Source organism: Nycticebus coucang, chromosome 9, assembly GCF_027406575.1.
Source record: "Nycticebus coucang isolate mNycCou1 chromosome 9, mNycCou1.pri, whole genome shotgun sequence".
In the NCBI taxonomy this organism is placed as follows: domain Eukaryota; kingdom Metazoa; phylum Chordata; class Mammalia; order Primates; family Lorisidae; genus Nycticebus; species Nycticebus coucang.
Genome location: NC_069788.1, coordinates 125850759 through 125922847, shown reverse-complemented (window position 1 = coordinate 125922847; position 72089 = coordinate 125850759).

Below are 72089 nucleotides of genomic sequence, written 5' to 3'. Positions count from 1 at the left end.
CCTTCTTCTTCATGGTCTAATCTGTTGTTGATACTTTCTATTGCATCTTTAAGTTCCCTAATGGACTGCTTCAAATCCTTCAGCTCTGCTATATCCATTCAGTATTCTTCATATTGTTCATCTCTTATTTGATCCTGTTTTTGGGTTTCCTTTTGGTTATTTTCCATTTTATCATCAATTTCATTCATTGTTTCCTTCATCGTTTTCATCATCGATATTTTAAATTCGTCTTTTGTCATTTTGAATATTTTTTTATAGGTGGAATCGTCTACATAGCTACCTCACGGTCCCTTGCTGGGGGTTGCTCTGAACTGGTTTTTCATGTTGCCAAGATTTTTCTGCTGATTCTTCCTCATGAGTGTTTTCTTTTATCTGTTTCCTTGCCTTAATTTTCCTTTCACTTCCTTTCACTCTTTAAGTTACCTTGCCTCTGACCTAAGGTTTTGATGAGTCCAGTTCTTCACTGTTTTTGTCCTCCTCTTGGGAGGACAAAAAGTCTCTCACTTTCTCCCTGTATCCCCAAAGGGATGTTTATGGGCATATCCCACCATCCAGAGATGGCTGGAGTCTTCTCTCCCCCCTTCCAACTTATTTTTAAATTGATAAAGTGGAAATGGTCATGAACATCTTCATCCTCTTCATCTTCACTCTGAGCATGCTAAGCTGGAAGATGAGAAGAGTTTGGTTTTGTTGTCTCAGGGATTTCAGAGGTGGAAGAAAATCTGTGTAAGTGGACCTATGTACTTCCAACCGGTGTTTCTCAAGGGTAAAATGTAGTCTTTTTGAGAGGCAAGATGGCTGACGGAAGCCAGATTTCCACAGAGGCTCCCATCCAGTAGAATAGTTAAAGGACAGAAGTTTAGCAAGTAACCTGGTGGATTAGAGCTGATTCAAGAGAAAAGGTTGAAGAACACATATCAATCCTGCTGAGGCAAGCTGTGACCCCAAGGATACAAACAAAAGGTATAAAATCCATTGCCAAGCAGATGGGAGTCCCCTCCCCCATGAGAACAGCTCATAGTACTCCATACAAACAAGTGAGCAGAGTTCAAACATCCTTCCATCTTATCCCATGGGAAAGACCCTTCTAAAAACTGGACCTACTTCCCCTACTAGGGTGCCATGGTGCTCTCCTGCCAGGCATAAAACTATATATATTCTCTACCTGCAATTCTGAACTCCCACCTCCACTCTCACTCTGAGCTCTGGAAGCCTGTCCCCCAGGAGTCCAGATTTTTGGGTATTTTCTCAAGAGGTGTGGACAGGGCATGGACTTCTGCTGGTCAGTGCTGATTCTCTGGCACAGGAGTAAGGAGAGGATGGTCAGCTGAGAGAGAACCATACAGAAGTGGTAGTGCCCCAAAGCACAGAGAAGCAGCAATAATAGGGCTCGATATTCTGGAGTCACACCCACTGTCTCTCTGGGCAAGCACAGGAGGCTGGACATCTTCTCTAGTGGCAGCCACTGGTGGAACAGATCTGGGACGAAAACACAGGCCCTGTGAGTAAAGTGTTTGCCTGAGGTGGTATTGGCCTGGGTGGAGCACAGGGACTAGACTACACACATGCAGAGATGGCAACCCCCAGGGCCAGGCTGTCCCAGAGGACTGCTTTACTGAGTTTAAAATGAACCCGGCTCTCAGGGGATCATAGCTGAGACAAACACAGCCAGGCATGGGATGGAACTGACAGCTAACCATGCTGCCCCAGTACAAACTGCAGCTGACATGGGGCAGCGGCACAGACCAGGCAGCAACACAGACCAGGCCTGAGTTGGTTTCCGTGAACTCAAACAGGCTCTGATACGCAGGGCAATATAGTTGGGACAGAAACAAATTCTGCAAAGTTGTTCTGTTCTGTCAGCAAATCCATCAGGGGCAAGGCTGGAACTGAGTGAACCGCCCCAGCCTCCATTAAGCACCTGGTTTGTCAGGCCCCACCTCCAAGATAGTGGAGAGAGCAGCAACATGGCTGAGGAGAAATAGATCTCCCTGTGATTCAGGCAGGTGCAAACCCCTGGATTATCTGCTCATTGGAGGGAACTGGGTCAGAGCTCTGCAGGGTTATCAGTGATTGGGTGTGACAGAGGTACAATGTGGGGAAGGAGGCATCAACCTTCTCAGACTAATCTATTTGCTGGGTGGGTCCTCCAGACCTCATGGAGCACCACAGCGAGTCATACTTGAGTTGCCAGCAGACCCCTGCAATATAGTTGCCAGAGACCTTTTGAACTCTCCCACCTGAGACAGGTGCTGGCTGAGACAATTGATTTGGACCTCTTGAACTGGGCCAATCACTCGAGGACTATCCAAGTGGTTCCCAGGGTGTGTGGTTGTGGGAAGGTTTGGTTTTCCATTTCCAATTGTTGCCTGTTGGGGGCAGGGTGACTTAATTGCTAGTATTCTCCATGGCTGAGGCTTCAACCCAGAATAACTGATTCACTACAGTAGAAAAGAGACCAGCTAAAAACAAGACAGAGCCACTTAGCCCTACCACACCAAGCAGGTCCCCAGTTTCTCAGGCCATAGCACTGTATAGACCTTGGCAAAGCTGCAGAAGAAAAGGTACAGACACCTGTACCAGCTTTTTGGCAAAGGGCTAGTTAAGCACTACTCCTGGAGCCCCCAACTGAACATCTCTTTATCTGCTCATCTAGACAAATGGTGTAAAATAATCATGTGGTGGAATCAGCAGAAAAACTCCAGTAACATGAATAACCAGAGTAGATCAACCCCCACAAGGAAAGATATGGTGGACACAACTGAAGATCCCATTCATAAACACATGGCCAAGATGTCAGTAATCAAATTCAGAATTTGGATTGCAAACAAAATTAATAGAATAGAGAAAAAGTTGGAATTAGAAATTCAAGCAGCATTTCAAAATTTGTCTCAACAATTCAACAAATTTAAAGACAAAATCACCAAAGATTTTGACCTACTGAGATAAGAATTTGCAGCACTCAAAATCTGAAAAATACAGTAGAATCCCTCAGTAACAGAATGGAGCAAGCAGAAGAAAGGATTTCTGACATTGAAGACCAAGCTTTTGAATGCTCCCAAACTCTCAAAGAGGAAGAGAAATGGAGAGCAAAAATGAATCATTTTCTCAGAGAATTCTGGGATAATTCCAAGAAATCTAATATTTGCCTCATAGCAATCACCGAAGGCAACAAAGTGGCTTTGCAAGGCACAGAAGCTCTTCTTCATAAAATTATGAAAGAGAATTTTCCAGACATGTCAAGAGATTCTGAAATTCAGATAGCAGACATTCTCAGAAACCCAGCATGACTCAACCCAAATAAGACATCCCCCAGGCACATCATTATTAAGTTCACTAAAATTAATATGAATGAAAAAATTCTGAAAGCAGCCAGACATAAGAAAACCATAACCTACAATCGCTTCTCGGCGTTTTGGCTAAGATCAAGTGAAAACCATAACCTACAAAGGGGAGAATATTAGAATGACTGTAGATCCCTCTGCTGAAACCTTTCAACCTGGTCATCAACTTTTAATCTCCTAAAACAAAGTAACTTTCAACCCAGGATCCTGTATCCAGCTAAACTGAGTTTCATTTATGATGAAGAAATTAAATACTTTAATGACATTCACATGTTGAAGATATTTGCCTTAACTAAACCAGCTCTCCAGGATATTCTCAGATCTGTCTTCCATAATGACCAGCCCAATCCTCTACCACAAAAGTAAACTCACTCAGAAACTTTTCATCAAACTCCAACTTCCACAGTGAAAGGATTAACAATGTCCACTGGACTTTTGAAAAACTCAATGCCCAAAATTCTACCAGGCTTATCAATATTCTCCATTAATGTGAATGGCTTAATTCGTCCTCTAAAGAGGCATAGGTTGGCTGGCTAGATACAAAATCTCAGGCTCAGATATTTGCTGCATACAAGAATCTCATCTTACCTTAAAAGATAAATATAGACTCAGGGTGAAGAGATGATCCTCTATTTTTTGGCAAATGGAAATCAGAAAAAAGTAAGTGTTGCAATTTTATTTGCAGATGTAATAGGTTTTAAACCAACAAAAGGAAGGAAGGATAAGAATGGTCACTTCATATTTGTTAAGGTTGATACTCAATATGATGAGATTTCAATTATTAATATGTATGCACCCAACCACAATGCACCTCAATTTATAAGAGAAACTCTAACACACATGAGCAACTTGATTTTCTCCAGCTCCATAATTGTCAGAGATTTTAACACTCCTTTGGCAGTGTTGGATAGACACTCCAATGAGAAGCTAAGCAATGAAATTTTAGATTTAAATTTAATCATTCAACATTTGGATTTAACCGACATCTACAGAACATTTTATCCCAACAAAACTGAATACACATTCTTCTCATCAGCCCATGGAACATACTTCAAAACTGATCACATCTTAGGTCACACGTCTAACCTCAATAAATTTAAAGGAATAGAAATTATTCCTTGCATCTTCTGAGACCACCGTGGAATAAAAGTTGAGCTGAGTAACAACAGGAATCTGCATACTCATACCAAAACATGGAAGCTAAATAACCTTATGCTGAATGATAGCTGGGTCATAGATGAGATTAAGAAGGAAATTACCAAATTTTTGGAACAAAACGACCATAAAAACACGAATTATCAGAACCTCTTGGATAGCGCAAAGGCAGTCCTAAGAGGGAAATTTATAGCACTGCAAGCCTTCCTCAAGTGAACGGAAAAAGAGGAAGTTTGCAACTTAATGGGACATCTCAAGCAACTGGAAAAGGAAGAACATTCCAATCCCAAACCCAGTAGAAGAAAAAAAATAACCAAAATTAGAGCAGAATTAAATGAAATTGAAAACAAAAGAATTATACAACAGATCAATAAATCAAAAAGTTGTTTTTTTGAAAAGGTCAATAAAATAGATAAACCTTTGGCTAACCTAAGCAGGAAAAAAGAGTAAAATCTCTAATTTCATCAATCAGAAATGACAAAGAAAAAATACCAACAGACTCCTTAGAAATTCAAAAAATCCTTTATGAATATTACAAGAAACTTTATTCTCAGAAATATGAAAAACTGAAGGAAATTGACCAATACTTGGAAGCACGCCACCTTCCAAGACCTAGCCAGAATCAAGTGGAAATGTTAAACAGGCCTATATCAAATTCTGAAATAGCATCAACTATACAAAATCTCCCTAAAAAGAAAAGCCTGGGAACAGGTGGCTTCACATCAGAATTCTACCAAACCTTGAAAGAAGAACTAGTACCTATATTACTCAACCGTTTCCAAAATGTAGAAAAAGAAGGAATACTACCCAACACATTCTATGAAGCAAACATCACCCTGATCCCCAAACCAGGGAAAGACCCAACAAGAAAAGAAAATTATAGACCAATATCACTAATGGATATTGATGCAAAAATATTCAACAATATCCTAATGAACAGAATCCAGTAATACATCAAACAAATTGTACACCATGACCAAATGGGTTTTATCCCAGGGTCTCAAGGCTGGTTTAATATACATAAATCTATAAATGCAATTCAGCACATAAACAAATTAAAAAACAATGACCATATGATTCTCTCAATTGATGTAGAAAAAGCTTTTGATAATATCCAACATCCCTTCATGATCAGAACACTTAAGAAAAATTGGTATAGAAGGGACATTTCTTAAACTGATAGAGGCCATCTACAGCAAACCCACAGCCAATATCGTATTGCATGGAGTTAAATTGAAATCATTTCCACTTAGATCAGAAACCAGGCAAGCTTGCCCATTGTCTCCACTGCTCTTTAACATTATAATGGAAGTTTTAGCCATCGCAATTCGGGAAGAAAAGGTGATCATATAGGGTCAGAAGAGATCAAACTTTCACTCTTCGCAGATGATATGATTGTATATCTGGAAAACACCAGGGATTCTACTACAAAACTCTTAGAAGTGATCAAGGAATACAGCAGCATCTCAGGTTACAAAATCAGCATTCATAAATTGTTAGCCTTTATATATACCAACAATAGTCAAGCTGAAAAAACAGTCAAGGACTCTATTCCATTCACAGTAGTGCCAAGGAAGATGAAGTATATGGGACTTTATCTAACAAAGGATGTGAAATATTTCTATAGAGAGAAGTATGAAACTCTAAGAAAAGAAATAGCTGAAGATGTTAACAAATGGAAAAACATACCATGTTTGTGGCTGGGAAGAATCAACATTATTAAATTTTGATTTACTACCCAAAGCAATATACAACTTTAATGCAATCCCTATTAAAGCTCCACTGTCATACTTTAAAGATCTTGAAAAAATAATACTTCATTTTATATGGAATCAGAAAAAAACTCAAATAGCCTAGACATTACTTGGAAATAAAAACAAAGTAGGAGGAATCACGCTACCAGACCTCAGACTATACTATAAATTGATAGTGATCAAAACAGCATGGTACTGGCACAAAAACAGAGAGGTAGATGAATGGAACGGAATAGAGAACCAAGAGATAAACCCAGTTATTTACCGTTATTTGATCTTTGACAAGCCTATTAAAACATTCAGCAGGGAAAATATTCCCTATTTAAAAATGGTGCTGGGTGAACTGGCTGGCAACCTGTAGAAGACTGAAACTGGATCCACACCTTTTTGCTACTAACTAAGATAGACTCACTGGATTAAATATTTAAACTCAAGACATGAAACTATAAAAATACTAGAAGAAAGTGCAGGGAAAACTCTTGAAAAAATCATCCTGGGTGAATATTTTATGAGGAGGACCCCTCCGGGCAATTGAACCAGCATCAAAAATACCCTACTGGGACTTGATCAAATTAAAAAGCTTCTGCACAGCCAAGAACACAGTAAGTAAAGCAAGCAGACAGACCTCAGAATGGGAGAAGATATTTGCAGGTTATGTCTCAGACAAAGGTTTAATAATCAGAATCCACAGAGAACTCAAATGTATTTGCAAGAAAAAAACAAGTAATCCCATCTCAGGCTGGGCAAGGGACTTATAGAGAAACTTCTCTGAAGAAGACAGGAGCACGGTCTACAGACATATGAAAAAATGCTTATCATCCTTAATCATCAGAGAAATGCAAATCCAAACTGCTTTGAGATATCATGTAACTCCAGTAAGATTATCCCATATCACAAAAATCCCAAAACCAGAGATGTTGGTGTGGATGTGGAGAAAAGGGAACACTTCTGCACTGGTGGTGGGCATGGAAACTAATATGTTCCTTTAGAAAGAAAGATGTTTGGAGATAACTTAGAGATCTAAAAATAGATCTGCCATTCAATCCTTCAGTTCCTCTACTAGGTATATATCCAGCAGACCAAAAATCACATTATAACAAAGATATTTGTACCAGAATGTTTGTTGCAGCCAAATTCATAATTGCTAAATCATGGAAGAAGCCCAAGTGCCCATTGACCCACGAATGGATTAATAAATTGTGGTATATGCACACCATGGAATATTATGCAGCCTTGAAGAAAGATGGAGACTTTACTTCTTTCATGTTTATGGGGATGGAGCTGGAACATATTCTTCTTAGCAAAGTATCTCAAGAATGGAAGAAAAAGTATCCAATGTACTCAGCCCTACTATGAAACGAATCTCATATGATAGCTATAACCCAAATATAACCTACGAATATGGGGAAAGGGAGGGGTAGGGAGAGGGGAGGATAATTGGTGGGACCACACCTAGGGTGCTTCTTACAAGGGTACATGTGAAACTTACTTAATGTAGAATATAAATGTCTTAACACAATAACTAAGAAAATGCCAGGAAGGGTATGTTAACCAGTGTGATGAAAATGTGTCAAATTGTATATAATACCAGTGTATGGTGCCCCATGATTGCATTAATGAACACAGCTATGATTTAATAAAAATAAATAAATAAATAAAATTTTTAAAAAGGAAAAAATAATGTAGTGTTTTGTGTAGTATAACAGACGGAGTATTCAGTCAAGTGGTAATAGATTCCTGTCAGGTCCATGACCTGGGAACATCAATAAATATAGGGTGGGTGGTGCCCAGCCTGCAGAGCTGAGGGGAGGACCTGCCTGGACTCCTGTGTCTCCTCCCTGCAGCAGCTGGTGCAGTGGCCAACCTCAAGACATTAATTTTAAATCTATGATAATCAGTGTGATATCAGCATAAAGATCGAACAGAACAGAATGTTCCAAAATGGAACGAACAGATTTTCAATGAAAGTCCAAATGCACTTCAGTGAAGAAAGGATAGTCGGGGAGACAAGATGGCGGACTGAAGCCAGCTTTCAACAAAGGCTCCCGTCCAGAAGGAGAGTTAAGGGACAGGAATTTAGTAAGTATCCTGGTGGACTTGAGCCTCACCAAGAGAGAAGGCTGAAGAACGCACATCAACACCGCTGAGGCAAGTTGTGATCACAAGGACGCAAACAAAAGGTACAAAATCCACCACCAAGCGGACGGGAGTCCCCCTCCCCCATGAGACCGGCTCTAGAGCCCCACAATTGAACAAACAAGCGGGCAGAAATTAAAGCCCCTCCCACTACACTCCACGGGAGAGACCTTCTAAAAACTGGACCTACCTCCCCTACTGGGGTGCAGTGGCGTTCTCCTGCCGGACATAGGGCTGAATAAAACTTTGGGAATCCTTTGCCGGCAACCCTGAATCCCCGGCGCTCCCCTCCCGCCCACTGAGGTCTGGAGGCCTGTCCCCCAGGACTTCGGATCCTTGGGTGATTTCTCAAGGGGAGTGGACAGTCCCCGAGTTGGGACTGGTCAGCATTGACTCTGAGGCGCGCCGAGTGAGGAGAGGGCACCGGGCTGAGGGGGAGTCACGCCTCGCGGCACTTCCCTGCTGCGCAGTGCACCAACCCTCCCCGGGCATAGGGGGCCCAAGACTGAATCAGACTCTGGCCTCCCCGCTGAGAGCTGAGAACCCCTACTCTCACTCGGGGTCTGAAGGCCTATCCCCCAGGAGTTCGGCTCCTTGGGTGATTTCTCGAGGGGAGTGCACAGTGCCTGAGCTGCGTCAGATCAGCGCTGACTCTGGGACACGTGAGCGAGGAGAGGGCACTCCGCTGAGGGGAAATCAAGCCTTGGCGGCACTTCCCTGCAGTGCAGTGCAGGAGCCCTCCCCGGGCACAAGACTGAATAAGACTCTGGCCTCCCCGCTGAGAGCTGAGAGCCCCTACTCTCACTTGGGGTCTGAGGGCCTATCCCTCCGGAGTTCGGCTCCTTGGGTGATTTCTCGAGGGGAGTGCACAGTGCCGGAGCTGCGTCAGGTCAGCGCTGACTCTGGGATACGTGAGCGAGGAGAGGGCACTCCGCTGAGGGGAAATCAAGCCTTGGCGGCACTTCCCTGCGGTGCAGTGCAGGAGCCCTCCCCAGACCGTAGTATTGCGTGAAACTGAATGAAACTCTAGCTTCCCCCCGCCCCACTCCCAATCCGGGTCTGGGGGCCCATCCCCCAAGAGTTCTGATTCTTGGGGGATCTCTTAAGGGGTGTGGACCCAGCACAAACTGCGGCCGCTCAGTGCTGACTCTGGGGCGCGGGACAGAGGAGAAAAGGGTCGCCTGAGTGCCCACACCAGAGCAGCAGTTCCCTGGAGGTAGATCAACAGCCGTTTTTTCTTTAACGGCAGAACGCTCACTTCTGGATATTCTGAGGCCACACCCCCGTCTCCCTGGGAAACCAGAGGAGGCCACCGGTGACACGGCTCACAAACCCGGAAGCCTCCAGGGCGGGGCCGACCCAGAGAGGTGTTCAGACGCAATTCTCCAGCAGCAAAGACGTTTGAACTCAAAACAGCCCGTCTCCTGTAGGCGACGACAGGAACAGAGACAGAACCTCACAAAGTTGTCTGTTCTGTTCTGTTAGCAGCATCCATCAGGGACGGGGCTAAGCCTGAGTGAACACCTCCTTCCCATCACCTGCATCAAACACTCAAAGATGTCAGGCCCCATCTCCTCCTGCTAGATAGCGGCAGTCTGCGGGGGCCTGGCAGACTTCCTCGCGATTCAGGCAGGTGCAAACCCCTGGAGTGTCTGTTCACTGCAGGCAACTGGGTTAGCCATCTGCAGAGATACCAGTGACTGGGTCCGACGGAGGGGCAAAGTGGGGAAGGAGACGTCAACCTTCCCAGACTGCTCTGTTTGCGGGGTGGCTCCTCCTGACTCCACGCTGCACTGGGGTGAGCTGTGTCAGAGGAGTCACCAGGCCCCTGTGATCCAGTTCCCAGAGACCTCTTGAACCCTTCCACCTGAGACAAGTGCCGATTGAGACAGTTGATTCGGACCTTTTGAACTGGGCTAATAGACTGAGGACTTTTCAGGTGGTGCCCTGGGTGTGCAATTGTAGGAAGGTTTGATTCTCCTTTTCCAACTGGGGCCAGAGGTGGGCAGGCGGGGTGACTTAATTGCTGATTTTTCCACACAGCTGAGACTTCAAGCCAGAGTAGAAGTTGCAATAGGATAGAACAGAAACCAGCTGAAAACAAGACAGAACCACTTTGCTCCACCACACCAGACAGGGCCCCAGTTTCTCAGGCCACAACACTGTACGGGCCCTCGATAAAACCCCAGGGGAAAAACCAAAGGGAGTAAACCATGGGGCGGAATCAGCGGAAAAACTCTGGTAACATGAATAACCAGAATAGATCAACCCCCCCAAGAAAAGATACGGCAGATGTGATTGAAGATCCCATTCATAAACAACTGGCTGAGATGTCAGAAGTCGAATTCAGAATTTGGTTTGCAGACAAGATTAATAAAATGGAATTAGGAATTCGAGGAGAAATTCAAAAACTGTCTCAAGAATTTAACGAATTTAAAGACAAAACCACCAAAGACTTAGACACACTGAAACAAGAACTTACAGCCCTCAAAGATATGAAAAATACAGTAGAATCCCTCAGTAACAGAATGGAGCAAGCAGAAGAAAGGATTTCTGACATTGAAGATAAAGTCTTCGAACGCTCCCAATCTCTCAAAGAGGAAGAGAAATGGAGAGCAAAAACGGATCACTCACTCAGAGAGCTCTCAGATAATTCGAAAAAAAATAACATAAGGGTTATAGGAATTTCGGAGACTGATGACGTGGCAGCCAAGGGCACAGAGGCCCTTCTACATGAAATTATGAAAGAAAATTTTCCAGACATGCCTAGAGAATCTGAAATTCAGATAGCAGACAGCTTCAGAACCCCAGCACGATTCAACCCCAAAAAGCCATCTCCCAGACATATCATAATTAGCTTCACTAAAGTTAACATGAAAGAGAAGATTCTCAAAGCAGCCCGGCGAAAGAAAACTATAACGTACAAAGGTAAGAATATTAGAATAACTGCAGATCTCTCTGCTGAAACTTTTCAAGCAAGAAGAGGCTGGTCATCAACTTTTAATCTCCTAAAGCAAAAAAACTTTCAACCCAGGATCTTGTATCCAGCTAAACTGAGTTTCATCTATGATGGAGAAATTAAATACTTCAATGACATTCATATGTTGAAAAAATTTGCCATAAGTAAACCAGCTCTTCAGGATGTTCTCAGACCTATCCTCCACAATGACCAACCCAATCCTATACCACAAAAGTAAACTCACTCAGAAACTTCGGATCAAACTCCAACTTCCACACTGGCGAAAGGATTAAAAATGTCCACTGGACCTTTGAAAAACTCGATACCCAAAATTCCACCAGACTTATCCTTACTCTCCATCAATGTGAATGGCTTAAACTGTCCTCTAAAGAGGCATAGGTTAGCTGACTGGATACAAAAACTTAAGCCAGATATTTGTTGCATACAAGAGTCACATCTCAACTTAAAAGACAAATACAGACTCAGGGTGAAAGGATGGTCATCCATATTTCAGGCAAATGGTAATCAGAGAAAAGCAGGTGTTGCAATTTTATTTGCAGATACAGTAGGCTTTAAACCATCAAAAGTAAGGAAGGACAAGAATGGTCACTTCATATTTGTTAAGGGTAATACTCAATATGACGAGATCTCAATTATTAATATCTATGCACCCAACCAGAATGCACCTCAATTTATAAGAGAAACTCTAACAGACATGAGTAACTTGATTTCCTCCAGCTCCATAATCGTTGGAGATTTCAACACTCCCTTGGCAGTGTTGGATCGATCCTCCAGAAAGAAGCTGAGCAAAGAAATCTTAGATTTAAACCTAACCATCCAATATTTAGATTTAGCAGACATCTACAGAACATTTCATCCCAACAAAACTGAATACACATACTTCTCATCAGCCCACGGAACTTACTCCAAAATTGATCACATTTTAGGTCACAAGTCTAACCTCAGTAAATTTAAAGGAATAGAAATTATTCCATGCATCTTCTCGGACCATCATGGAATAAAACTTGAATTGAGTAACAACAGGAATCTGCATACCCATACAAAAACATGGAAGTTAAATAACCTTATGCTGAATGATAGCTGGGTCAGAGATGAGATTAAGAAAGAAAGCACCAATTTTTTGGAACAAAATGACAATGAAGACACAAGCTATCAGAACCTCTGGGACACTGCAAAGGCAGTTCTAAGAGGGAAATTTATAGCACTGCAAGCCTTCCTCAAGAGAACGGAAAGAGAGGAAGTTAACAACTTAATGGGACATCTCACACAACTGGAACAGGAAGAACATTCCAACCCCAAACCCAGTAGAAGAAAAGAAATAACCAAAATTAGAGCAGAATTAAATGAAATTGAAAACAAAAGAATAATACAACAGATCAATAAATCAAAAAGCTGGTTTTTTGAAAAGGTCAACAAAATAGATAAACCTCTGGCCAACCTAATCAGGAAAAAAAGAGTAAAATCTCTAATATCATCAATCAGAAACAACAAAGACAAAATAACCACAGACTCATCAGAAATCCAAAAAATCCTTAATGAATATTACAAGAAACTTTATTCTCAGAAATATGAAAATCTGAAGGAAATAGACCGATACTTGGAAGCACGCCACCTTCCAAGACTTAACCAGAATCAAGTGGAAATGTTGAACAGACCCATATCAAGTTCAGAAATAGCATCAACTATACAAAACCTCCCTAAAAAGAAAAGCCCGGGACCAGATGGTTTCACGTCAGAATTCTACCAAACCTTTAAAGAGGAATTAGTACCTATATTACTCAACCTGTTCCAAAATGTAGAAAAAGAAGGAAGACTACCCAACACGTTCTATGAAGCAAACATCACCCTGATCCCCAAACCAGGAAAAGACACAACAAGAAAAGAAAATTATAGACCAATATCACTCATGAATATAGATGCAAAAATATTCAACAAGATCCTAACAAACAGAATCCAGCAACACATCAAACAAATTATACATCATGACCAAGTTGGTTTTATCCCAGGGTCTCAAGGCTGGTTCAATATACGTAAATCTATAAATGTAATTCAGCACATAAACAAATTAAAAAACAAAGACCATATGATTCTCTCAATTGATGCAGAAAAAGCTTTTGATAATATCCAGCATCCCTTCATGATCAGAACACTCAAGAAAATTGGTCTAGAAGGGACTTTTCTTAAACTGATAGAGGCTATCTACAGCAAACCCACAGCCAATATCATATTGAATGGAGTTAAATTGGAATCATTTCCACTCAGATCAGGAACCAGACAAGGCTGCCCATTGTCTCCATTGCTTTTCAACATTGTAATGGAAGTTTTAGCCACCGCAATTAGGGAAGAAAAGGCGATCAAGGGTATCCATATAGGGTCAGAAGAGATCAAACTCTCGCTCTTCGCAGATGATATGATTGTGTATCTGGAAAACACTAGGGACTCTACTACAAAACTCCTAGAAGTGATCAAGGAATACAGCAGCGTCTCAGGTTACAAAATCAACATTCATAAATCGGTAGCCTTTATATACACCAACAACAGTCAAATTGAAAAAGCAGTTAAGGACTCTATCCCATTCACAGTAGTGCCAAAGAAGATGAAATATTTGGGAATTTACCTAACAAAAGACGTGAAAGATCTCTATAAAGAGAACTATGAAACTCTAAGAAAAGAAATAGCTGAAAATGTTAACAAATGGAAAAACATACCATGCTCATGGCTAGGAAGAATCAACATTATCAAAATGTCCATACTACCCAAAGCAATATATAATTTCAACGCACTCCCTATTAAAGCTCCACTGTCATATTTTAAAGATCTTGAAAAAACATTACTTCGTTTTATATGGAATCAGAAAAAACCTCGAATAGCCAAGACATTACTCAGAAATAAAAACAAAACAGGAGGAATCACACTACCAGACCTCAGACTTTACTACAAATCGATAGTGATCAAAACAGCATGGTATTGGCACAAAAACAGAGAAGTAGATATCTGGAATAGAATAGAGAACCAAGAGATGAATCCAGCTACTTACCGCTATTTGATTTTTGACAAGCCAATTAAAAACATTCAGTGGGGAAAAGATTCCCTATTTAACAAATGGTGCTGGGTGAACTGGCTGGCAACCTGCAGAAGACTGAAATTGGACCCACACCTTTCACCATTAACTAAGATAGACTCTCATTGGATTAAAGATTTAAACTTAAGACATGAAACTATAAAAATACTAGAGGAGAATGCAGGGAAAACCCTTGAAGAAATTGGTCTGGGTGAGTATTTCATGAGGAGAACCCCCCGGGCAATTGAAGCAGCTTCAAAAATACACTACTGGGACTTGATCAAACTAAAAAGCTTCTGCACAGCTAAGAACACAGTAAGCAGAGCAAGCAGACAGCCCTCAGAATGGGAGAAGATATTTGCAGGGTATAACTCTGACAAAGGTTTAATAACCAGAATCCACAGAGAACTCAAACGCATCAGCAAGAAAAAAACAAGGGATCCCATCGCAGGCTGGGCAAGGGATTTGAAGAGAAACTTCTCTGAAGAAGACAGGCGCACGGCCTTCAGACATATGAAAAAATGCTCATCATCTTTAATCATCAGAGAAATGCAAATCAAAACTACTTTGAGATATCATCTAACTCCAATGAGACTAGCCTATATCACAAAATCTCAAGACCAGAGATGTTGGCGTGGATGCGGAGAAAAGGGAACACTTCTGCACTGCTGGTGGGAATGCAAATTAATACATTCCTTTTGGAGGGATATATGGAGAACACTCAGAGATCTAAAAATAGATCTGCCATTCAATCCTGTAATTCCTCTGCTGGGCATATACCCAGAAGACCAAAAATCACAACATAACAAAGATATTTGTACCAGAATGTTTATTGCAGCCCAATTCATAATTGCTAAGTCATGGAAAAAGCCGAAGTGCCCATCGATCCACGAATGGATTAATAAATTGTGGTATATGTATACCATGGAATACTATGCAGCCTTAAAGAAAGATGGAGACTTTACCTCTTTCATGTTTACATGGATGGAGCTGGAACATATTCTTCTTAGTAAAGTATCCCAAGAATGGAAGAAAAAATACCCAATGTACACAGCCCTACTATGAAACTAATTTGGGACTCTCACATGAAAGCTATAACCCAGCTACAACTTAAGAATAGGGGGAAGTGGGAAAGGGGGGGGTGGGTAGAGGGAGGGGAATCGGTGGGATCACACCTGTGGTGCATATTACAGGGGTATTTGCGAAACTTGGTAAATGTAGAATATAAATGTTTTGGCACAGTAACTGAGATAACGCCGGAAAGGCTATGTTAACCACTGGGATAAAAATGTGTCAAATGGTTTATGAAGTGAGTGTATGATGCCCCATAATCATATCATTGTATACACTTATGATTTAATAAAAAAATTAAAAAAAAAAAAAAAAAAAAGAAAGGATAGTGTTTAAAGTAAATGGCGTGACCACTAGCTATCTATACCCACACACAAGGAAGCCCCATTCCTTGCAGTGTACATAAAACATAATTCAAAATGGATCATAGACCTAAGTGGAAAACCACAAAACCTCTAGAGGAAAATAAAGGAGAAAATTTTTGTGACATTAGGTAGACAAAAATTCCTTAGATGTGCCATCAACAGCTCAATCCAGTAAAGAGCACAATAAGTTCTACTTCAAACTTAAAAACTTCTGCTCTTTGAAGGACACTCGTGAGAATGGACAGGCAAGCTAAGTATTTAGAGAAAGCATTTGCAAATCATATATCTAATAAAGGACTTATAGTTTGAATATAAGAATTCTCCAAATTGAATCATAAGAAAACAACACTTAAATATGGCCAAAAGGGTTTAACAGACACTTCACTAAAAATGACATATAGATAGCAAATTATCACATGGACAAGGAAATGAAAAATAAACTCACAATGAGATGCCTCCACACACCTACTAGAATGTGGCCAAGAGAGAGGTTGCAATGGAAGGCAGGCCAGGGAGAGGCGTGCTGCTGGTTTAAAAGGCTAGAGAAGGAGGCCACACACCAAGTAATGCAGGCAGCTTCCAAAGGAAGGGAACGAATTCTCCAGAACCTTCAGAAGGAACACAGCTTGGTCAACACTTTGATTTTAGCTCACTGAAACTAGTATCAGATGTTTGACCTCCAGAGTTACAAATTTGTGTAGTTTTAAGCCACTAAGCTTGTGGTAATTTGTTATAGTAGCAATAGCAAACTATTGTAGTTCAGTAAGAATCCTTAAACACATAAAGAAATTGTTCAGGGCGGCGCCTGTGGCTCAGCGGGTAGGGCGCCGGCCCCACATGCCGAGGGTGGTGGGTTCAAACCCGGCCCCGGCCAAACTGTAACAAAAAAATAGCCGGGCGTTGTGGCGGGCGCCTGTAATCCCAGCTACTTGGGAGGCTGAGGCAAGAGAATCGCCTAAGCCTAGGAGTTGGAGGTTGCTGTGAGCTGTGTGACGCCACGGCACTCTACCAAGGGTGATAAAGTGAGACTCTGTCTCTACAAAAAAAAAGAAAAAAAGAAATTGTTCACATATGATTATCATAAAGATAGACTGACCTTTCAAAATCCCCTTAGAAAGTGGAGTGACTATAGTTTTGTGTTGTTTTTTTTCATCCAACAGTCACTAGTCACATGTGGTGGCCAGATATGGCCATTGTGAGTGAGGAACTGAATTTCTGGTTTCATATAATTTCAATTAATTTACATTTAAATTTAAAAACCAATACTAGGTGGTGCCTGAAGCTCAGTGGGTAGGGTGCCAGCCACATACACCGAGGCTGGCAGGTTCCAGCTTGGCCTGGGCCTGCTAAACAACAATGACAACTCCAACCAAAAAATAGCCGGGTGCCTGTAGTCCCAGCTACTTGGGAGGCTGAGACAAGAGAATTGCTTACGCCCAAGAGTTTGAGGTTGCTGTGAGCTGTGATGCCAAGGCACTCTACTGAGGGTGACACAGTAAGACTCTGTCTCAGAATAAATAAATAAATAAATAAAAATAAAAATCAATAGTTTAGTTATTGGAAAATTATGAAATATTTTTGAACAACTTGGGTTTGTGAATGTATTTTCCCCCGTATATTATATTTTATGAAATCTGTATACAGATAAAGAATTTCCAATTAAAAGTTAGTGTCCAAATGAGATGTTCTGTAAGTATAAACAGAATGCAAATTATCTCATTAATAATTTATATAATGATTACATGTTAAAATAAAAATATCTTACATATATAAAGTTAAATAAAATATACTGTTAAAAATGCTATCACTTGTTTCTTTTTACTTTTAAAAATGTGGCTATTATAACATTTTTAATTACATATTTGGCTCACATTATATTGCTATTGGATGGTGCCATTACAGATTTTTCCTACATTTTTATCATGTTTTCCATGAGGATGAGAGTCCAAGGAAGGGCTAAAAGACTGCCAGAAGACTGAGAAAGGAAGAAAGGGACATTTTTTATCTTCATTTTAAAATACACCTCAAGGTCACAATGCTTGAGTCTTATTTTCAAGAATAAATTACATTTCAACATATTTCAGGGGCCATCCAAATTTTCCTTCTGCACAATAATTTAATTCTATCCAATATTGTTTGCACTATCTGACCCACTGGCAAAAGTTTCCTTAATATTTTTCAATTAAATGCATTAATTTCTGCAATAGGATTTGATTGTATAGGCCTTTAGCAAAATATATTTTTTAGTTTAACGTTTTAAAAAGTATATCTTGGTTTGTTACAAAGAGAAAAAGACAACTAGCTTTTTCATTCCATTAAAAACTGAAATGTTATACTGAACATTTTTTAGGTTGAATTTCAACAGCTTTTAGACACAGAAATCAATGATAGGAGAGTTAAGCAACTGAGAAAATCAAGTGTCATAGGTGAATGGCTAGGCTTTGAAGATGGGGTGACAGCTGGAACCCAGTTCTTTGGGATTTGGAACTGAGATCTAGCCTTTTAGACTGAATAAGAAACCAATAGTCTGAACTGGACTCCTTCAGAAGTATTGTTTTCGTTAAGCCACGACTGCTTATTCCATACGCAACTGTTCAACCCACGTCCTCTGATTCTGGTGCCTGGGTTGTTAGACGAAATTCAGAAAGTCCAGCTCAATTTGAATTTGAGATAAACAATGAAATTCTGTATAAATGTTAATAATTGGGGCAACCCAATTTGGTGGCCTGGCCAATGAGAACGTCCTGCTTACTCTGGGCTTCATAGGCGGACCCGTGACTTGACCAATCACAGAATTCCTATTCTCCGTGTGTTCACAATGATTGGTCTAAGGTATAGTATTTGTCCATGTAGAGCGAATCCAAGCCTTTGTGTGTGGTTTGATCTAGGGAACCCAGCAGAGAGCTTTTCTTTTGGATTGCAAGCTAGGGAGTGTTGAACCTCGGGCAGGTAGCTGCCCTCTTCCTGCCATTTTCAGAGTCTTCCTGTGACAGGAGAAAAGATGGCAAAGGACAAAGGGCCAAGGGATGAAGGGAAAGGGAAAGTGCTCTGACAGTCTCTCCTGTTCGGAGACGACTTGGGGTTTGGTCCAAGGTTTTATAGAGATGCAATGCTCTGCCTCTACCGGTGTTAAGTGAACGCTGCAGCAAGTTCTTATCGACCGCACACATTAAATTAAGCCAGCCATAGTGCCGCCATAAACGTGTATTTTCTTACGTTCGGCTTTATTGTTCTAGGTCTACTGGACAGCGTGGTGGTGTGACTCAGCCTTTGATGGTATAATCTGTGATATTGTTGCCACGAGCTCTTAGGAGAAAGAGCAAGTTTCCCACTCTTTAAAAAGTCCTGGTAAGAGTGTAGGGTGAATGCTTGCTTCTTATCTAACTCCCTCCTCCGACTCTATTACTGTTCCATTTGTTTTCTAAGCCTGTCCTGTCATTAGGCAGCACTTGCAAATGTTAATGAGTGGGTTTCTATTTCCAGGATCCTGAAGATAAGGTATTAATGCCGCCCTCTCACTCCAGCTTCAACTCCACGGTCCTTGGGAGGGCAGTGCAGAAGGGAAGGGTTTGAGGGAAGGACTAGCTGCTTAGTCTTCCGAGCCCAGCGCAAAGATTTTTAAAAATTAAATATATATACACACATATATGAGAGCCCATCTTCAAAGACACTCAAAAATTTCAAGATGGCAACAGCAGAGCATTTTGTGAATAGGCAGGAGACCCTTCAATCACAGGGTGGGTGGAGCCAGCCCTGCCCAAGGATCGTGTTGCTCTCTGCATACCTGTCTGTCTGGACAATTGGGCGGCTGGGGGCCACAACTCACTTTTAGAGTAACAAATACAGAAGATGCCAACAAAATGTATACAGATCTCAAGAAAGGAAAAAAAGTGCATTAAAATTATAATACTCAGTATATACAAATAACAAAAGGTCTGAAATTGCGGGAAGCTGGGCTCAGCCTCTGCATGTCTGCTCTTTGTTTTATGACTAGCAGGGTGTTGTTGATCTTGTACTTTGCTGAGCACCTCTCCTGAATGGAGTAGTCAAACGTGACTCGGGTATTAAAATTCTAATATAGGCTTTCCTTTCTTAACATTTGTATATATATTTTTTGGCACCCTCTGTATTAATTGAGTTATTTGTGAAGTTTATGAAGCTCAGGCACATAGTGAGTTCTTAGTAAGTAAAGGAATCACCTATTGCCTGTGGTGACCAGAAGTGAGTTCTCAGGAGTCAGCCAAATGTGGACTGAAAGCCTGCCCCTGCCTCTTCTGTAGGCCAATTGCCTAATGCTTGTAAATCTCAGATTCCTCACCTACAAAGAGGAGATAACAGATGCATCTACTCCTGAAAGATTATTTTGAGGGCAATAATTCATTGAAATCCACTGAGCAGCTAGGCACGGTGGCTCGTGCCTATAATCCTAGCACTCTGGGAAGCTGAGGCAGCAGATTGCGTAAGCTCATGAGTTTGAGACAAGCCTGAACAAGAGCAAGACCCCCGTCTCTACTAAAAATGCAAACTGAGGCAAGAGGATTGCTGTGAGCTATGCTGCCATGGCAGTCTACCCATGGTAAGCGAGTGAAATTCTGCCTCAAAAAAAAAAAAAAATCCACTGAATACAATTAAGGAACTGTACTCACTAAATGCCCAATATTAAGGGAATGTTCCAGGCCCAGTGCTAATGTTTTACATGTACTATCAGTATCTCACTTAACCTTCTAACAACTCAGAAACTTAGATATGACCTTCAGTGAACAGAAGCTGAGAAGGTTAAGTACCTTTCCAAATGTCACATTATCACCATGCAGTGGGGCCGTAAGTAAGATCCCAGGTCTCTCCGTTCTAAAGTCTATGGTCTCCACCCTGCACGTATCATCCTTAGCTGTTCCTCTTCCTCCTTCTCATTGGCTCTCGGGTCCTTAACGTCTGTCTGCCTTCTCGCATCTGCCAGTGACGAGGGGTGGAGCACACATGAGGAAGTTTTAAGTTACCGTATTTGAATGTCATCCTAAGTTTCCTCTCTCTGCATCCATCTGGGTATCTGCCTGCCTGTACAGCAAAGAAGAAGTGGTGGCCACAAAATCGATGACAGATTTAATGAGAAGTGAACACTTGATGACTGGGCTGAGAGTCAGAGATGTTTAGCAAACTTCAGCCACAGCTGGGTTTGTTTACCCCTAATTATATGTTCTTCTTCTCGGTGTTTCTGAAACAATACTATGAAGGACATTTTACATTTTTTCCCACTGAGCAATTATCATTTTTCTTTTGAATGGATGCTGCAAATTTCTATGTAAGGCTGAAGTAATGCTAGTTACACCCCTGTGTATATTTTCAACACAAAAGCAGTTGAAGTTGCAAGAAGCTGGGATCAGTCTCTGCTTGTCCAGTCTTTGTCTTCTGACTAGCAGGGGTGTTGCTGTTTTACTTTGCTGTAATCCTGGTGCTGAAGAAAGCAGGAGGTGGCGAGGAAGGTGCTTTTGCCTTTGCTTTGCTGTCTCTGGAGCACTGCATGTATTTCTGTGACCTTGGACACTGACACTAAACCCGCTTTGAAGCAATTTCTAGAACTTCTAGATCAGGATTTTTCTTTTGCTCTAATGCAGAAAGATGACAGCATGCAGGAGAGCTCAGATAAATTTGCCGTATGTATTTTTAGTTACTTAACTAGCAGGCCTTTCTACTGAGTGCCTGCTGTAGGCCTGCACTGCACCAAGATTGCAGACATGGCTGTGCCTCCATTTACATCTGCTGCATTGAAGAGGAGTGCCGAATGAGCACAGTCATGGCTATTTATCTCACTCTCTCCTGTCTTGGTGGTTCATGCTCCCTTCCTCTTGCAAAAAGCTTTCCTTCCTCCTGATATGCTCCAAAGGATGTATTCTGAGGCCTGTCAGTGAGCAATTTGTGTTTTGCAGGCACAGTCTGAGAAGTGTAGAGTATGCTGTGCCAGTAACGGGACAGTGGATGTTTTAAGGGCTTCTTTGCACTGCCCAGGACTGGGTGTGTTACATTCCTTGCCAGCCTGATGAGGTAGGGACCACTAGCAACCTCACTTTGCCAAAGTCACAAAGCTGGTGGTTGACCGAGTCGGCTCTAAGCCAGACGGTGCCCTCGATGACTATGCCATACTTAGTTGCACCTCACACAGCCCAGGCACAGTGCTTTACTGTAGGGTCTATCGGAGTCTCGGCATGCCACAGCACTCTGTGTCTCTCTGACGCGAGAATGTAATAGACTGTGGCCTCCAATTCATTCTTCTTCCTGTGTATTTTTTTCATGGAAGAGCTTCAAAGACTAGAATTCTGCAGAATGCATTTTGGGAAATATTGGCTTAGGTATTTGTATTTTAATTAACAACTTGGAAGACCAAAATGTCTTCAGGACTAATTCTAACAATATGTCAGAGACCAAAAGATAAGAAAGAAAGGTCAGTGACTATGAGGCTTTCTCTTTTTTTCTTTTTTATTAAATTATAGCTGTGTACATTGATATGATCATGGGGCATCATTCATTAGCTTCACAGAGCGTTTGACACACTTCCATCACACTGGTTAACATAGCCTTCCTGGCATTCTCTCAGTTACTGTGCCAAGACACTTACATTCCACATTTACCAAGTTTCACATATACCCTTGCAAGATGCACCACTGGTGTAATCCCACCAATCCCCTTCCCTCTACCCACTTCCCCCTCCCTCCCCTCCCTTTCCCTCTTCCCCCTATTCTTAGCTGGTAACTGGGTTATAGCTTTCATGTGAAAGCCATAAATTAATTTCATAGTAGGGCTGAGTACATTGGGTACTTTTTCTTCCATTCTTGAGATACTTTACTAAGAAGAGTATGTTCCAGCTCCATCCATGAAAACATGAAAGAGGTAAAGTCTCCATCTTTCTTTAAGGCTGCATAATATTCCATGGTGTACATATACCACAATTTATTAATCCATTCGTGGATCAATGGGCACTTGGGCTTTTTCCATGAATTAGCAATTATGAATTGGGCTGCAATAAACATTCTGGTACAAATATCTTTGTTATGATGTGATTTTTGGTCTTCTGGGTATATGCCCAGAAGAGGGATTACAGGATTGAATGGCAGATCTATTTTTAGATCTCTAAGTGTTCTCCATATCTCTTTCCAAAAGGAATGTATTAATTTGCATTCCCACCAGCAGTGCAAAAGTGTTCCCTTTTTTTCACATCTGTGCCAACATCTCTGGTCTTGGGATTTTGTGATATAGGCTAGTCTCACTGGAGTTAGATGATATCTCAAAGTAGTTTTGATTTGCATTTCTCTGGTGATTAAAGATGATGAGCATTTTTTCATATGTCTGAAGGCCGTGCGCCTGTCTTCTTCAGAGAAGTTTCTCTTTAAATCCCTTGCCCAACCTGCGATGGGATCACTTGTTCTTTACTTGCTAATGCGTTTGAGTTTTCTGTGGATTCTGGTTATTAAACCTTTGTCGGAGACATAACCTGCAAATATCTTCTCCCATTCTGAGGGCTGTTTGCTTGCTTTATTTACTGTGTTCTTGGCTTTACAGAAGCTTTTTAATTTGATCAAGTCCCAGTAGTGTATTTTTGAAGCTGCTTCAATTGCCCGGGGCGTCCTCCTTATACTCGCCCAGATCGATTTCTTCAAGGGTTTTCCCTGCACTCTCCTCTAGTATTTTTATAGTTTCATGTCTTAAGTTTAAATCTTTAATCCAGTGAGAGTCTATCTTAGTTAATGGTGAAAGGTGTGGGTCCAGTTTCAGTTTTCTGCAGGTTGCCACCCAGCACCATTTGTTAAATAGGGAATCTTTTCCCCACTGAATGTTTTTAATTTGCTTGTCAAAGATCAAATAACAGTAAGTAGCTGGATTCATCTCTTGGTTCTCTATTCTGTTCCAGATATCTACTTCTCTGTTTTTGTGCCAGTACCATGCTGTTTTGATCACTATCAATTTATACTAAAGTCTGAGGTCTGGTAGCGTGATTCCTCCTGTTTTGTTTTTATTTCTGAGTAATGTCTTGGCTATTCGAGTTTTTTTCTGATTCCATATAAAATGAAATATTGTTTTTTCAAGATCTTTAAAGTATGACAGTAGAGCTTTAATAGGGATTGCATTGAAATTGCATATTGCTTTGGGTAGTATGGACATTTTAACAATGTTGATTCTTCCCAGCCATGAGCATGGTATGTTTTTCCATTTGTTAATATTTTCAGCTATTTCTTTTCTTAGAGTTTCATAGTTCTCTTTATAGAGATCTTTTATGTCCTTTGTTAGATAAATTCACAAATATTTCATCTTCTTTGGCACTACTGTGAATGGGATAGAGTCCTTAACTGTTTTTTCAACTTGACTATTGTTGGTATATATAAAGGCTACTGATTTATGAATGTTGATTTTGTAACCTGAGATGCTACTATATTCCTTGATCACTTCTAAGAGTTTTGTAGTAGAGTCCCTAGTGTTTTCCAGATATACAATCATATCATCTGTGAAGAGCAAAAGTTTGATCTCTTCTGACCCTATATGGATACCCTTGATCGCCTTTTCTTCCCTAATTGCGGTGGCTAAAACTTCCATTACAATGTTAAAAAGCAGTTGAGACAATGGGCAGCCTTGTCTGGTTCCTGATCTGAGTGGAAATGATTCCAATTTAACTCCATTCAATATGATATTGGCTGTGGGTTTGCTGTAGATGGCCTCTATCAGTTTAAGAAATGTCCCTTCTATACCAATTTTCTTAAGTGTTCTGATCATGAAGGGATGCTGGATATTATCAAAAGCTTTTTCTGCATCAATTGAGAGAATCATATGGTCTTTGTTTTTTAATTTGTTTATGTGCTGAATTACATTTATAGATTTACGTATATTGAACCAGCCTTGAGACCCTGGGATAAAACCAACTTGGTCATGATGTATGATTTGTTTGATATGTTGCTGGATTCTGTTTATTAGGATCTTGTTGAATATTTTTGCATCTATATTCATTAGTGATATTGGTCTATAATTTTCTTTTCTTGTTGGGTCTTTTCCTGGTTTGGGGATCAGGGTGATGTTTGCTTCACAGAACGTGTTGGGTAGTCTTCCTTCTTTTTCTACCTTTTGGAACAGGTTGAGTAATATAGGTACTAATTCCTCTTTAAAGGTTTGGTAGAATTCTGATGTGAAACCATATGGTCCTGGGCTTTTCTTTTTAGGGAGGTTTTGTATAGTTGATGTTATTTCTGAACTTGATATGGGTCTGTTCAACATTTCCACTTGATTCTGGCTAAGTCTTGGAAGGTGGTGTGCTTCCAAGTATCGGTCAATTTCCTTCAGATTTTCATATTTCTGAGAATAAAGTTTCTTGTAATATTCATTAAGGTTTTTTTTGATTTCTGAGGAGTGTGTTGTTATTTCATCTTTGTCATTTCTGATTGATGATATTAGAGATTTTACTCTTTTTTTCGTGATTAGGTTGGCCAAAGGTTTATTTGTTTTATAGACCTTTTCAAAAACCCAACTTTTTGATTTATTGGTCTGTTCTATTATTCTTTCATTTTCAATTTCATTTAATTCTGCTCTAATTTTGGTTATTTCTTTTCTTCTACTGGGTTTGGGGTTGGAATGTTCTTCCTTTTCCAGTGGCTTGAATGTCCCATTAAGTTGTTAACATCCTCCCTTTCCATTCTCTTGAGGAAGGCTTGCAGTGCTATAAATTTCCCTCTTAGAACTGCCTTTGTGGTGTCTCAGAGGTTCTGATAGTTTGTGTCTTCATTGACGTTTTGTTCCAAAAAATTGGCTATTTCTTTCTTAATCTCATCTCTGACCCAGCTATCATTCAGCATAAGGTTATTTAACTTCCATGTTTTTGTATGAGTATGCAGATTCCTGTTGTTACTGAGCTCAAATTTTATTCCACGGTGGTCCGAGAAGATGCATGGAATAATTTCTATTCCTTTAAATTTACTGAGGTTAGACTTGTGACCTAAGATGTGATCAATTTTGGAGTAAGTTCCGTGGGCTGATGAGAAGTATGTGTATTCAGTTTTCTTGGGATAAAATGTTCTGTAGATGTCTACTAAATTCAAATGTTGGATGGTTAGGTTTAAATCTAAAATTTCTTTGCTCAGCTTCTTGTTGGAGGATCCATCCAACACTGCCAAAGGAGTGTTGAAATCTCTGACAATTATGGAGCTGGAGGAAATCAAGTTGCTCATGTCTGTTAGAGTTTCTCATATAAATTGAGGTGCATTCTGGTTGGGTGCATAGATATTAATAATTGAGATCTCATCATATTGAGTATTACCCTTAACAAATATGAAGTGACCATTCTTGTCCTTCCTTACTTTTGTTGGTTTAAAGCCTATTGTATCTGCAAATAAAATTGCAACACCTGCTTTTCTGTCATTACCATTGGCCTGAAATATGGATGACCATCCTTTGTCTGTATTTGTCTTTTAAGTTAAGATGTGACTCTTGTATGCAACAAATATCTGGCCTGAGTTTTTGGATCCAGTCAGCTAATCTATGCCTCTTTAGAGGACAGTTTAAGCCGTTCACATTAATAAAAAATATTGATAAATCTGGTGAAATTTTGGGTATTGAGTTTTTCAAAAGTTCAGTGGACATTTTTAATCCTTTCGCCAGTGTGGAAATTGGAGTTTGATCCGAAGTTTCTGAGTGAGTTTACTTTTGTGGTATAGGATTGGGTTGGTCATTATGGAGGATAGGTCTCAGAATATCCTAAAGAGCTGGTTTGGTTATGGCAAATTTCTTCAACATATGAATTTCTTTAAAATATTTAATTTCTCCATCATAAATGAAACTCAGTTTAGCTGGATACAAGATCCTGGGTTGAAAGTTATTTTGCTTTAGGAGATTAAAAGTCAATGACCACCCTCTTCTGACTTGAAAAATATCAGCAGAGAGATATGCAGTCATTCTAATATTCTTCCCTTTGAAGGAAATGGTTTTCTTTCTCCAGGGACCTTTGAGAATTTTCTCCTTCATATTAACTTTAGTGAAGTTAATTATGATATGCCTGGGGGATGTCTTATTGGGGTTGAGTCGTGCTGGGGTTCTGAAGCTGTCTGCTATCTGAAGTTCAGAATCTGTAGGCATGTCTGGAAAATTCTCTTTCATAATTTCATGCAGAAGGGCCTCTGTGCCCAGTGAGGCCACTTCATCTGTTTTAGGAACTCCAATGATTCAGATATTGACCTTCTTTGAATTATCACAGAGCTCTCTGAGAGAATGATCCGTTTTTGCTCTTCATTTCTCTTCCTCTTTGAGAGTTTGGGAGCGTTCAAAGGCTTTATCTTCGATGTCAGAAATCCTTTCTTCTGCTTACTCCATTCTGTTGCTGAGGGATTCTACTGTATTTTTCATATCTTTGAGGGCTGCAAATTCTTGCTTCAGTGTGTCTAAGTCTTTGGTGGTTTTGTCTTTAAATTCGTTAAATTCTTGAGACAACTTTTGAATTTCTCTTTGAATTCCTAATTCCACTTTGTTAATCTTGTCTGCAATCCAAATTCTGAATTTGATTTCTGACATCTCAGCCAGTTGTTTATGAATGGGATCTTCAATTACATCTGCCATATCTTTCTTTGGGGGGGTTGATCTATTCTGATTATTCATGTTACCCGAGTTTTTCCACTGATTCCGCCCCATGGTTGTTTTAATCCCTTTGATTTTTTTCCCCTGGGGCTTTGTTGAGGGCCTGTACAGTGTTGTGGCCTGAGAAACTGGGGCCCTGTCTTGTGTGGTGGGGCGAAGTAGTTCTGTCTTGTTTTCAGCTGGTTTCTGTTCCACCCTAGTGAAACAGATACTCTAGATTGAAGTCTCAGCTGTGGAGAAATATCAGCAATTAAGTCACCCCACCCCCCCACCGGCAAACAATTGGAAAAGAAAAATCAAACCTTCCTACCACTGTGCACCCAGGGCACCACCTGATTTGTCCTCAGACAATGGGTTCAGTTCAAAAAGTCCAAATCAATTGTCTCAGTCTGCACCTTTCTCAGGTGAAAGAGTTTAAGAGGTCTCTGGGAACTGGATCACAGGGGGTCTGGTGACTACTCTGGTGTGGCTTGCTCCAGTGCTGCATGGAGTCAGGGGGAGCCACCCAGCCAATAGATCAGTCTGGGAAGGTTGATGCCTCCTTCCCCACCTTGCACCACTGTCACACCCAGTCACTGATAGCCCTGCAGTTTGCTGACCCAGTTGCCTGTAGTGAATCGGTACTCCAGGAGTTTGCACCTGCCTGGATCACAAGGAAGTCTACTAGGCCGCTGTGCTCTGCCTCTCTCTAGCAGGAGGAGGTGAGGCCTGACAACTTCAGGTGCTTGATGAAGGTTGGAGTGTTTTCACTCAGGTCCAGTCTTGCCCCTGATTAATGTTACTGACAGAACAGAACAGAACAACTTTGCAGTTCTTCTGCAAAATAGAAGCTGAATTGAGTTCCGAATCAACTTGTCTTTGCCCTTGTATTGTCTATAGGCTGACGATCCCCTGAGTGCCAGGTGCATCTTAGGCTCAGTAAAGTGGACCTCTGGGTCAGCCCTGCCCTGGGAGTTTCCCTGGTTTGCAAGTTGGTGTTGCCTCAGGCAAATCCTTTACTCACAGTCTCTGGTTGCCCAGGGAGAGAGGGGGTGTGGCTTCAGAATATCCAGTAATGAGCTGTATTGCTACCAAAAGAGGGCTGCTGTTTTATGCCTCAGACAACCACTGCTCCGGTGCGGCTCCCTCTCAGCCGACCGTCCTCCTCTCACTCCCGCGCTGAAAGCCAGCACCCACTGGCTGCAGCCCAGGCACGTCCACACCCCCCTGAGAAACCATCCAAGAGTCTGGACTCCTGGGGGACAGGCCTCCAGACCTTGGAGCAAGAGCGGAGGGGAGCGCTGGGAGCCCAGGATTGCGGGCAGAGAACATACACAGTTTTACACAGTTTTATGCCTGGCTGTATTGTTGCCAAAAGACAGCTGTCGCCCTGTGCCTCAGGGAACTGCTGCTCTGGTGTGGTCCCCTCTCAGCTGACCGTCCTCTCCTCACTCCCATGCCCCAGTGCCGGCGCCGAGCAGCTGCAGTCCAGGCACCATCCACACCCCTCGAGAAATCACCCAAGACTCTGAACTCCTGGGGGACTGGCCTTCAGACCTCAGTGTGAGTGGAGGGGAGCACTAGGAGCTCAGAATTCCAGGTAGAGACTATATACAGTTTTATACAGTTTTATGCCTGGCAGGAGAATGCCGTAGTAGGCACCCTGGTAGGGGAGGTAGGTCCAGTTTTTACAGGGTCTCTCCTGTGGAGTGTAGTGGGAGGACCTTTGAACTCTGCCTGATTGTTTGTGGGGCACTCCAAGTCATTCTCATGGGGGAGGGGACTCCCGTCCACTTGGTGAAGGATTTTGTACCTTTTGTTTGTATCCTTGTGGTCGCAGCTCACCTCAGCGGGGTTGATGTGCGTTCTTCAACCTTCTCTCGTAGTGCAGCTCAAAGCCACCAGGTTACTTGCTAAATTTTTGTCCTTTAACTCTCCTACTGGACAGGAGCCTCTGTGGAAAGCTGGCTTCAGTCAGCCATCTTGTCTCCTCCCCCAGTGAGGCTTTCTCATTGCTCCCCAAATTGCAGTATGCTCAATGCTTCTTACAAGACTGGTGGGCTTTTGGAACTTTTGTTTTTCTGTTGTTAAAGGATCTCAACATGCTTACTCTAGAGATGAGTGGAATTGTATGGTAGAAAACTTGTAGAAGGATGGAAATAAAAAATGGTCAGCTACAGTCATGAAATTCAATCAGTTTGCTGGGTGCTGCTCTGTGTGGGGCATTCGCTCCTCTGGGCAGTCTGCAGAGTGGGTGGGGTAGGACACCAGCCTGCTCTGAGCGTGGGGAAGTGCACTGTTTTTAGAGCTCACTGTTTGCAGGTGACATAGCCCACATGAGCTAGTACAAATAGGGCAGTTAAGAGCCAGGATTATGGAATAATAAGTCTAATTTTTTTCTACTTGTTAGATTATATTTGTGTGGTTCTTCATAGGAAATAGCATTTCAGTGTGTCTAGCAGTATATCAAGACAGTGGTTATCTTTCATATGACAGATAAAACTTCATAGAATCAGCAGTTACTCATCACTCTGGTGCTTTAAGGCCTGCCCCACACTTCCGATTCAGAGTTTACTTATTCAGGCTTTATGTTTACCTACTTATTAATATAAACTACCCCACACACACACTGGTGTTGAGGCCAATCTCTCACCAGACCATGGATCACTCTTTTCAGATTCTTACACTAAGAACTAAAAAAATCTAAAAAGTATTAAAGAAATCTATGATGGGTCAAGCTTAGAAAAATTTGTCTCCTAAGAATTGTATCTTCATGGCTGATTCTATGACAAGGTATTTTCTGGAAGTTGATGGTAAATACTAAGGAATGTCAGAGAAGCTGGACTGCCCAGGACCACTGAGGGTGCTCAGAGTGATCATAGCAGCCTCTTAATCTGGTGCTAACTACTGGTCTGCCTCATGGGCGTGATGGGAATAATGGATGCATAATTTAACTTTCCATAAATTCTGGCTAAGCATTTTTTTTCTACCAATGTAGCACCTATCGTTACTGATAAAATGTTAGTAGAGAAGTGGGCAGTATTTCACTGCTACAGAGCATCTTTGATCCTCATTCTTTGTTTCATCCAGGGAACATTATGCAATGGAAAATGGACAAACCACAAGGAACCTTGTTTTCACTTTCAAGAAGGGAGAGTGTTCTTCATGTTCGCTCTACTTAAGAGGGACTTAATAAATAGCTTCCTCCACCAAGGAAGAGCTGCTGGCTGCCCCGCAGCCATGAAGTCGTCAAGCTGAGAGAAAGAAGCCCTGCGTTGCTTAGAGCGTGAACCTCAACTCTGTGGCAGAAGCATGGAGAGAGCAGCAGCATCAGAGGATGGCTGACAGAGGATGGCTGTGCTGTTACAGAGGATGGCTGTGCTGTCAGGGCAGCAGACTCTGCACCGTCAGGGACATGGAGCAGTTCTCAGAGGGACTTGGCAGAGCCTGTAACCTCCGCACGGCTATAGGAGGTTGTCTGGCAGATGTCAACTGCTCACCTATGACAGTGTGGGACCTACAACAAGAACAGCTCAGATCAGGACAGAAAAGGACAAGTAGACAAGAACTTGGAAAACACTGGCACAGGCCCCAGTTGTATGTGGCCAGATCCACTGTCAACCCTCCAGGGAAGGAGAATTGAAATTGAAATGCGACTATCGTACATCTAAGTTAGTAGTGAGTAATTCTTGCAGTGCTATTCAGACATTTTCCAATAATTTATTCGTAAAAGAACCTCATTCAGATTTCATTGCAGTAGAGCATCTGGGCTGGGGTAGACCTTTATTGTGCCTACTCAGCTTAAAAGGAACATGCTTCAGATACAAAATTGATCCAGATTAGAGGAGGGCTGAGCTCTCGACCTGAGATGTGGATGAGAGAATCGCAAAGCAGGTAAGATTGGCCGCGGATGCAACTACAGAATACACAGGATGATGAAGGGCAGCCCCTCTTCTAATTCCATGAATCCAGTTGAAATGCATGGCAACCTAGGAGGTGTGTATATCACTTACTTTGTAAATGTTCAGGGATCATTTATTGTATGTAAGGTCCTTTTCTTAATATTTCACATGTATCAATTTTTCTTGTGGCTTATGTCAGCATCTAACACATACGTACCCTCTCCTAACACAGAAAACATTTATGGAGGCCTAGAAAAATCCAGGTCAAGGAAAGTGCATGTGTCCTGGGGAATATGGCGTCTAAAGTGTCAGGTGAGGGATAAATTGCTTGAATTTGATATGGGAGCCAAAGAGAACATTTTCAGGTTCAATTCTATAAACATGTTAATTATCTCCCAGGAGATTTAGAAGTTCCTGGTCTCCAGTTTGATTTGATTAATTACAATTCTGGAAATGAAACTTTTGAGGGCAAATGTAGGATCAGGTGTTGTGTTGGTGGTGGTCAGGAACAGACACATTCTTTGATGTACCAGGAAGAGCTCAAGGAATAAGTGTCAGTATCTCAGGGCTAAAGATCAAATTTGGCTATTGCCAGAAAGATAATCGTTGAAGCTACAGGAGCAGATAAAAGAACCCAGAAATACGGTTCATAATATCATAATAATAGCCAAAGGGAGAATAATGGGGGAAATTGTGTCAATGCTGCTGAGGAACGAAACTGGGGATGAAACACATGCCACTAGATTTAGTAACTAGATATTGTCGATGACTTTCAGTATTTTAGTTGAGTTTTTTCTTAACCATTTTATTTGATGATTATTATTTTTATTTCAGGATATTAGGGGGTACATGTGTTTGTTTACATACTTTGATTTCATACAGATTGAATCAAAGTTTTAAGTGTGCCCTTCCCTACCCAGGGCTGTGTGAATCTCCCCATCCTCCCTCCTTCAGCTTGATTTTCATTGAGATTTACTTTCATATGTCCACTTAAGTGTTGAGTGATTAGTTCCAACTTGGTATTGAGTACGTGTGTTTGTTTTTCCGTACTCGTGATGTGGTTTCCAGTTCCTTCCAGATTGTCCAGAAAGATACTAGCCATTTTTTAGTGGCTGAGTAGTACTCCATAGTATGCATATACCGTATTTTATTAATCCAACCATGTGTTAGTAAACACTTGGGTTGTTTCCATGTCTTTGCAATTCTGAATTGTGCTGCTATAAATATTCAAGTACAGGTGTCTTTTTTATAAAATGACCTTTTTTTTTCCTTTTGGTATATACCCAGCAGTTGGATTGCTGGATCAAATGGTAGGTCTACTTTATGTTCTTTGCGGTATCTCCATACAACTTTCCATACAGGTTGCACTAGTTTGCAGTCCCACCAACAGCCTGTGAGAGTTCCTTCCTCCCCACACCAGCATTTGTTGTTTGGGGACTTTTTAATACCAGGCATTCTCATTGGAGTTAGGTGATCTCTCATCGTGCTTTTGATTTGCATTTCCCTAGTGATTAGAGATACTGAGCATTTTTCATGAGTTTCTTGGCCATTAGTATATCTTCATTTTTTTAATTTCTGTTCATGTTCTTTGCCCACTTTTTACTGGGGTTGTTTGGTTGCTTCCTGCTGACTTGCTGAGTTCTTTGTGGATTCTGGTTATCAGTCCTTTATCAGATGGAGAGCATGCAGATATTTTCTCTCATTCTGTTTGTTCTTTTGACTGCCCTTGTCTGTGCAGAAGCTTTTTAATTTGATCAGGTCCCATTTATTTGCTTTTGTGGTTGCTATGATTGCCTTTGGGGTTCTCTTCACGAATTTTTTCCCTAGGCTGTATCCATAGGAGTTTTTCCAACATTTTCCTCCAGGATTTTTATGGTTTCCTGCCTTAGGTTTAAGTCCTTTATCCAATGTGAGTTAATTTTTGTGCATGTTGAGAGGTGCAGATCCTGTTTCAGTCTCTACATGTGGCTGTCAGTCCTCTCAGCACCATTTATTGTACAGTATGATTTTATCTACTTTGTCAAAAATAAGATGTATCAATTTACTTAATTCTTATAACAACCTTTTGAGGTAGCTGCTGTTAATATGCCTATATTACAGATTGAAAAACTGAGTCAAAAAGTAACTCAGTGATTACCTAAGGGCGTGTAGTTAGTAAATGGTGGGATTCCAATCAGGGCCGTCTGGCTCCAGGGCACACAGTCTTTATGTGTTTCATTTCAATTGGAAAATCAGTTCTCTATTTCTCTTGAGGTTTTCTTCACATCTTAGATGTTTGAAAAAATCTACCAGAATCTGTCCTCCGTAACAGCCAGGAGTCAAGATAAGCTGAAAAAAAGAGAAAGACACTTTTCTCATGGAGTTTGCATTCTAGTGGGAGAGATAAACCATAAGCAGATAAACAAGTGCTGAACTTTACCAGAAAAAGAGTGGGAGGAAGACCAATGTCCTTCATCAAAATAAAGCAAAATGTCTTAAAAATATTAGTAAATTATATTCAACAATACATTTTAAAAAACAATACATTATGACCAAGCAAGATTTATCCCAGGAATACAAGGCAGTTTAATCATACAAAATCAGTCATATAAACACCATAAAGGGAAAAACATATAATAATTTCCGTAGTCATAAAAAGCTTTGGATATAGTTTCATACCATTTTATGATTTTAAAAACTGTCAACAATTAAAAAAAAATTCTTCAGTCTGACAAAGGACATTTATGGAAAACCTACATAATACATTGAATAGTAGGAAACTGCTTCTGCCTAAGAATGGGAGCATTGAACAGATATTGCTCTCAATGCTGCCGGTCAGCAGTCACTGGGCTTCCTAGCCTGGCAGTAAGGCAAGACAACTAAATATGAATCATAAGTATTAAACCAAAAAAATAATAATAATATAACTTCCTTATTTGCTGAAGACATGATTATTTACATAGAACATCCTAAAGAATCTAAAACACAACTACTACAGCTAGTAAGTAAATTTAGTAAGATTATGAGATACAGGTTAATGTAACAAAAAACAATTACACATTTATGTACTAGCCACAAGCAATTGGAAAATGACATTTTAAAAAGTCAATCCCATTTAAAGTAATGACCCAAAATATAAAATGCTTAAGAATAAAATCATTGGAAGTCATACCAGTCTTCTACACTAAAAAATGAAAAATATTACTAAGAAAAACTTTTATGTTCTAAATGAATGGAAAGCTATACCGTAGTCATGAATTAAAAGACCCAGCACTATTAGGATGCCCGCTTTCCCCATGCTGATTTATGGACACAAAACATGCCTATCATAACCCCGGTAGGCCATTTTACCAAAATCTGCAAACTTGTCTTAAAGTGCATAAGAAAATGCAAGTGAAATAGCCAACGCAATTAAAAACAAAACAAAACAGGAAGGCCAGGTGCGATGGCTCACACCTGTGGCTGAGGTGGGGAGATTGCTTGAGCTCACAAGTTCGAGACCAGCCTAAGCAAGAGTGAGGCCTTGCCTCTACTAAAAGTAGAAAAACTGAGGCAAGAGGATCACTTGAGCCCAAGAGTTTGAGGTTATATTATTGAGGTATTTGAGTTTAATACCATTTTATGATTTTAAAAGGGCAGCAAAATGAGACTCTGTCTCAAAACAAAAGAAAGAAAGAAAGAAAGAAAGGGGTATATCATTACCAGATATCCACTTATAAAATTACCAAAATCATTTGATGAAAGGGTTAATACATAGGTTAATAGAAAAAAGTGGAGAGTCAGAAGTAGGTCCACATACATATGGTTAATTGATGTTTCGGCAAAGGTGCCAGGAAATCCAACAGGGAGAAGAAAAATATTTTCAACTCATGGTAATAGAAAAATTGATTATCAGAAAGGGGGAAAACTAAACTTAGAATTTTATCTTATATCATCCCCTAAAATTAACCCAAAACGAATCACATACCTAAATGTGAAAGGTAAGATTATAAAAACTTCTAAATCAAAATGAAGGAGGTAAAAGAAAGCTTTGCAAACATGAGATAGGCAAATACTTCTTTGACAAACCACAAAAAGGCACAGCTCTGAAACACAGACTCGATAAACCAAACTTTATCAAAATTGAAAACTTTTGTTCTTCAAAATATACCAAAGCAAAATGAACAAAAGTCACATAAATGAGAGAAAATATTCATTATATATGTATGAAAAAGACTTGTATCCAGGACACAGAAAGAGTTCTTGCAAATCAATAAAAAAGAGATTTAAACAATTCAAAAAATGAGATATAAAAATGGTGAATAAGCCTCTCATTCATCATAGTGGCATGCAAATTACAGCCACAATGAGACTCTGTAACATACTTAGTAGAAAGACTACAAATAAGTCTGATGATACCAAGTTGTTGATTTTTTTTTTTTTTTTTGAGACAGAGTCTCACTATGTCACCCTAGGTAGAGTGTTGTGGCGTCACAGCTCACAGCAACCTCAGGCTCTTGGGCTCAAGCGATCCTCTTGCCTCAGCCTTCTGAGTACCTGGGACTACAGGCACCTGCCACAATGCCTGGTTATTTTAGGGACGGGGTCTGGCTCTTGCTCAGGCTGGTCCCGACCTCCTGAGCTCAGGCAATCTATCTGCCTTGGCCTCCCAGGGTGCTAGGATTACAGGTGTGAGCCGCGGGTCCCAGCGATATCAAGTTTTGAAGAGGATATGGGGCAGTTGGACCTGTCATCCACTGCTGGTGGGAATGTAGAATTGTAGAGTCAACATGGAGAATGTTTTGTCAATTTTTCTAAACTTCAGGATACACTTAGCACCTGATCCGGCCATTCCATTACTAGGTGTTTACCCGTGAGTCATGAAGACACGTATGCACATAAGGACTTTTATGTAGGTGCTCACTGACTCTTTCCTCACAGTAGCCAAAAAATTGGAGACAACCCAAGGTACACTGATTGGGAAACAGATAAACAAAATGTGGTATACCCCCAAAGTGGGATCTTACTAAATGATAAGGAGGAATGAACTACTGATGCACACAACAAAATGGTGAGACTCAAAATCAAAGATGTCAAATCCAAAACTGTACAGGGCATAAAATTCTATAAAATGCAAAGTATATTATAGTAACAGAAACCCAATTAATGGCTTCCAGGGACCTGTGGTGGAGCAAGGAATTAATTGCTAAGGAGAATGAGGTAACATTGTACATCGATGGGCATATTCTGTATCTGGCTTATGGTAGTGATTTCACAAATACAGGGTGGCCATAAAGTTCATGTGTGATTTAAAATAGCATGCAATTTAACACTGAACACGAACTTTATGGCTACTCTGTGTATATAATCAAAACTCATTGAATTAGACTTGGTGTAGATGCAAGGTATTGTGTATAAATATTCCTCAATAAATTTGAAAAAGATGAAAGTACTATTTGGTTCTTTTTCAAACTTGTCATTTTTGTTAGTCTTTTATTGTTGACGCATTTTAGGGATTCCAATTTTATATTTTAAAAACATTTGATATGTTTATTTTGTATACTATAGCTGATAAATTCTGATGATTTCATCCTAGAAGATCTAAGTCTGTTGTTTTTTACTGACTCTCACGGAGGATTATTTCCTTGTGTGATTGGTGATCTCTAGTTGAAAACTTAGATTTCATTCATTTTAACTCACTGAAGACCTCAGAGTCTAACCTGATGAAGGTTTAGTCCTAACAGGATTTGGATCTACCACTACTTTTGCAGGGAACAGGAGACACCACTGAGCTGAGAGACCTCCAGAGTTGTGTAGGTTTTCTGGTGTATTGGTAGATTCAGGGCAGCAGCCCCATCTTGCCTCCAGCCCAGATTTGAGCCCATCTCAGCCCTATCCTCAGAGAAAACTCACTTGTCCTGTCTTCTCCAATGTTCCACTTCCATTTTGTGGATTTCTCCCCTTCCAGCACCCAGAGGGTTCCCTTACTTCCTGCAGGCCCAGGCACACTCATGATGCATGCCCAATCAGGTGCATGAGGAACCCTCAATGGGTCTGCTGAGAATGTTTGCACATTCTGCTTTGAGTCTTGTAGAAAAAGGAAGTAAGGCTTAAAAGGTAAAACGATAGGCCTACCTCGTAGGGGGTTTGAACTAAAAATAGATGTAATATGCATCGTGTGCCCAAACTAGATCTTTCTCCAAATCTGATTATGGGCGGCAGAGCTTCATAGCAATCCATTTGTGCTTCAGTCAAGTTCCTTCAGTAACATGGACACGAAGCACTGGGAGACCGAATTCTTCTTGGTTACAGTCTACATCACATACAAATATTATTTGTGGGTTTCCTTGGCTGGGCAGCTAGGGGTAGCTAATGACAAGAGGCATGCCCAAATCCCAGCGAGCTCTCCAGGCTTTGAACTGAACTTTGGGACGTGACAGGACCTGGCAAAAATGGAAATACCTTCTCTGACATTTTTGCTCATGTTTTCTAAATTCACTTTCAGATAAGGGCAGTGAGTTTGCTAGAGTGGGAAGTGCTGACAGACAAAGTGTAGTCTACTACAAAATTCTTCCTGGCACTCTAATTATCCTTCCTTCTCTACTTCAGTATCACATGTAGCCATGTGTAGAATCATAAAATAATTATGCAGTGTACAAGCTTTCTGGGAGCATGTACCACTGTTTTCCTAATTCTTTATCTCTCCCATTGATCGTGGTGTGTGTGCATTGATCCAAGTCGGCCATCTGGTTAGGCAAGATAAGCATGCTAGTGTCTCTGCATTGCACTGTCACGCGGGGAGGGGGCACATTTTGGCTGTAGGGAATTACGGGGGCAGGATTAGCCCTCCTCCTATGAGGAAACTGAATTTTAAATACAGTGTTGCAGCTGCATGGACCATGTTGCTAACTTCTGTTTTTGTCATGAACTGGGTAGATTTTTCTTCTCGTTCATATTGTCTCCAAAGGTATAGAGATGCCTTGTATTAAATGGAGTGGGGGTGGGGGGGCGGAATGGAGAGAAGATTCATTTTTTAGCACATGTTGGACTTGTGAGTGGCTGATACATTGCAGGATTTCTAAATGGTAAAATTGCTTTGAAATGATGACAAAAGCCTTCTGGACAAAAAGCATTTTAAACCGAGATTTGTTGGAAACCCAAACCAAATTATTTTTGCGAGGAAAGACATTTGTATTAGTCTATGAAAAGAAGAAAAGAAAGAAAAAAGAAAAAGTACTCGGCATGTATCATAACAGAAGGAAGTAGTGCGTGGAGCTGGCGCAGGAGCGGGGGTGGGTGTGCCGGCCCTGGTTTACCTCCTTCTTTCACATATTGAAATTAATGTTTGCCCCAAGTTTATGACCACTGGGACTGACCGAATGTGCTATTTAATTCAAAGAGACTTTTCCAGCCCCGTTGGCCACCGTTGTTTTTAAAATTTGATTGCAGCCATTGTTGTCTCATATTCTGCAAATGTGTGGAAGACTCAAAAGCTTTTCCTCTAAAATCGAACAATTCTGTCAAAAAAGATTAGTTCTATTTTGTCTGCTGGGTGCTGACTATTCATGAATGTAAAGAGAGAGGGCTTGGGTGTCATAGTATGTTGCTAAGGTGGCTGGATTTCGGCTATTGACTTGAGGACACCAAACTGGAGTGTACAAAAGAGCAGCCAGAAGGAGCGGGAGCAAGGCCTGCCATGTGTTGGCTATACCTTCTTTAGCTGCCCATTTATTTCTTTTGTTGCCAGAACTTTTATTGTCATACAGTTGAAAAAAATGTTAGACACAAGCTTCAGGCAGCACCAAGCAGAAAAAGGGATTAGCATATCACTAGGATCATCTTACACTGAACCAAATTCTTTTCAGGATGTATAATTAGCGAATACAGTCTTTTTTTTTTTTTTCTTTCTTTCTTTCTTTTTTTTTTTTGAGCCTATGGACAGAAAAAAAAAATGAGCTCAGATCTCTGGCTAGAACATTAGAGGAAATAAAAGACATTTGCCAATTTTAGAGAGATATATACATATTAACTGTTTCTTCACAGAGCCTTTGCAATTCCCTCAAGAAATGTCTGGTGAATGGGAAAACTAGCTATGAATTCTGGTCATTGTCTCAGGTTTTTCTGAAAGGGAAATACTATGTAGTTAAACACGCTCAAAATTTTAGACCGATGAAATCAGATTTGGGATTAAATGAATGTGGAAGAAGTTTTCTGAACAGGGGGGACTAAAAAGAAATGCGTGCTTTTCACAGGATGACAATGAGCTCTGCAGAGGGTACCCTGATGGTAATTAAAAATGTAACCGGAACTTATAGGGAGCGAAATACACATTTGGGGTCTGCTGGTGAATGATTCTGTGGGTCTTGCTTAAGGCTAAAACGCCCTGTATAATTCGTGGGCGTTGAACATGCTTTTCTGAAATACAGAATGGGAGTCTTGGACCACTTCCCTTTCACTCGCTTCTCTTTTCTTGCCTTGTTCTGAATTTTACGTGCAGCGTGTGGGTAAACGCAGACTAACTCCCATTGGACTGGGTGGATATCTGTTCATATTGCCAGATACCTGCAGGCTTTCAGAGGTGCTCAAGGAGAGTGAAGAAGGAAAGTAAACCTTTTTTCCACAAAGATGTATTTTTAAGAATTAACAGAACGTTCATTAAAAGTAAAAATACTATCTGCATATGTCTGAGTTTAAATTCACTGAAGTAGCTGATGTTTTGTGTGACAGCCGGGGTCTGGGCACTGCTCTCTGGATGTGTTCTTGGGGACTCTCCACCACAGCTGTTAACACTTAGCTTCATTTTTCTCTTGTGGAGAGCATCGCCCTGTCCCACCGCCATTCCCCCAAATAAAACACAGGATCTCAGACTTAATTCTGGGTCAACTTTATTTCACATTTCCTAAGGACACTCTTATCTTTGTGGCAGTAATTCTTTAAAATAGCAAATTTAACTGTTAACAAGTGGCAATGCACACTCGGGTCCATAGGAAACAGTTATTTTAAATTTCACATCCCCTTGGAATCAGAGAGCCCAGCTCCGGCTCTTTATTTTCTTATTGCTTCCGGTTTGGAATTTTTGGTCAACTGTCTTACTGTTGGCTAGAAAAAAACCCATGAACCTAGATGGTACTGAGGACTCAGCTGTGCTGTTTTCACTCAGGGAAAATCACTCCGTTTGCCCTGGTCATGTCTCTATGGGAGTTGATATACAGCATTGGAAACATGGCAAAAATAGCCAGGCATCATGGGGGCACCTGCAGTTCCAGCTACTGGGGAGGCTGAGGCAAAAGAATCGCTTGAGCCCAGAAGTTGGAGGTTGCTGTGAGCTGTGACATCACAGCACTCTACCAAGGATGACAAAGTGAAACTCTGCCTCAAAAAAAAAAAAAAGAAAGAAAGAAAAGAAAAGAAAAGAAAAGAAAAGAAAAGAAAAGAAAAGAAACAAGGCCCTCCCCCCAAAAAAGAATAAAAACAAATTACTGTAGAAATGTGAATTAGGATATCATTCTTTAATTATTTTCTTTATTTCTCATAGCAATACTTTAAAACAGCACTCTTTGTTATTTCTTTCTTTCTTTTTTTTTTCCTTTGGAGTTTTTGGCAGAGGCCAGGTTTGAACCCTCCACCTCCAGTATATGGGACTGGCGCCCTAGTCCTTTGAGCCACAGGCACCACCCGCTCTTCGTTATTTCAATGTTTATAATTTGTAATAGCTATGTTCTTCTCTGACATTTCCTAGTGAGGAACTAGCTACAAACGCAGTTGCTCATGAGTTAAGATGGTTTTAAGTCATTACAACTTCTGCTGATCTTCTTAAGACAAGTCCCTAATCATTGGCTGTTAAATTGTTCACGTAAGTTTCATAGTCTTGCACAGGTCACCCCACTTAATTCTTCTGCATTTACACCCACACGGTCAGGGAGCCGACTTGCTTTCGGGGCCCAGCCCTCGGAGATACCTTCTCAGTGCAGACCACAGAGAACCATACTGAGAGCTGGAGTCCAGGTTGTTGAATTCAGAGAAATGCAATGTGGTAAACACAGAATGCCCACTGCCGAGGAAATGGAAAGTGAGGGCAGGAAGGGGACTTTGTTTGTTTGTTGTGATTTGTTTCTTCCCCCCAGAACTACAGAGCAATGGCATCCTGTAAAGCACCAATTCTAGACCTGGAGCGGCGCCAGGTGAGAAGCGACATGGAAAGGGAGGGTGTGGGCGCAGGTCAGAGCATTCGCAGAAGTACTGAAGTGTAGGGAAAGGGAGGCAGGAGGGGAGAAGACAAATTTTCTCTTTAGAGTTTTATAAAGACCAAAACCAGAGAAATAACTAGAATAAATATAGTTTGCTAACCTCAACAGGATCCATAATTTTTTAGCTTGTGAATGCATTGTAGCAGTGTGAGGGTTTTTTTTTTTTTTTTATTGTTGGGGATTCATTGAGGGTACAATAAGCCAGGTTACACTGATTGCAATTGTTAGGTAAAGTCCCTCTTGCAATCATGTCTTGGCCCCATAAAGTGTGACACACACCAAGGCCCCACCCCCCTCCCTCCGTCCCTCCCCTCCCCATAACCTTAATTGTCATCAATTGTCCTCATATCAAAATTGAGTACATAGGATTCATGCTTCTCCATTCTTGTGATGCTTTACTAAGAATAATGTCTTCCACGTCCATCCAGATTAATACGAAGGATGTAAAATCTCCATTTTTTTTAATGGCTGAATAGTATTCCATGGTATACATATACCACAGCTTATTAATCCATTCCTGGGTTGGTGGGCATTTAGGCTGTTTCCACATTTTAGTGATTGTAAATTGAGCTGCAATAAACAGTCTAGTACAAGTGTCCTTATGATAAAAGGATTTTTTTCCTTCTGGGTAGATGCCCAGTAATGGGATTGCAGGATCAAATGGGAGGTCTAGCTTGAGTGCTTTGAGGTTTCTCCATACTTCCTTCCAGAAAGGTTGTACTAGTTTGCAGTCCCACCAGCAGTGTAAAAGTGTTCCCTTCTCTCCACATCCACGCCAGCATCTGCAGTTTTGAGATTTTGTGATGTGGGCCATTCTCACTGGGGTTAGATGATATCTCAGGGTTGTTTTGATTTGCATTTCTCTAATATATAGAGATGATGAACATTTTTTCATGTGTTTGTTAGCCATTCGTCTGTCATCTTTAGAGAAGGTTCTATTCATGTCTCTTGCCCATTGATATATGGGATTGTTGGCTTTTTTTCATGTGGATTAATTTGAGTACTCTATAGATCCTGGTTATCAAGCTTTTGTCTGATTGAAAATATGCAAAAATCCTTTCCCATTGTGTAGGTTGTCTCTTTGCTTTGGTTATTGTCTCCTTAGCTGTACAGAAGCTTTTCAGTTTAATGAAGTCCCATTTGTTTATATTTGTTGTTGTTGCAATTGCCATGGCAGTCTTCTTCATGAAGTCTTTCCCCAGGCCAATATCTTCCAGTGTTTTTCCTGTGCTTTCTTGGAGGATTTTTATTGTTTCATGCCTTAAGTTTAAGTCCTTTATCCATCTTGAATCAATTTTTGTGAGTGGGGAAAGGTGTGGGTCCAGGTTCAGTCTTTTACATGTAGACATCCAGTTCTCCCAACACCATTTATTGAATAGGGAGTCTTTCCCCCAAGGTATGTTCTTTATCAAAGATTAGGTGGCTGTAAGATGTTAGTTTCATTTCTTGGTTTTCAATTTGATTCCAAGTGTCTATGTCTCTGTTTTTGTGCCAGTACCATGCTGTCTTGACCACTATGGCTTTGTAGTACAGACTAAAATCTGGTATGCTGATGCCTCCAGCTTTATTTTTATTACTAAGAACTGCCTTAGGTATACGGGGTTTTTTCCGGTTCCATACAAAACGCAGAATCATTTTCTCCAAATCTTGAAAGTATGATGTTGCTATTTTGATAGGAATGGCATTGAATAGGTAGATTGCTTTGGGAAGTATAGACATTTTAACAATGTTGATTCTTCCCATCCATGAGCATGGTATGTTCTTCCATTTGTTCATATCCTCTGCTATTTCCTTTCTGAGGATTTCATAATTTTCTTTATAGAGGTCCTTCACCTCCTTTGTTAGGTATATTCCTAGGTATTTCATTTTCTTTGAGACTATGGTGAAGGGAGTTGTGTCCTTAATTAGCTTCTCATCTTGACTGTTATTGGTGTATACAAAGACTACTGACTTGTGGACATTGATTTTATATCCTGAAACATTACTGTATTTTTTGAAGACTTCTAGGAGTCTTGTGGTTGAGTCTTTGGGGTTCTCTAAGTATAAGATCATGTCATCAGCAAAGAGGGAGAGTTTGACCTCCTCTGCTCCCATTTGGATTCCCTTTATTTCCTTGTCTTGCCTAATTGTATTGACTAGAACTTCCAGCACTATGTTGAATAGTAAAGGTGGCAGAGGACAACCTTGTCTGGTTCCAGTTCTAAGAGGAAAAACTTTCAGTTTTACTCCATTCAGTAAAATACTGGCTGTAGGTTTGTCATAGATAGCTTCAATCAGTTTTAGAAATGTGCCACCTATGCCTATACTCTTCAGTGTTCTAATTAGAAAAGGATGCTGGACTTTATCAAATGCTTTTTCTGCATCTATTGAGAGGATCATGTGATCTTTATTTTTGCCTCTGTTAATATGGTGGATAACGTTTATGGCCTTGTGTATGTTAACCCAGCCTTGCATCCCTGGGATGAAGCCTACTTGGTCATGATGAATGACTTTTTTGATGATAAGCTGTAATCTATTGGCTAGGATTTTGTTGAGAATTTTTGCATCTATATTCATGAGTGAGATTGGTCTGAAATTCTCCTTTTTGTTTGGGTGTTGGGGAAGATTCCTTCTTCCTCAATTTTTTGGAAAAGGAATAAGCTCTTCCTTGAAGGTTTGATAGAATTCTGGAGTGAAGCCATCTGGACCAGGGCATTTTTTGGTTGGAAGATTTTTTATTGTTTCTTTAATCTCAGTGCTTGAAATTGGTCTGTTCAGGAGCTCTGTTTCTTCCTGGCTGAGTCTAGGGAGAGGCTGTGATTCTAAATATTGATCCATTTCCTTCACATTGTCAAATTTCTGAGCATACAGTTTCTGGTAGTATTCAGAGATGATCTCTTGTATCTCTGTGGGATCAGTTGTTATTTCCCCTTTATCATTTCTGATTGAGGTTACTAGAGATTTTACTTTTCTATTCCTCGTTAGTCTGGCCAATGGTTTATCTATTTTATTTCTTTTTTGAAAAAACCAACTCCTTGTTTCATTAATTTTCTGAATGATTCTTTTGTTTTCAATTTCATTGATCTCTGATTTGATTTTGGATATTTCTTTTCTTCTACTGGGTTTAGGCTTAGATTGTTCTTCTTTTTCCAATTCCATAAGATCTCTTGTGAGATTGTTGATGTGCTCTCTTTCTGTTTTTCTAATGTTGGCATCTAAAGCAATGAATTTTCCTCTCAAAACTGCTTTTGCAGTATCCCACAGGTTTTGGTAGCTTGTGTCTTCATCGTTGTTATGCTCAAGGAAGTTCATGATTTCCTGTTTTATTTCTTCCTGCACCCATCTGTCATTCAACAGAAGATTGTTTAACTTCCATGCCTTTGTGTGGGGTCGAGCATTTTTGTTAGAGTTGAGTTCCACCTTTAGTGCCTCAATGGTCTGAGAAGATACAAGGTAAAATTTCAATTCTTTTGATTCTGTTGATATTTGTTTTGTGTCCCAGGATATGATCAATTTTGGAGAATGTTCCATGGGGTGATGAGAAGAATGTATATTCTTTATCTTTGGGATGGCGTGTTCTATATGCGTCTGTCAAGCACAGTTGTTCTAGGGTCTCATTTAAATCTCTTATATCTTTGTTTAATTTCTGTTTAGAGGATCTGTCCAGCTCTGTAAGAGGGGTGTTAAAGTCCCCTGTTATGATGGTATTATCAGATATCATATTGCTCAGACTGAGCAAGGTCTGTTTCAAGAATCTAGGAGCATTTAAATTGGGTGCATAAACATTTAGAATTGAAACATCTTCTTGTTGTATTTTTCCCTTGACCAATATAAAGTGACCATATTTGTCTTTTTTTGACTTTAGTTGCTTTAAATCCACACGTATCTGAAAATAAGATTGCAACTCCTCTTTTCTTCTGAATTCCATTTGCCTGAAAAATTGTCTTCCAACCCTTGACTCACAGCTTTAATTTGTTTTTTGAAGCCAGGTGTGTTTCTTGCAGACAGCAAATGGATGGCTTGTTTTTTTTAATCCAGTCAGCCAATCTATGTCTCTTCAGTGGGGAATTCAAGCCATTAACCTTTATTGAGATAATTGATAAGTGTGGTAGTATTCTATTCATCTTATTTTGTGAGAGTCCATTGCTTAGTTTTATCTTTTGCATCAGTGTGGAGGTTAGGTTCTGTCCTTTAATTTCTGAGTTCTTACTTTGCTGCTGATCCATTGTGGTAGTCAGTGTGCAGAACAGGTTGAAGTATTTCCTGTAGAGCTGGTCTTGTTGTGGCGAATTTCCTCAATGTTTGTATATCCATAAATGATTTGATTTCTCCATCAATTTTTAAGCTTAGCTTAGCAGGGTACAGAATTCTGGGCTGGAAATTGTTCTGTTTAAGTAGATTAAAGGTAGATGACCATTGTCTTCTTGCTTGGAATGTTTCATTAGAGAAGTCTGTGGTCACTCTGATGGATTTGCCCCTGTAGGTCAACTGGCGCTTACTCCTGGCAGCTTGCAGAATCTTTTCTTTTGTCTTGTTTTTGGACAGGTTCATCACAATGAACCTGTGTCTTGGAGAAGCTCAGTTAGAGTTGAGGCGACCTGGGGTTCGATATTCCTCTGAAAGCAGTGTGTCAGAATCTTTGGTGATATTTGGGAAATTTTCTTTTATAATATTCTCTAGTATGGCTTCCATTCCTCTGGAGCATTCTTCTTCCCCTTCTGGAATTCCTATAACTCATATGTTGGAACACTTCATAAAGTCCCATAATTCTGACAGTGAACATTCTACTTTCTCTCTCTTCTTTTCTGCCTCTTTTACTATCTGAGTTATGTCAAGAACTTTGTCTTCTACCTCTGAAATTGTTCCTTCTGCATGGTCTAACCTGTTGCTGATGCTTTCCATTGCATCTTTAAGTTCCCTAATTGACTGTTTCAGTTCTTTCAGCTCTGCTATATCCTTTTTATATTCTTCATATCATTCGTCTCTTATTTGATTCTGTTTTTGGATTTCCTTTTGGTTATTTTCCACTTTATTAGCAGTTTCCTTCATTATTTCCATCATTTCTTTCATTGTTTTCATCATGTGTATTCTAAATTCCCTTTCTGTCATTCCTAACATTTCTTTACAGGTGGAATCCTCTGCAGTAGCTACCTCATGGTCCCTTGGTGGGGTTGTTCTAGACTGGTTCTTCATGTTGCCTGGAGTTTTCTGCTGATTCTTCCTCATGAGTGATTTCTTTTATCTGTTTCCTTGCCCTAATTTTCCTTTCACTTCCTCTTGCTCTTTAAGTTCTCGTGCCTGTGGAAGTTGCCGGTAGGTTTAGACTGATTGAACACACGTGAGCACTTGCCAGTTTTCCCCTGTTTTAGTCCTCCTCTTGGGGTCCAGAAGTCTCTCGCTGATTCTCTGTATCCTCGCAGGGGTGATGATAGGCAGATCCCACAAGCCAGAGATGCCTGGAGTCCTATCTCCCCGGACTCTCGGTGCCCAGATGCAAGGAAGCTGTTACTCAGCCGCCATCTTGCTCCAACAACCGCAGTGTGAGGTTTTTATACAGAATACTGCAAATACTTTTTACCTAAGACTACACAGCCCTAACATGTTATTCAGACTTTTTTGTTTTTTAATTGAGACAGAGTCTCACTTTGTAGCCCTCAGTAAAGTGCCATAGCTCACAGCAACGTCAAGCTCTTGGGCTTAAGTGATTCTCTTGCCTCAGCTTCCCAAGTAGCTGGGGGCTACAGGCGCCCACCACATTGCCCAGCTGTTTGTTTGTTTTTGGTGGAGATGGGTCTCAGTCTGGCTCAGGCTGGTCTGGAACCTCTGAGTTCAGGGCAATCCACCCACCTCGGCCTTCCAGAGTGCTTCCATTACAGGCGTGAGCCACCAGGCCCAGCTGGCATGTTATTCAGATTATGTCACTCAACCTTTCTGTGATGCATCCCTAACATTCCTCCTAAAGTTTAGCCTCCACAATGGCAGTAGCTAGTTAATATGTCATGAAGCTCAGTGCCTCACATTCATTAAATACCATTAGCTAGGTCATTTTGTGTTACTATCATTAGGTCTGCTTTCAAAGATACAAATAAGATTCTTCAGAATATGGGTATGTTACATCTGAATCTAGCTTTAAAAACCCAGGCCTCCCATTAGAGATGAATAAAGAGACTTACCCTTTTAAACTCGTAATAATGCCACAGTTCACATTTTAAAGATAATGGTTTATTTTAATGTATATCACTAGGATTTTTAAACTGTTTTTTTTGTTTTTTTTTTTTTTGCAGCTAGACCTCATATACATTATTTTTTTTACTTTTCTGAATGTGATTTTCTCCGTATGACAAAACCTACTGACTTTTCCCACACTGTATTGTACACAGCTATTAAGGAGGAGGAGACCTTCCGCTCTTAGGAGTAGAAATTGTTGTGATAAAGGTAAGCTCATGTAAATTTTTTTTTATTTCAGATTAATACGAGGGTACAAATGATTAGGTGACAATGTCTGGGTTTGTTAGGTAAGGTCCCTGTTGCAATTGTGTGCTAGCGGGTGTGCCCATATTGTGCTGGTTAGGTAGGAGGTCACCAGTTCTCCTCTCTCTTGCCCTCTCCCCCAACATGAATCGAATTGAGTTTTTCTCTTATGAGGGCCTGCGTTAGATCATCTACTGGCTTCATAATAAAATGAGTACATTGGATACTTGCTTTTCCATTCTTGTGATACTTTAGTAAGAAGAATATGTTTCAACTTCATCCAAAGTAATACAAAAGACATAAAGTCTCCACTTTTTATGGCTGAATAGTATCCCATGGAATACATATACCACAGTTTGTTAATCCATTTCTGGGTTGGTGGGCACTTGGGTTGCGTCCACACCTTGGTGATTATAAATTAAGCTGCTGCGATAAACAATCTCGTGCAAATGTCCTTATGATAAAACGATTTGCTTTTTTTTTTTCTTCTGGGTAGATGCCTAAGTAATGAGATTTTGAGACAAGCATGTGTATATTTTTAATGATATGAGGAAAGTATGGGTCCCTCTGAGGCTTAACTGTAAAGACAGATGCTACAGCTAATGTTATAAAAGAACAATGTTTATGAGTCATTTGCATCTGAAATATTCTTATATGTTTTACTGATTAATATACAATGTGAAACAAGAGGGTATTGAATTTTAATGGCTAGATTTTTGTTTGTTTGTTTTTTGAGATAGGGTCTTGCTGTGTCACCCAGGCTGGAGTGCAGCCGTATGATCATGGCTCACTGTAACCTTGAACCGGGTTCACCTACTGCCTCAGCTTTCCAAGTAGCCGGGACCACAGTGATCTGCCACAACACCAAATTAGTTTCTCTATTTTAAGTAGAGATGGAGTCTGACTCTTGCTCAGGCTGGTCTTGAACTCCCAGGCTCAAGCAATCCTCCCACCTCCTAAAGTGCTAGGATTACAGGTAAACCCACCAAGCTCATCCTTAGTTTTGACTGAGCCCAAACTCTGGTCCAGACTCCACGCCAAGGGCTTTACAGCATTCCTCTCATCTGGTCCTCATAACCCTGTGAAATACGGTGGTTCTTATCATTATGCTCTTCGTATAGAGGAGGAAAGTGAGATTTGTGGAGGTTGAGTGACTGGTCCGAGGCCATACAACTGGTGAGTAACTGGCCCGAGGTCATGCAGCTGGTAGGTGCTGAAGCTGGGCTCAAAACCAGGTAATCTGACTCAAGCTTGCTTTAACCTTAACACTGAAAGGGGAGACTAGCCTTTCGCATATTCGGTACCATTAAGAATCAAAAGCTACTAGGGCAGCACCTGTGGCTGAAAGGAATAGGGCACTGGCCCCATATGCCAGAAGTGGTGGGTTCAAACCCAGCCCTGGCCAAAAACTGCAAAAAAAAAAAAAGAATCAAAAGCTACATCCAGGCTTAAAGATTATTAGGATAGGAAGCCTACCTCCAGGGTGACGGAAAAGATAGGGACAGTCAATAGCACCAGCCAGACAGCCTTTGCAGGAAGACTCTGCACTCCTGGTTTTAATCCAGACCCCTAGGTGCTCAGGATATTGAGGGCTGAACTGGAAAGGGGCTCCTAGTGCATTAAATGAGACCCTTTTGTGTGACAGATGAGGGAACTGAGACCCAGAGAGGTGAAATATGCAAAACCGGGACTGGAACTCCCAGTTCTCTCAAACCGGGGAGTCTCCCAAACCAGTAGTCAAAGTCAACAAACTGCTCCAGGATTCTCTGGGAGCAAAGTGGGCGAAATGTATACGTGAGAATATCTGTCCCTGCGTGCAGGCCCCGGCGCTGCCGAATGTCCTGAAGCTATGAAAGGAAGTCTGTTGAATGGGTAGCACAATTGATGTGAACACTAGAGGAAAAAGAAAACTTATAATTCAATTTCAGGACAATGAGGAAATCAGGAAGGGAGATGAGAACAAGAAGCCTTATTGCCATTAAGGAGTTTGGACATGTCTAAGGAGAAAGACCCAAGCCAGAGACAGGCCTGAGAGTCAGCGGACCCAGGAATTGGGGTCAGCAGGGCCAGTGTATCTTTACACACGTCTGCCTTCTTTTCTTTTGTACTTCTCGCTGCCAAGATATCTTTTAAGGATAGGAAAATATCATCTGGTTCTAAGCTAGGTTCACACTCATAGAGGTAAACTTGGCTTGAAAACATCTTCATTGCTCTTTGACTAGAATAGATGAGGAAACCGTGGACAAAATGACAAAACAGAGGCAGAGCTTTGGAGAGGAGTGATATATTTTCTTTTTCCATTTTATAAATTATCATCACCACTTATCAAGGTTGTTTTTTTTGGTTCATGAACACTGTGGGATATTTATTTAAGCAATGTTTTGGACTGACATTCAGAAAGCTTTAACTCTCAACCTGCAGCCACTGAATTAGATCTTGTTCAAATAAACAAGGTTAATTCAACATACATTTTTAAGTCATGCTGTCTATTTTAATTATTAGAAAACTGTCAAGACAAACAAGTATGTGATGCTTTGGGTGAAAGACCCCACACCTGAGTTATAAAGTGATCAGCTCAGGCTGATACAGAAGTGTACCTGGCTTCACATCCCAGCCTTTCCCATGTTAATTTAGTGTCTGCAGGGGAGGAAAGTGGGTTGGTCACCAGAGAAGGGAGGTCTGTTTTTACTGCTGGGAGAATGTAGTCTTAATTAGGTAAACAAAGAGGTTTTTCATTACATTGTAAACACATTTCACAAAAAGACCCCATTTAAGTTTCTTTTTAAAGAAACTGAAAAATGTTAAGAAAGTTAATTGGAGGTCAGTCAAGTGACAGTTAACAAACCGGCACAATTATCTTCTGACTAGTGTGTGGCTTAGAGATGTTTTTATCTTTTAGTTACGGCACTTATTTTAAAATGTGGGAATGCCAACCCAAGTAGAGGCAGCCGCAACATTAAATGACAAATTTCTCTATTTATATTTAAATAACCATCTGCATGAAATTATGCACAAATCAGGAATAATTCCTAGCACAAATTACTGCCTAGAAAATAAAATAAATAAATAAATAAACTGGGCCGTGGTGTGCTTTTCATATTAAATTGCCCATTTCCAGAACATCACATACATTTGCACAATGTACAGATACGGCATTATGGGACCAATATAAATTGCTCACAATGTTAATGAAGATGGATGGAGAAGGCTGAAAAGCATTCATTTGTGAGCATGGGAGGAAGAGAGTGGCGAGCTCTAATTCACAATCTCTAATTTTTTTTGCCTTGATAATATCCAACTGAGTGATGGTAACTTTAATAATACAGCTCTTGGGAAGGTTTTGCAATAAGTTTTCATTTTCAGTTTTGAATATGGCCTATTTTTCCCCATTTGGGGTGAAAATTGTGCTTGTGAAGTTGGGAGGCTTACAGCTAAGCTAAGAAAAAGAATTTTACTCTTTGAAGAGCCATGGACAGAGTAGACTGACTACAAAATTTAAATAACCTTTAAAATTTAAAAAAGAAAGTCTTCTTTCCCTGAAAAGACTCCATTTCCATCTGAAGATGGACCACTTTTTCTTCCCTCATTCCTCCTTATAAACCATCCCGCCTTCCCAAAGCTCCCCAGCCAAGGAGCAGCTGTGTAGACTCTATGAAGAATGGGACAAGCTCTGAGGACAGGGAGATCTGTGCGCGGATAACGTCAGGGCCTCCCTCAGCCATCAGGGCCCTTTGCCTACAATGTTACATTGTGAGATGTGAGAGGTTGAGGGATGGAGAGACATCCAGAGGGGAGGGTCACCTTCACCCATCAGGGAGGGAAAGCGAGCTGGGGCCTGGAGGCTGCCCCAACATCTCCACCAATGTCCCCTCATCACCCCCGTATACAGCTTCATTCCTTAGGACTCCTTAACACCTCTGGACAATTATTGGCTATTCTTTTGCTTTTCAGGTATTATCTACACTGTCCAACATACCTCAGAAGAGTGAAATAAATGCACAGAGCCACTCAATTGAATATTTTAAAAGGATATCGTTCCTCAGACCCTGGGATAATTTCTTCTCCTTGAGTTGTACTCATGCAACAATTCATATTTGCTAATGTGTCTATTCATTTGTTCAACAAATATTTATCATGGTCAGCTCTAGGTGATATACTGAGGATATACTGTGGACAAGAGAGATATAGTTCCTGCCATCCCAAAGTTGATAGACCCTTGAGCAATGCGAGACACTGAAGGTGCACACACAAGGACGCGTAACCCTGGCTGAGGAAGTCAAGGAGGGCTCCCTGGAAGAGCAAGCATCTCAGCTGAGACCTGAACTCTCTGGGCATCTGCTCTGTGCAAGATACTGTCCTGCACCCTGATGGGTGAAAACAACTGCCTGGTCTTATCAGCTGGTAGGAAGGGTGTAATTAGTGCCACTGATTAGTAACAGTGAGCTTTCGGGAGGAAGGATCAATTCCAATTTGGATGGCAGGGAAGGCTTCAGGGATAAAATGATTTAAAGTCAAGTCTTAAAGAACAATCAGACGTGGATTCAGAAGTAGAATCAGGAACCAGGTGGTCCAGGCAGAGGGCTGTGCACAAGGACGCAGAGGTAAGAGATTGTAAGGTGGCAAGTGGCTGTACTTGGTGGGAGCATAGGAGGACTGGGGGGGCATATGCTGAAGGACCCTGAGAAGGAGTCTAGGAACACTGTGCCAAGCATGGCCTCTTGGCAGTGCCCCCGAGTCCGGAAGGCCCCACTGTCCCTGCAACAGGGGCTGGGTCACTTGGGTCAATCACCAGTCACCCACCCAGGAGCCAAGGCCCCTCATTAGCCCCAAGGCACCACGTGATAAAATCTCCTTGCAGAAGAGCTGGAGCAGTGCCCTGGGCACTGACTCTGTGGCAGAAAGCCCACGTTCAGGGAGGGAGTAGCTGTGACTTACAAGGGTATATGTGAAACTTAGTAAATGTGGAATATAAATGTCTTGGCACAGTAAGAAAATGCCAGGAAGGTTATGTTAACCAGTGTGATGAAAATGTGTCAAACAGTCTATGAAGCTAGTGTATGATGCCCCATGATCATATCAATGTACACAGCTATGATTTAGTAAAAAAAAAAAAGGCAGTGTTCACAGCCCAATTTTCTTACAATGTGTGAAAGAAGAATGTAACATGCAGATATACACATATACACATACACACACACACAAACACACAGACGTATACACTCAGATACACACATATACACATACACACACAGACATACACACGTACACAAACACACAGACATACACATATACACATGCACACATACACAAACTCGCAGGCATATACATGTACACAAACACACAGATTCACGTACACAAACATGCACATACACAATTACGCAGACATACACATATACACATGTACATAAACACGCATGCACACATACACATGTGCACACACACACACACTTACCTTTCGCACTCTTCAGAATGGCTACGGCTCGGAGAGCAGCAGGCGGTGTGCATGGAGCGTCAGGACCAACCTCACGGCTGCATTGATGTTAGGCCTTTTAGATCTTAGACAAGGAGAGCTGTCAAAACTTTGTGAGCAGGCCATGATGGGACACAAAGGAGGCACCAGGCAGGCAGGGGATGAGTGGTGCAATGATGCTCCATCACTGCTCTGCGCCCTCCCGGGCCTGTGTCTCATCCACCAGACAAGAAGCAGATTGCAGCCATTCAATGATCAGCTGGCAAGCTGAGCTCCTGCAGGGCAGTGCGGGTCACCGGGAGAGGAGAAGGGTGGGACAGCCACTCAGGGAGAATTGACAGGACTGTGGACTTGGGTGCAGGAGTTGGAGAAGTGGGAGTGGAAAGCCTGGGACTGGCGCCAGGTCTCTCCAGCTGTAGATGGATGATGGGGCCACACACAGGAAGGGCCTGGGGCCGAGAGGTGGACAGGGCAGGGAGAGATCTATGCTGAGTATGCAGCTGACTGTGCTGCATCTGGGGTGGGCCCTGAGAACACAGGGCATCTAGACTGGGGGTCTCATCTCAATGTCTCTGGCTTAGCGCGTTGGTTGACGCCATGGGCGTGGTTACAATTGTTTGTGTACATATGCAATTGCCCAGGAAGGGTGGGAAGAGTGAGAACACTCCAGGGACAGAAGCCTGGGCGCTGCCAGTGTATAAGTGTGGGGTTCTAGGCGGCTGCCTGATCGTAGAGTTGGGCGCTGCAGGGACTGACAGGAACTTCCACTGTGAAGATAACTTATGGTTCCAGACATAAAACTCACGTTGCCACTGTAAGATTTTCAGGTACTACATAATGTTATCTGGGTAAAATCATAGATCTTAGAATGTTAAATCTTCCCAAAATTGAAATAGGTGAAATATGAAAATTAGTTGTAGAAACAGTTGATAGATTTATAGAGTCTTAGAAGGTGGAAGTCTGTAGTGTGTTCACCGTTCCCTCCCCTAATCTCCAACCAGACCACGATGCTTATGGATTCTGAATACCCTGTGCCTCTGGGCCTTTGCACCTGGGTTTTTGTTACCCCAAAATACCTCTCTTCTCACTCCCTGGCATCCCTGCAGCCCCTCCCCCATTTGCTTAGTGACTGTCACTGGCTCTTCGGTTCCATCCAAAGTGCCCTCTCCTTTAGGCAGCCTTTTATCCCTGATCCTGAGCCCCACCCCACAGCCCACAGCCCCCGCCAGAGGACAGGTGCCTCTCCTCTGGGCTTCCCCTCGGGGCTCCCAAAGTACCTTAACACAGTGGGTAGAAAGGACTAATTTTCTGGTCTGTTTCCCTCCCAGACTTTGCAGAGTTGGACGCCGCAGGGACGACAGCCTCTTGCACAGCCCCGTGGCTCACACCTAGTGTGCACAACACACGCTCTCTAACACAGGGGAGGCATCCGGCAAACATTGTTGGAAGACTAAGAAATGTCTCTTCCTTCCTTCTTTGCTGTCTTTCTGCCTCTTAATTTGTATGCTTTTTAATTTTGTAGAGATTGGGAAAAGAATTTTAAAATGATTTGAATTTTGTTGACAATTCCATTTACAGCCTTTCTCTTGCCCCTTTTGTTACAGGTAAACCACAGCTGCTGGACCCCATGCTCTTCCTGCAGCCCCTCTCTGTCCAGCAGTTGGACAGTGTGTGGGAGCAAGAGGGGGTGTCACGAGTGTGCTTTGTCAGAGAGAAGTCAGAGGTCCAGGGGGAAAACTGGTGTCTATTATTGGCCAAATAGGAGATTCGAGCTCGTGTGAAAAAGATAACCAGGTAAAAATAGAAGTCCCCAGTAAGAAGACTGGATCCTTGGGGAATCTCCTTACTCCTGGAATTATAGGAAGATGCTAAAGCAAAGAAAAGTTGGTTATTGTTTGTAGGTCCTGAACAGACGACGGAGGTGAAGGAAGAAGGAAAATACCCAGTTGTGGTTGGGTGCAGTGGCTCACACCTGTAATCCCAGCACTCGGGGAAGCTATGGCAGAAGGATGGCTTGAGCCCAGAAGTGCAAGACCAGCCTGGGCAACATAGCAAGATGATGCCTCTAAAAAAATTATATTAAAAAAAAGCAGGGTGTTTTAAAAAATTATATTAAAAAAAAAAAAAAACAGCAGTCTGCCGGCTGCAGCCTCCCATTTAGCTGGGATGGTACCTACCTGCCACCCTAGCCAACTGGGAGGCTGCAGCAGGAGGACTGCTTGAGCCCAGGAGTTCAAGGTTACAGTGAGCTGTGATTGCATTCCAGCCCGGGTGACAGAGCAAGACATTATCTCTAAAGAAAACAAGTTAAGGAGTCATAGAAGTTGTTGGCTAATATTTGTGACATAAATGACAAGTGCAGACATACTGGCTGGGGAGATTAATAGGACAGGATGTGGGTATGAACTCAGATATCCAGGGAGCCTCCAGAACTAAGGTATTTTAAACAGAAAAAACTCTCTGAATTCTGAATGTGATGCTTTGATGCCCCTTGTGGGTCTTCTCTGTTGGTGTGGAGGTCCATTCACCTACATGTTCCTGTCTCCTGCTCTCCGAGAATGACGGGCTGTAATGCAGGCTATGAACTACCCCTTGCCCAGAGGACTCTGTCCCAGGGAGACTGACTGAGGTATCCCAGGAGGGGGATTCAGCATGGGCAAACTCCATTTCCCACATTCTCCGAAGCCTGTTCTTCTGAAAAGTAATAATCAGTGGCTGATCCTAACAACTGTGTGGGTCCTCAGTGGTCATGTCTAGTCAAGCTAGTATGGAGGCAGCGGGAAGGAGGTACACCCCCAAATAGAAGCAGGGCTGTGGAAGGGGGGCCGGCTGGCACTGACTAGGTTCTCAGCAAATGGCTTGAGGCTTAGTCATTGTTTAAAAGCCATTCCTCAAATTCCTTGTTTACTGTCAGCACCATGAGATGTGGTCTCTGTCACTTTAGTTGTTAATGGGACTAAACACTTATGCCAACAGATTAAGCCTTGCTGAAACATTAAGAAAATTGGCCCAAACAGAGTTTGGATGGATTACTGTTTCTTCTTGGGGGCTGGGGGGATGCACATCCCAAGACAATGGCTTTTGGGTACCTACAGGCAATTGCATGAGAGTTGCTAGATAGGTTTTCTGCTAAAAGAAAGAGATTTTAAAAAAGCAAACAATTAACTTCAATCGTTTGGACTGACTACACAGAACATAGATGAGATTTTCTGAAATTAAAACTGACAAATGCGGTGAAGCCCACCACCAGCCTTGAAAAGGAAAGTTTTTTTTAAGTTATAATAAATGTCTAGGAGAAATGAAAAATCACTGTGTCTGTCATTGCAGAAGAATCCTCCAGGCAGCTGAGTGATATTGAAGGTGGGAAAAATTTCCTTTGTTACCCTGGTACCTTTTAAGATTTGTCAAACCTATTTCTTGTCATTGAGGAAAGGAGCTGGTGCTTGCCTAGGAGAGGTATTTAACTTCAAAACCAGTTTTTTTTTTTTTTTTTGAGTCTTTCAGACACCTTAAACCCTCTTCATGTAAATTCATGTCTTCTTAAGCATGGATTTTTTAAGGTGGCTTTCATAAATCTTTTCCTAAGAAAGAATCAAGAACAACTAAATATTTCATTTTGATTCCAAGCCTTAAACTTCCAATTTGGAAAGGACTTTATATTACATCAAGAATTAGAACGCTATTCTATTTTTGCTATAATCAGAAAGAAAAATTAAAATCTTTCCGATTAAGAACTCTGTGATGGATCAAAATGGAATGGAAAGTTGATTTTGAATTTGGAAATTGAAAGTTTGTCCTCTGTTTGGGTCTGTGTCATAACAATAAGTTATTTGCATTTGTTTGCTTAGGAAGATGTAATGAATGAGAACGTTTTCCACCTCACTAGCCTCCTTCCATTTTTTTTCATGGCCAAGTTGCTTATTCTATATTTATTAGCATAAATTGCATTTGTTCTTTGGCTGGATACTTACTAGTAATTTTTGCAATAGTTTTTAAAAGCAAAGAAGGAAGGAAAGAAAGAAGGATGGAAGGAAAGGAGGGTGTGGGAAGGGAAAAGAGAAGAAATCTTCAGTGCTTTCTCTACATGCTAGTACCCAGAGAGGGGCCGAAATTTCTGTGATTCCAGTGTCTTCAGAACTGCCCACTGGAGTTTGATTAACCATGCTAATAACCAGGGTGCTTCATTTTAGCTTTACGCCTAGTGTCACTTCACCAGAGCTGTAAAGACATGCTCGTAAGATTTGCTTTTCATCTAAATCAAGAAGGCAATGCTAAGCAAAAAAAAGTATTTAGCAGTGCACATAGGATTGAAGTGGTGATAATCAGGGACCCTGGTAATTGAAGCTTTTGGGGAGGAGGAGAGAACCTTTCTTCTGGATCCTCTAGTCTGTTTAATAGGATAAAATTAGCTTGAGTGGCTTGGCGTTTGAAGAGGATGTGATGTAATTGAAGTGCCTCCTGGGTTTGCTGCTGGACAAAGCTGTCAGGTGGGGACACAGGAGGGCACGTGCGGCTCTGAAGCACATATCTGGCTTCTGCCACCCTAATTAGCCTAAATTAGCTATGCCAGTTTTCTGCTTGCTTTTGAATTTTCCTGCTCATGCTACTTTCAGGCCTGAAAGGAAAGAAATATGAAATGTCCACCATACTCCCATCTAACAGATGAATGACAGAGTCTAAACCTGGACAGTCACAGAAAACCCAGGTGGGTGAGGGGCCCAGACCTGGGGGCAGGAGGACACTGCCTGAGGAGGACGTGTGCAGAGCGTCTGTCAGAAATGGATGATTTTGAGAATTTCCCACATGTTATCTCAAGGCCTGGCCTGGAAACAATGGGTATTTAACTTGAGGGGAATGAGGGAGGACTTCTCCCAGCAAATGGTTCTTCTCAGATCGAATTTCAAAGTCTGAGCGAACTAAAGGAAAGCAGGAAAGCCGTGTTTTTTGTCTTTGAGAGCTACTGCAATTTTTAAATTGTCAATTCTGACTGCAATTAGTAAAATTTGTGCAGAGAGATTTACATTTCAAAGTGGTTTGTACAAATCTATTAAGTAGTTTAATTGGAGTGGTATTTGGGTAGAAATAAATAACATCTCAACCTAAAAGTCACAGATTTTAATTTTTTTAGTAGCCAATGAAAAGGGTAAAATACAATGTTGTATATGCCACATAAAAAAAGCAAATAGGAAATTACTACATTTGTCATTTTCTAGAGTCATCCAGAAAAAACAGTTCTCTCCAAGTCCCTTGTCACTGGTCCCAATAGTAGACTTTCAGTTACATCTAGGGAGCTGTTCTGGGTAAAAATGCCCTTAGGTTTTTCTTTTTAAATAAGTTAACCTTAAACATCTAGAGCTGTTTCAAGTGTTCAAGACAAGTATCAGAATCACACACGTACCTGCACACACTTTTATTTTATTTATTTAATATTACATATCAAATGGTTACTGAGCCCTACAGCATGGATGGGTCTGTGCTTGGCCCTGTTGGGGTGCCAAAAACCTCACTGCTATCCGTCTATGTTTCTCTACAGAAAACGGCTAATAAAAGCATTTTCAAAGATTTCTGAGAAGGGCCAGAGAAAGCAGAGAAGGGTGGATTCGGTTTTAGCACGCTTGAACCTCAGACAATTTGAGAGTCCCCTCATCCTCATTCTTGGAAGGCACCCATGGAAGTTAGTGGCCTTTGGGCACCACCCTCATTAGCTTCAAGGCAAAGTGCTCTGGCAGGATGGCTGTCTTCAGGGGTGTCTTCTGGCCTCTTCACGTACTCGGGAGCCCACTGGATTCCTTCCTCTGCCTCCTTTGCAAGAGTTAATTTGACCACGTGTTAAACATTCGGTGATCTCTTGAGAGACATAAACTTCATGATTTCAAAATATTTTCATTATGCAACTAGGCTTAGTAATTCAGAGAGGCCCAGAAGCAATTGTTGAACACACAATAGGCCTGATCTGGTTTGTGTCTGAAAGGTCCCCAAGCAAGCCCGAGAGGATCGATGGGGCTGGGTGGGAGGCAGGCAGCCACAGACTGCCCTGGGCTCACCGAGGGCCACAGCACACAGACCCCATTTGTTTAGTAGGCTCCTTAGGGCCTTTCCAGCATCCCTGCACCCAGGTGGCTCTTGCGGAAAGCTTTCAGTTGTGAAGTTGTGTGTTTGTAAAGCACACAGAAACCGCATGCTAAGCTAAGGTCACATACTGTTCTAAATGTCTCAGTCATTTTCAGACTCCAGTATAAGGGATGAATTTTTGTTCTCCCTACAGTTGTCAGTGGAAAGTTGGGCAGTGCACTGACTTTATACCAACCCACCTGACTTGACCCAGCAGTTAGGAGTTGGGTTTCTGTGACATAGCCCTCCCAGTACCTCAAGGTACTGTCACATGTGACAGAAACAGTCTGGATGTCTGGAATGTTGGTGTGAGCATAACGGACGTAGTCCTTGCTATACGGTCTCCAGACTAGTATACCAAGAAAAAGGACAAGACCATTTCACACAATGTGAAAGACTATGAGAAAAATAAGTAAAACCACAAGGAGATACTGCTTCATGCTACTAAGATGGTGGTAATTTTTTTAGGAAAGAAAATAACAGGTTTTGAAAAGCTTTGAGTGTTACTGGTGGGATGCAAAGTGGTGCAGCCACTGTGGCCATCTGTCAGTTCCTCACAAAGTCAAACACAGACCTAGTATATTACCCAGAAATTCCACACCTAGTATATACTAAAAAGAATTGAAATCAGGGACTCAAAAGATACTTATTCCCAATGTTCACGGCAGCATTACTCACCATATATAAAAAGAGGAAACAATGCAATTGTCCATCAACAGAAGAATGAATAAGCAAAGTGGAGGAGACACAGTCATTGGAGCGCTGTTCATCATTAGGAGGAATGAAGTTCTGATATCCTAAATCAGATGGACCTTAAAGCATTATGCTCAGGGAGATAAACCAGACACAAAAGACAGTAATATCGCTCCCCTCATATCAGGCGCCTGGAGTAGGCAAATTCACAGGGACAGAAAATAGAGTAAGGGTCACCAGGCACTGGGGGAAGACAGGAAAAGGAAGAGTTATTCTTTAAGGGGTACAGAGTTTATGTTGGAAATGATTAAAAAAAAACAAACCTGGAGCGTATGGATAGCAGTGATAGCACCATACTGTAAATTATTTATTGCCACCAAATTCTTTACTCAAGAATGGTTAAAATGATCAACATTATGCTATGTATATTTTCCCACGATGAAAAATAAAAATCTAAGAGTTAAGGTAGAGAATGACTTGGGTGGGGGAGGAAGAGCGTGTGCAAGACACTAAGGCGGGGGCAGGAAGGCCAGAGGGCAGCTGATGGGGGCCGAGTGTAGAAGGGCTGCGGGCAGGGGCCAGATGACCCCGCTGCCTGGCACCTCTCACCTGCACAGGCATCTTCAAAGGAGCTGCACCAAACTCCCCATTGCAATGTTTAATTCTTCTTAAAGAGGGGGCTTTACATTCTGTAAGTTTTAGGCTCTGCAAAAACCTGGACCACTGGTGCTGGAGATAAAGGGTATAAAAGGAGCCCTGAATACTAATATTAGAAGAAGCCGAGTGTCCTTTCTTTTCTATTGTTTCCGTGGGAAATTAAATGTATGAGTTTGTTCACATACTCACCATGTTACTTGTTTGCTTATTTAACAAACATGTGTAAAACTACAACATGCCTACCACGTGTCAAGCCTCAGAGGCAACACCAAAAATACACCCACAGCCTTTGGGTCCAAGGTCCAGTGGGAAAACAACACAACTGAGCCCTTATAATACAAGTTTAGAAATTGGTCTGAATATGGAGTCTGCCTCCTCCCCACTGGATTGTAGATTCTTGGAAGTCAGGTCTTCTGGCATAATGTTTTATAGTTATAAAACTTAAAATATTAACAAGTTAAACTCATCTTACTTTTTTGCCAAGGGAAAAAAAGATGTCTTATGGAGAAAACAGGAGAAGCTGCCTCAAATCCATCTCCCAACTAATGGAGGTTGTGACTTTTAAAGGAGGGGCCGTGTGCTGGGAGCAGGTCGTGATGTAACTGACAGGGGCTGTGTGCAGTAGGGGCAGGTTGTGAGGAATGGTGAGTCTTTTTTAAATTTTCAGATTAATAAAGGGCACAAATGGTTAGGTTACATTGCTTCCACTTGTTAGGTAAAGTCCAAGTTGTATTGACTCACCCAGGAGGTGTGCTATGTGCCCTGACATTGTGCCCGTTAGGTGGGAGCACACCAATTCTCCTCCATCTTCCTCCCTCCCCCTCCTCCCCCTGTATTGAGTTTAATTGTGTTCTTCTCTTGTGTGGGTATGTAGTTGTTCATCTGTCATTTTTGTGTTAGTATTGAGTACGTGGATGCTTACTTTTCCTCCAGAGATGTAAGGTCTCCATCTTTCTTTATGGCTGAATAGTATTCCATGGTACATGTACACCATGGTTTTACTTCTTTTTTTTTTTATTTGTAGAGACGGAGTCTCACTGTACCACCCTCAGGTAGAGTGCCATGATGTCACATGGCTCACAGCAACCTCCAGCTCTTGGGCTTACATGATTCTCTTGCCTCAGCCTCCGGAGCAGCTGGGACTACAGGCGCCCGCCACAACGCCCGGCTATTTTTCTGTTGCAGTTTGGCCGGGGCTGGGTTTGAACCCGCCACCCTCGGCATATGGGGCCGGCGCCCTACTCACTGAGTCACAGGCACCACCCAATCCATTTTACTTCTAATAAACTCAGGGTCAGAGAAACCAGCGACTTGTCTAAGGCCAAGGAAATAACCGGTAAGACTCATGACTTGGAGGCAGGTTTGCTGGCTGCGCAGCTGGTCTCGTCCCAGCAGTCCAGGCTGCGACCCTGTCTCGGCCTTCGCCCTTGTCTCCTGCTCCCTTTCATCCCATACATTTCCTAACCCAGTGTTCCCGACAAGAGGGGGTTCCGTAAAGGGGAACTGGTGCTAACAGTCATAAGGAGGTAGACAAACGGCTCTGAAATTTCTACCTGGGATGGTCTTCCGGGTTGCCATTAGCTTTCATATAGCATCCGCTAGGGCCTTACTTGATAAAATGGTTATTTGGATGGGTTGGAGGAGGCAGTTCTGATGGAGCTTATGGTAAATTAAAGACTCCCCAAACCTGCTACTGTGTGCTGACGCTGGATGGCTGACAAGGAGCTGCTGGCTTGGGCTGCTGCCCCTTGCCCCACCTCACTGCCCTCATGACTAGCACGGAAGTGGTTCTGAGAACTACATGAGGGAATGCTCGCTAAGACCTGAGCACAGCACTGGGCACATCCTAAGCACACAATCAGTATTAGTCTTTGTTGGTAGAGCTGTTGTCATTAACTCTGAAAAAAAGAATCACTATGAATTTCAGTGAAGAATGCTTGTATCATGATCAACTTTTAAACCTAAGAAACTGGGTTTGAGAATTTATTTCTCCAAAATCTAAGAGATAGATAAGAATGAAGGATCATGCCAACCCATTAAGAAACTTTACCAGTAAACACAGGCCATCACCCCATTATCATTACCATTTAAAATCCAACCCAAATCACATTAGCCCAGCTCAGGAGTCATCCAAACAGCAGAAGAATTGAAAACCACATGCTGTGGCTGTCCTTATATAAATTGCTATTTGTCCCAGGATGTTTTCAAGGCTGTAAATAGATCTTACAGATGAGACCTCGACAGAAGTGTGTGTTCAAGAGGCAGGATAATCCAGAAGGCTTGAAAATGCTTAAGGATTTATAGTCAAAACAAAAAGCTCGAGCAACATGTTCTGCTCTCTCTAGCACTGCTGCACAGGTTCGTTTCCTTGTGTTTCATGTAGCATTCCAGTTACATCATTGTTCACATCACCATTTTGAACTTTTTTTTGAGACAGTCTCACTATGTTGCCCTGGGTAGAGTGCCGCAGCATCACAGCTCACAGCAACCTCAAAATCTTGGGCTTAAGCAATTCTCTTGCCTCAGCCTCCCAAGTAGCTGGGACTTATAGGCGCCCACCACAGCGCCTGGCTATTTTTGTTGTTCTTGTGGTTGTCATTGTTGTTTAGCAGGCCCTGGCCAGGTTTGAACCCGCTAGCCCTGGTATATGGGGCTGGGGCCCTAGCCACTGAGCTACAGGCGCAGAGCCACCATTTTACCCAATAAAAACTGAATATTCCTTGTCATATGTTTACTTTCTCCTGAGCAGTAACAGATGCAGGTATACAGAATCTGGGGGAACATGGGAAATGCTTTGCTTTATTACTTGAGAGGAGGAAGGTCTGGCAGACTCCTCTTACCTGCTTCCTGTGTTCACAAGACACCTCACTCTGCAAGTCAGGATTTGCCCCTGGAGTAGGGGTGAAACTTGAGACACCCACAGCCACCATGCAGTGGGGAAAACAAGTCTCAGTCGGGCCCCAGGAGCCTGCCACACCTCACACAAAGCTGTCCGACAGAGCTGTAACCTGTCTTCTCTGTTTTCAGATTTCCTCTTCCTTCATTTAAAACCTGGGGTTCAATTTGCAGCACAAGATAAACTTTTTTACAACAGCTACAGGTGCCTTTTACCTGAAAGCTGGCCAGATGTACAGGATCCCAAGCTTACTAAGTAACACAGCAGGACCAGCCACCATGTGACACCAGGAGGCAAGAACAGCAGAAGGGAATGGCAGATTCTGCCTTTCCTGGGTTTCAGGTAATGGGCACCTGATTTGGGTTCCGCTTCTGCAGATGACATATAACTTAAGTGTCAGTAGAGGTTTCCAGCACATAAGGCACAAATTCATGGTGACTTCAGTGACCTTGGTGGCTCTTACCCCCTTGTTCAGCACAGGGCTTAGCACTGTCTGGCATCATTTTCTTTCTTTTCAGTTCCTTCCTTACCATCTGCCTCGATGCTGGAAAATAACACAATGAAAATATATTTTGGGCTCGGTGCCTGTAGCTCAACAGGTAGGGCGCCAGCCACCTACACCGGAGCTAGTGGGTTCAAATACAGCCCGGGCCTGCCAAACAACAATGACAGCTACAACCAAAAATCAACCAGGCGTTGTGGTGGGTTCCTGTAGTCCCAGCTACTTGCGAGGCTGAGGCAAGAGAATCGCTTAAGCCCAAGAGTTTGAGGTTGCTGTTGAGCTATGATGCCACGGCACTCTACCCAGGGTAACAGCTTGAGACTCTGTCTCAAAATAAATAAATAAATAAATAAATAATAACTCAACAGTAATTCTAATTGTTTGAAAACAAAATAAAAGAAAGAAAATATATTCTCATGACCTAGATTTACCAGTTGTGAATATTTTATCTGCCATAGTAATACTGGAAATGCAACTGTGTGCTCCAAAGAGTTAAGGCCAAAGCTTTGAAACTGAGAAGAGCTAAGTCGGACATTCATCTCTGGACTCGAAACCAGTTCCTAACGGGCTGATGCACTGCCCTTCCCTGTTGCTAACTAGTTACACTTTTATTTTCACATGTTCTAGATCAGTGATTTTCTACTGCTGTGCCATGACAGCATCATAAGTGTGCTATGAAAACTTTTAAAGATCATTAATTAAATTTTTTTCAAAAGAAGTTCAAAGGACAGTAAGCACATCCTGCTTTTTACTATTTTTTAAATCAACATAGTTTTAGTGTGCTGTGGAAGTTTAAGTTCAAGTGTGTCGTGAGATAAAAAAGGTTGCAAAACACTGATCTACATGATTATGCCAGAAATATTAATCACGTAATCACAGTATTTTGTGAACACATCTGACTCATCTCAGATGTGAGCTGGGATTGCTTTGTTCTTAGATTGTGACCCCTTTTAGTGCTTCGGTATTATCAGCAGAAAAATCAGCGATCCTGAGTATGTGACACCTCAAATGAGACATAGATGTGACCCGGCAAGTATGCACAGGAAACAGAGTAACTGGTTTGTTTTTTTCTTTTTGAGACAGAGTCTCACTCTGTGGCCCTCAGTCATGTGCCGTGGGGTCATAGCTAACAGCAACCTCAAACTCTTGGGCTCAAGTGATTCTCTTGCCTCAGCCTCCCAAGTAGCTGGGACTATAGGTGCCCACCATAACACCCAGCTATTTTTAGAGACAGCGTCTGGCTCAGGGTGGTCTCTGAACTTGTGAGCTCAGGTAAGTCACCTGCCTCGGCCTCCCAGAGTGCTGGGATTACAGGTGTGAGCCACCTTGCCCAGTCTCTGGTTTTTAAATATTTATACTTATTTTTAATTTAATCTGGAGACATGGCTATAAAACAATAATAGCTGTAAACCACTATGACAAGATGCTTTGATATCATGATGTAGTTGTGCTTAGGAGTTGTGACTATTAAGAGCAATTGACTCCAGTTTTACCATCTTCCTTTGGGGCTGTCCATTTTGGCATGGTTAGAAAGCTGGTTAATTGCGAGTCAAACTTACCAAACTAAAATGGGGCAGGGAAAAAGGTACTAAGTCCCAATAGAAGAAAAATGCAATTCTAGAACCACAAAGAAACAGGTAGCTTGACCCAGGTTTCTATGGGTTTTCATATCTGTCTGGTGGTTTTAATTTCATATCTGGTGACTATGGTCTCAGGAGAAGGTTGAAATAAGCACCACGCGCTAGCACAGGAGCCTGGCATCAGACTTCTTAGTTTGAAATCTTGGTTTTGCCACATATTGACTCTGGACTTTGGCCAAGTTACTTAAACTTTCTATATCTCAGTTTGTTCAACTGTAAAATAGAATTAACAATCAAATTAAATAAGATACTAGCATAGTATGTGGGACTTAGGTCTTTAATATTAAATTATGCAGCAAAACATAACAAAATTCACATTTTTAACTAATAGCTCTTTGAGTAAAATAACAAACAGGCATAGTTTTAGATTGTCTCTATAATCATGGTCCTCGTGATCTGAGGAAGCTCCACTCCCAGGAGGCCAGATGTGGGAAGAGCTCAGAGGAGCAAGTTATTTGTTAGCTGTCACTAGAGTTTTCTGGAAGCTGCCTTATGATACACATTTCTGAACTCCAAAAAGCTCTGAAAACCAAAATTTTCATAAGTTGTCAACAACTCATCTAAAGGCAACACGGCGCCTGAATCATTGTGATGCTGTCTGTTGCCTTCATCTACCCACTTAGATGCGAACAGCAGGATTCCTGCTAAAGGATGTGAGGGGCCTCCAGACTCCAGAGGGGATATCCCACAAGAAGTAACAGCTGCATCATCTCATATTCAAAATATGAAGGAAGGGGGGAAGGGCAAGATCGCTGACTGAGAGCAGCTTCCAAGGGAGGCTCCTGTCCAAAAGGAAAGATAATGTCCAGAAACAGCCCAATTAAGCTGAAGACTAGGAGCCCACCCGAGAGAGATGATAACTGCAGGTCACCTCTGCTAATGCAAGCTGCGACTCCAAGAAACCAAGCTTCAGGTACAAAATTCATCTGGAAGGATGAGTGTCCATTCCCTCCCCCAGGAAAGGTGTGGGTTTTTTTTTGACATGTCATTGTAGTTTTTATTTGCATTTCTCTGATGATAATGCTGAGAACTTTTTGTACAGTTGGATCATTCATGATCAGCCCTATCCTTGTATACATACATGTTGACCATTTTCTTTTTTTTTTCTCATTTCCCTACTGATTTTATTTATTTATTTTTTTATTAAATCATAACTGTAAACATTGATATGATCATGGGGCATCATACACTTGGTTCATAGACCATTTGACACATTTTCATCACACTGGTTAACATAGCCTTCCTGGCATTATCTCAGTTACTGTGCCAAAACATTTACATTCTACATTTACCAAGTTTCGCAAATACCCCTGTAAGATACACCACAGGTATGATCCCACCGATCCGCCTCCCTCTACCCACCACCCTCCTCCCACCCCTCCCTTTCCCACTTCCCCCTATTGTTAGGTTGTAACTGGGTTATAGCTTTCATGTGAGAGCCCCAAATTAGTTTCACAGTAGGGCTGAGTACATTGGGTACTTTTTCTTCCATTCTTGAGATACTTTACTAAGAAGAATATGTTCCAGCACCATCCATGTAAACATGAAAGAGGTAAAGTCTCCATCTTTCTTTAAGACTGCATAATATTCCATGGTGTACATATACCACAATTTATTAATCCATTCGTGGCTCGATGGGCACTTGGGGTGTTTCCATGACTTAGCTATTATGAATTGGGCTGCAATAAACATTCTGGTACAAATATGTTTGTTATGTTGTGATTTTTGGTCTTCTGGGTATATGCCCAGCAGAGGAATTACAGGATTGAATGGCAGATCTATTTTTATATCTCTGAGTGTTCTCCATATCTCTTTCCAAAAGGAATGTATTAATTTGCATTCCCACCAGCAGTGCAGAAGTGTTCCCTTTTCTCCACATCCATGCCAACATCTCTGGTCTTGAGATTTTGTGATATAGGCTAGCCTCACTGGAGTTAGATGATATCTCAAAGTAGTTTTGATTTGCATTTCTCTGATGATTAACGATGATGAGCATATTTTCATATGTCTGAAGGCCGTGCGCCTGTCTTCTTCAGAGAAGTTTCTCTTCAAATCCCTTGCCCAGCCTGTGATGGGATCCCTTGTTTTTTTCTTGCTGATGCGTTTGAATTCTCTGTGGATTCTGGTTATTAAACCTTTGTCAAAGATATACCCTGCAAATATCTTCTCCCATTCTGAGAGCTGTTTGCTTGCTTTACTTACTGTGTTCTTGGCTGTGCAGAAGCTTTTGATCAAGTCCCAGTAGTGTATTTTTGAAGCTGCTTCAATTGCCCGGGGGGTTTCCTCATAAAAGACTTGCCCAGACCAATTTCTTCAAGGGTTTTCCCTGAATTCTCCTCTAGTATTTTTATAGTTTCATGTCTTAAGTTTAAATCTTTAATCCAATGAGAGTCTATCTTAGTTAATGGTGAAAGGTGTGGGTCCAATTTCAGTCTTCTGCAGGTTGCCAGCCAGTTCACCCAGCACCATTTGTTAAATAGGGAATCTTTTCCCCACTGAATGTTTTTAATTGGCTTGTCAAAGATCAAATAGCGGTAAGTAGCTGGATTCATTTCTTGGTTCTCTATTCTGTTCCAGATATCTACTTCTCTGTTTTTGTGCCAATACCATGCTGTTTTGATCACTATCGATTTGTAGAAAAGTCTGAGATATGATAGTGAGATTACTCATGTTTTGTTTTTATTTCTGAGTAATGTCTTGGCTATTTGAGTTTTTCTCTGATTGCATATAAAACAAAGTATTGTTTTTTTCAAGATCTTTAAAATATGACAGTGGAGCTTTAACAGGGAGTGTGTTGAAATTATATATTGCTATGGGTAGTATGGACATTTTAATAATGTTGATTCTTCCCAGCCATGAGCATGGTATGTTTTTCCATTTGTTAACATTTTCAGCTATTTCTTTTCTTAGAGTTTCATAGTTCTCTTTATAGAGATCTTTCACGTCTTTTGTTAGGTAAATTCCCAAATATTTCGTCTTCTTTGGCACTACTGTGAATGGGATGGAGTCCTTAACTGCTTTTTCAACTTGACTGTTGTTGGTGTATATAAAGGCTACCGATTTATGGATGTTGATTTTGTAACCTGAGACGCTGCTGTATTCCTTGATCACTTTTAGGAGTTTTGTAGTAGAGTCCCTAGTGTTCTCCAGATACACAATCATATCATATGCGAAGAGTGAAAGTTTGATCTCTTCTGACCCTATATGGATACCCTTGATCGCCTTTTCTTCCCTAATTGTGGTGGCTAAAACTTCCATTACAATGTTGAAAAGCAACGGAGACAATGGGCACCCCTTGTCTGGTTCCTGATCTGAGTGGAAATGATTCCAATTTAACTCCATTCAATATGATATTGGCTGTGGGTATGCTGTAGATGGCCTCTATCAGTTTAAGAAAAGTCCCTTCTAGACCAATTTTCTTGAGTGTTCTGATCATGAAGGGATGCTGGATATTATCAAAAGCTTTTTCTGCATCAATTGAGAGAATCATATGGTCTTTGTTTTTTAATTTGTTTATGTGCTGAATTACATTTATAGATTTACGTATATTGAACCAGCCTTGAGACCCTGAGATAAAACCAACTTGGTCATGATGTATAATTTGTTTGATGTGTTGCTGGATTCTGTTTATTAGGATCTTGTTGAATATTTTTGCATCTATATTCATTAGTGATATTGGTCTATAATTTTCTTTTCTTATTGGGTCTTTTCCTGGTTTGGGGATCAGGGTGATGTTTGCTTCACAGAACATGTTGCGTAGTCTTCCTTCTTTTTCTACCTTTTGGAACAGGTTGAGTAATATAGGTACTAATTCCTCTTTAAAGGTTTGGTAGAATTCTGACGTGAAACCATCTGGTCCTGGGCTTTTCTTTTTAGGGAGGTTTTATATAGTTGATTCTATTTCTGAACTTGATATGGGTCTGTTCAACATTTCCACTTGATTCTGGCTAAGTCTTGGAAGGTGACGTGCTTCCAAGTATCGGTCAATTTCCTTCAGATTTTCATATTTCTGAGAATAAAGTTTCTTGTAATATTCATTAAGGATTTTTTGGATTTCTGAGGAGTCTGTTGTTATTTCATCTTTGTTGTTTCTGACTTGATGATATTAGAGATTTTATTCTTTTTTTTCAGATTAGGTTGGCCAGAGGTTTATCTATTTTATTGACCTTTTCAAAAAACCAGCTTTTTGATTTATTGATCTGTTGTATTATTCTTTTGTTTTCAATTTCATTTAATTCTGCTCTAATTTTGGTTATTTCTTTTCTTCTACTGGGTTTGGGGTTGGAATGTTCTTCCTTTTCCAGTTGCTTGAGATGTCCCATTAAGTTGCTAACTTCCTCTCTTTCCATTCTCTTGAGGAAGGCTTGCAGTGCTATAAATTTCCCTCTTAGGACTGCCTTTGTGGTATCCCAGAGGTTCTGATAGTTTGTGTCTTAATTGTCGTTTTGTTCCAAAAAATTGGCAATTTCTTTCTTAATCTCATCTCTGACCCAGCTATCATTCAGCATAAGGTTATTTAACTTCCATGTTTTTGTATGAGTATGCAGATTCCTGTTGTTACTCAGTTCAAGTTTTATTCCATGATGGTCCGAGAAGATGCAAGGAACAATTTCTATTCCTTTAAATTTACTGAGGTTAGACTTGTGACCTAAAATGTGGTCAATTTTGGAGTAAGTTCCGTGGGCTGATGAGAAGTATGTGTATTCAGTTTTGTTGGGATGAAATGTTCTGTAGATGTCTGCTAAATCTAAATATTGGATGGTTAGGTTTAAATCTAAGATTTCTTTGCTCAGCTTCTTTCTGGAGGATTGATCCAACACTGGCAAGGGAGTGTTGAAATCTCCGACGATTCTGGAGCTGGAGGAAATCAAGTTACTCATGTCTATTAGAGTTTCTCTTATAAATTGAGGTGCATTCTGGTTGGGTGCATAGATATTAATAATTGAGATCTCATCATATTGAGTATTACCCTTGACAAATATGAAGTGACCATTCTTGTCCTTCCTAACTTTTGATGGTTTAAAGCCTACTGTATCTGCAAATAAAATTGCAACACTTGCTTTTTTCTGATTACCATTTTCCTGAAATATGGATGACCATCCTTTCACCCTGAGTCTGTATTTGTCTTTTAAGTTAAGATGTGACTCTTATGCAACAAATATCTGGCTTGAGTTTTTGTGTCCAGTCAGCTAACCTATGCCTCTTTAGAGGACAGTTTAAGCCATTCACATTAATGGAGAGTATTGATAAGTCAGGTGGAATTTTGGGTATCGAGTTTTTCAAAGGTCCAGTGGACATTTTTAATCCTTTCGCCAGTGTGGAAGTTGGAGTTTGATCCGAAGTTTCTGAGTGAGTTTACTTTTGTGGTATAGGATTGGGTTGGTCATTGTGGAGGATAGATCTGAGAATACCCTGAAGAGCTGGTTTACTTATGGCAAATTTTTTCAAAATATGAATGTCATGGAAGTATTTAATTTCTCCATCATAAATGAAACTCAGTTTAGCTGGATACAAGATCCTGGGTTGAAAGTTATTTTGCTTTAGGAGATTAAAAGTTGATGACCACCCTCTTCTGGCTTGAAAAGTTTCAGCAGAGAGATTGGCAGTTATTCTAATATTCTTTCCTTTGTACATAATAGATTTCTTTCGCCGGGCTGCTTTGAGAATCTTCTCTTTCATGTTAACTTTAGTGAAGCTAATTATGCTATGCCTGGGGGATGACTTATTGGGGTTGAATCATGCTGGGGTTCTGAAGCTGTCTCCTATCTGAATTTCACATTCTCTAGGCATGTCTGGAAATTTTTCTTTCATAATTTCATGCAGAAGGGCCTCTGTGCCCTTCGAGGCCACTTCATCATTCTCCGAAATCCCAATTATTCGTATATTGCTTTTCTTCGAATTATCTGAGAGTTCTCTGAGTGAGTGATCCGTTTTTGCTCTCCATTTCTCTACCTCTTTGAGAGATGGGGAGCATTCGAAGACTTTATCTTCAATGTCAGAAATCCTTCCTTCTGCTTGCTCCATTCTGTTGCTGAGGGATTCTACTGTATTTTTCATATCTTTGAGGGCTGTAAATTCTTGCTTCAGTGTGTCTAAGTCTTTGGTGGTTTTGTCTTTAAA